The sequence below is a fragment of the Pipistrellus kuhlii genome, unplaced genomic scaffold, assembly GCF_014108245.1.
Source record: "Pipistrellus kuhlii isolate mPipKuh1 unplaced genomic scaffold, mPipKuh1.p scaffold_m20_p_6, whole genome shotgun sequence".
Taxonomy (NCBI): Eukaryota; Metazoa; Chordata; class Mammalia; order Chiroptera; family Vespertilionidae; genus Pipistrellus; species Pipistrellus kuhlii.
In genome coordinates this window covers 22657286-22728118 of record NW_023425562.1, presented here as the reverse complement: position 1 = coordinate 22728118, position 70833 = coordinate 22657286, and the positions used below count along the sequence as shown (strand labels likewise).

The 70833-nt window shown below is 48.5% G+C and overlaps 2 protein-coding genes across 4 annotated transcripts in view; both read left to right on the top strand.

The window, feature by feature from the left end:
- Positions 1 to 875, top strand: part of TP53RK (TP53 regulating kinase) — a 3800-nt gene extending 2925 nt beyond the window's left edge. For both annotated transcript variants that reach the window (XM_036418190.2, XM_036418191.2), the window contains one exon: positions 1 to 875. This exon is cut by the window's left edge. In XM_036418190.2, the coding sequence (XP_036274083.1) occupies positions 1 to 390 (390 nt within the window). In that variant the 3' untranslated portion in view covers positions 391 to 875.
- Positions 876 to 17578: 16703 nt separating this feature from the next.
- Positions 17579 to 66793, top strand: SLC13A3 (solute carrier family 13 member 3). 2 transcript variants are annotated; one of them, XM_036418185.2, is made up of 13 exons: positions 17586 to 17748; positions 32750 to 33015; positions 36443 to 36576; positions 43717 to 43783; positions 46702 to 46887; positions 49243 to 49368; positions 51189 to 51281; positions 52202 to 52306; positions 56007 to 56104; positions 57297 to 57409; positions 61288 to 61449; positions 63341 to 63478; positions 66273 to 66793. In XM_036418185.2, exons 1-13 carry the CDS (start codon positions 17638 to 17640, stop codon positions 66450 to 66452), a joined length of 1779 nt encoding a protein of 592 aa, XP_036274078.1. In that variant the 5' UTR covers positions 17586 to 17637; the 3' UTR covers positions 66453 to 66793. The 2 variants fall into 2 exon arrangements, with proteins under 2 accessions (XP_045430314.1, XP_036274078.1); XM_045574358.1 differs by lacking the exons at positions 61288 to 61449; positions 63341 to 63478 and having other exon boundaries at positions 17579 to 17748.
- The last annotated feature ends 4040 nt before the right edge of the window (positions 66794 to 70833 follow it).

The window sequence follows — 70833 nt, the reverse complement described above, 5'->3', positions numbered from 1 at the left end:
TTTATTCAGTCCGCCATCGAGAGCGGAGAACCTCCCGAAAGCCTCCTCGGCTTAGCCAAGACCGTGGGGCAGGTTTTGGCTCGAATGCACGACGAGGACCTCATTCATGGCGATCTCACCACCTCGAACATGCTCCTGAAGCCCCCCCCGGAACAGCTGGACATTGTGCTCATCGACTTCGGGCTGAGCTTCATCTCTGCGCTTCCGGAAGACAAGGGGGTTGACCTGTACGTGCTGGAGAAAGCCTTCCTCAGTACCCATCCCAACACCGAGAGTGTGTTTGAAGCCTTTCTGAAGAGCTACTCCGCCTCCTCCAAAAAGGCCAAGCCAGTGCTCAAAAAATTGGATGAAGTGCGCCTGAGAGGAAGAAAGAGGTCTATGGTCGGGTAGAAGAGTGTCTGTGACAACCACAGACAGTTACACTATTTACCTCACAGAAAATTTGAAGAAATGCTAAGAGGATGGGTTACACCTAAAAAAAAAAAAAAAAGCTTTGGGATATTTTTAAGTGCTTTGTTTAAGTCTGTGTTCTTGCTTGTTAAGTGTCATTATCCCCTGCACTGACCTGTTCTCAGGAGCTCACCATGTACATAAGCCATGTTCTAGACCAGGGGTGGGGAACCTCTGGCCTGCGGGCAGTGTGAGGCCCGCAAAATCATTTGATCTGGCCCTGCCAATGTTTGTCCAAATATAGCGGGCTAATTTTTAAGTTGATACTGTTGTATGACCTGCAAATGATGTTATAAATACTCAAATGGCCCTTGGCAGAAAAAAAGGTTCCCCACCCCTGTTCTAGACAGAACCGAGTACAAATAAACCTAGGACAGGCTTACTCCTCAGGACCATGGGCAGGCAGTAAAAAACATGGAACCACATCATGAGAGGAGTATCCCCTGTTCGTTCCCGGGGAGACGAGAACAAAGTCTCAGTGACAGTGCCTCTGCACCAGCCTTTTAAGCCAGTGTTGTTTTTTGTGGTGTTCCTGGCATTCCTCTGGGAATCCATGTAGTGGGATACCAGCAGCATTTTAAAAATAAAGTACAACCAGACACTAGGAAATAGCATTACATGTGCATTACATGTAGTTTTTTAAATACTGTTTTATAAGTCTTATTTATATATATATATATGTGTGTGTGTGTATATATATATATATATATATATATATATATATATATATATGTGTGTGTGTGTGTGTGTATGTAGATGAGTACTGGGTTTTGATATAAAATATGTTTTTTGAGGGTTACGGTAAAAAAGATGAAAAATACTGCTTAACTCCAATTTCTCTTTAAAAAGCTTTTATACAACATTGTTTTTATATTTGTTGCTCTGTGATTTTGTGGTTATCTTCTAGTTAAAACAGTGATTGCTATAAAGTTCTTTTTAGTTTACATAGTTAAAAAAGTGGATCAGTTTGTCTCACAGACAATGAGTAGAGTAAACATGGTGACGTGGCTTGGATGTGACTGAAGTTTGGTAAAGCCTGGTCTACAGGAAGGTAGCAGACACCTGAAATAAGATGCAAAGTGCGACTAACAGCTCACACTTCACCTTGCCCAGCCTCAGTTTCTTGCCCCACTGAAGGTGTGTGTGGAAGGTACAGGAAGAGATCTTTTTTCCTTGTCAGCTCCACCTAACAAGTGAATATTCTGTGTGCCTGGCACTGTAGTAGGTAGTGGGTACAACGACGAGCAAGGTGGACACGGCACCTGCTCTCTTAGAGGGAACACTCGAGACGTGTCTTTCCTTCACCACAGCTGGCACTCCCATGTGGCAGGTGCCCAGGAATGAAAGAAAGCAGCCTTTCCTGGGCAGTGGTGACTCGTAGAACTAATACCATCACCAGGTTACTGCGTGTTAGGCATTGTAAAACAACTCTACGTTGTGTATTGTCCCCATTTTATAGATGGAGAAATGGGTTTAAACGGGGTGAACTTATCCAAGATGTCTCAGTTAGGGGTACTTTCACCTGCCTCCAAAGCCCATAATCTTTCCATTGATCCTTTAAGAAATGAAATGTTGGCTGTGACAGGTCTTTATCTTAGAACTGGAGGCCCGGTGGACAAATTCATGCACCAGTGGGGTTCTGTGACCTGGCCTGCGGGATAGTGCTGAAACTGGCTCTCCCATTTCCCCTAGGGTCCCAGATTTTGTAAGAGGGTATAGGCCAGGCCGAGAGACCCCACCAGTGCAAGATCAGGCCTGGGGAGAGATGTGGGAGGTTGGCCAGCTGGGAAGGGACCATGGGAGGGCTCCAGGGTGTGTCTGGCCTGTATTGCCCAGTCTCCATCAGCTGGACCCCAGCAACAAGCTAACCTGCTGGTTGGAGCGTCTACCCCCTGGTGGTCAGTGCACATCATAGCGAGCGGTTGAGTGGCCTTAACATATCATTAGCATATTATGCTTAGAATGGTAGAACGGCTGACCAGTTGACCAGACACTTAGCATATTAGGCTTTTATTATATAGGATGTGTCTCAGAGGATTTTAAACAGGGAGACATGTTTTGAAAGCATTACATTGGTAGAAAAAGGAATAGGGCCAAGGAATCGGGGAGAAGGCCACACAACCGCCTGAGCCAGTGACCATGGTAGCTGGGGTGGAGGTGTGGCCGCTTGACAGCCATTGGTATGAGTGACATACAGCCAGCAGTGGTGGGGAGGGAAAACTGATCTCCCCTGCAGACATTGAGAGGCAGAGGGATGCTGCAGATTATTGGCTCATCTGTGTGCTTAGCCTGTGGGAAGTAAGAGGTTAAGCATTCCCAAGCGGCCCTAGTTGTCTCACAAGCTCTGAGGCGTCCTTTATATCCCAGCTTCCTCAGAGCCCATGTGGGGTTGGCTGGTGCTTTGTGGTGATGAGCCAGTGGCAGCTCTGTGTGAATTCCCACCTGCACCCTCTCAGACAGGAGTTATAATCCTCACTTTGTAGATGGGGAAACTCTTGGCAATGCAAAACATTTCCCAATGTCACAGGAAGCGGCAGAGCTGGGTTTCAAACCCTGGGAGGATATCCCACATTTTTAACAACAGCAACAGTTTGAGAAGTTTTAAGTTCGTTGCATGCATTAACCCATGTAACAGAGGGGGCAAGTGAGGCACAGAGAAATCAAATCTTGCCCAACTAGTGAGTGAGTGAGGCACAGTCAGGGAAACGTGATGTGACCCTGAGATCTGTCCATTGGAAAGGGCAAGGCGCACATGTGGAATATCTAAGAGGGCCTCATGGGCGGTCCATGGGCCACAGGAAGGACTTACCCAAGCTGGCGTAGTGGGTGCCCTGTGCAGGCGTGCTCTTGTTAAGCTAGGTGAGCTGGCCGCACTAGCACCACGTGCAGGCCGAGGGTCTTTGGGAACACCTGCATTCATGAAGCTTGTGGGGTATACTCTCGCTGGAACTAAGAAAGTAAACCCTAGTCCTGATCCTAGCTCTAATAAAATGTCATTTACAAAAACAGGCAGCTGATGTGTGGGCCAGGGTTTGCCAATTTGACTTTAAAGTTTACATTAAAACATTTGCCTTGATTCCTGACTTTTTAGGTGCCCCCTTAGCTTGTGCCCTAGTAAGCGCGTCGTTCGCCTGGTCCCTGTCCTCACTCGGCTGACCCTTCCTGCTAGAACATGTTCTTACATGTCTCTTGTGGGGAACTGGAAATAGCCTCTCCGACCCTGAAGCTGGCGCTGCCAAGCCCCAAAGCCCTGAATTCCCTTCCCCAGCTCGGAGGAATGGCTCTCCTTTGCCACTAGAGGGCGCAGGTTACTCTCATTCTTGGAGCAAAGATATAAACAGGACTCTCCTCCAATTCCTCCTCCTCCTCCACTTCCTCCCCTCTTCCTCCATTCTGCCTCTCTCTGCCTCTCTCCCTCTCCTTCCTCCCTCTTCCCTCCTTTCTTCCTATCTCCTTCTGAACTTGTTCATTTAGTCACTCAACACTTTAGCTGAGCATCCATACGTGGTGGGCACCACGCTCATCGCCCAGAATGGAGTGAGCAAGACAGGCGTGGGCTGCCTACTTCCCTCCTGTCTGAATTTGTCATCCATCCTCTAACCATTCATTCATCCACCCTGTATGTACTGAGCACCTTGGCTGTGCCTGGCTCAGAGGGAGCCACGGTAATGAGAAAAACCACACTGCCGCAGTCCGAGGTTTCCCCACAGCTCCCCTTGCTTCTGCACCAGCCCCTACGTTCCTCCTCAGCAGTGAGAGGCACCTTTCAGAGCCAGATGACGCCACCCTCTGTTGGGAAGTTTGATGCCTTCCCACCCCTTGTTCTCCTTGCTTACCAGCAGCATGGCTTGGGACCCCTCACTGCACCTCTCTGAGCCCCAGTGCCATCTGCAAAGTTAGCTCACCATGGTGCCTACCTCAGGGAGCTGTTGTGAGTACTGCCATTGGTCAGAATCCCCAGGAAACAGACTCTGAGATGCCGCCGTGTAGAGACTTACTAAGGCATGCCCTTGGAGTCAACTCCCGCAGAGGGGAAGGGAAGGAGAGTGGGAGGGCAGAGGGAGACGTGGGACTGAGAGGCAGCCCTGACCACAGCCTCAGCTGACCCCATGGGGAGCTTTTCGGCTACAATGACCTGCACAGATGTTCCAAGTTGAGCCGTGATGACGGGGCCTTCATGACCCACATCACCCAGGCACTGGCAGCCACCCCTTGGAGGGTATGAGCTTTGATATGAGGCCACTCTCTGCCTGTGACTCCATCCTGGAAGGGCAACAGCTGAAAGCTGCCTGCTGACCTCTCCTGCATCCGAGGCAATCGGTCCTTCCATGCCCACTGCAGGCACCGGTGACATCCTGCATGTGGAGGATTGCACAGTGCCTGTCTCTAGCTATTGTTGTTGTTATGCATTTTATGTTGCTACTATTTTTAGAGACCAATAAACAGGCCATTTTAATACGATATTATATGCTCAATGGACAAGCCAGGGGCACTCAGGTGCACTTCCACATAGCCAGGCACAACCCAGTGTATTCTGAATCCGAGGGTCTGGGGCTGCTCTGAGCATGCATTTCCTACATGTCCCAGGTGATGTGGAGTACCGCTGCCCCCAGGAAAACCACTGTTTCATGAAAGCAGGAAATGGGTGCTGAGAGGACAGGAACAGTCGCTATTTCCTACACCCATTTCCCAGGAGGGGAAGCTGGAGCACAGAGGTTCTGAGCCACTGGCCCAGTCATCCTCCTGTAAAGAGTAGAGATCGTGCCAGACATTGTCAAGAGCCTCAGGCACCCCCATCCCTTTGGACAGAGCCTCGGCTTGCTCAGGTATTTATTAGTGGGCAACGACTTTATCTCAGGGAATCTCAGGTTGATCCTTGACATAGGGGTGGGCATGTGACCTTTATCTGACCAATAGCACACAAGAGGGAATCTGTGCTTCTGGAGAAGAATTTGCTTCTCGTAGAAGGTGAAAGGGGGAGGGGGGTGAGGACTCTCAGACTCCAACACCTGCCCATTAGCAATTCCTGCCTCCGAATGCAGGGGTGATAATTGGAGGTTCAGAGGCCACTCCTGAGGTAAACAGTCCTCGAGAAGAGGGCCATGGAGTAGAGCAATGTGTAGAGTGCTGTAGAGGGCCCCCTGGGAAGGCACATGGGCATTTCTTTAATTATCTTCAGCTGAACTCAGGGCGATAGACAGAGCCACGCCCTGGGGACTTGCTTCCCCAGAAAGGCTGGACGTGTTATCAGTACTGACTTTTAACCTTGCGCAGGTGTCGGGATTATGGCTTTGATATGTAAGCCCAGTCCTACACCAGGAATGCTCAAGCCTACTCAAGAATGCAAATAATCTCCTTTGATCCTAAGTTTTAGTGATACTTCCTAGTATTTGGGTATATATGAATGAACACTCTGCGTGGGCTCTGGATCCCTATCTCTCCATCAGAAGACGGCAGGGTCCCACCCGGCTCCCAGCTTTATAAATCTATCTCTGCGTCTTCTCTCTTCTTTCTTTTATTTTGCAAGCCCTGGCTGCCTCCACTCAGAACCATTTTCATCTCTCCGTGTCAGACTCTGAAAAGGGAGATCGCTGCCATATCTGTCCCCCACTGCAGAGTGCTACTCTCTCTGTTGACATCAGACCTCAAACCTCTTTTCCTTGATTTACCGCATGCATCAGCAACCATCGGTAAAGCTGATGCTGCTTTCACCAGGTTTTCTATCACTTTTGAAGCCAAAGAAAGATGCAGATTCCAGTCCCCTACAGCCATGTTTGTTCCATGGCGTCTGTGCCTTCCTGGGTCAGGCTGAGCAGACTGGGCAGCAGGAGCCTCTGTTTAGATCAAAGTGAAGGAGCCGTGGCAGGCGGGCTCCAGCACTTTCTCTCCAGAAACCCAGAGGCAAGGACACTGGCCTGACATTCAGCCTATTCAAGGTCTGGCACTCTCTGCCACCAACTTCCTCTTTGAGTTTGGGGAAAATGCCAGGCTTCTCTGGGCCTCAGTTTCTGTAAAATGAACAGTTCGATCTGGATCAGACAGGTTGCCATACCCATAGACATTTTTGTTGGGGCCATATAGCATTTGGTTTTTGGTTGCTAGTGTTAAACAGTTCAAAAATCCAGACATCTGACTTTTCTGGACTATTGTCAGGAGATCTGGCCACACTAGACACCGTTCCAATACCTCTCTCTTTAGAGGGGGGCTCGTGCTCACCACGTCACCCCAATTGCCACCCTTCCTTATTGGCTCTTGACACAGAAGCCAGCTGCCAGCCACCATTTATTGTCAAGCTTATCCTGCTCTTCTCGGCCTCAAGTTAAGAGGAAAGTGAAATATTTCTTTTTTTTAATATATTTTATTGATTTATTTTATTTTATTTTTTTACAGAGAGGAAGGGAGAGGGATAGAGAGCTAGAAACATCGATGAGAGAGAACCATCGACCAGCTGCTTCCTGCACACCCCCTACTGGGGATGTGCCCGCAACCAATGTACATGCCCTTGACCAGAATGGAATCTGGGACCTTTCAGTCCACAGACCGACGCTCTATCCACTGAGCTAAACGGTTTCGGCAATATTTCTTGCTCCTAGACCCATTCACCTTCATGCTACCTGTCGCTGCAAGCATCTGAATTTGCACCTCCCAGATAAGATGCCTGTGCCTTCCCCAGAGGTGGCACAGGCATCTCAAACTCAACATGGTCAGATGCCAGCCTTCCCATCACGGCAGCTCTGCAAACCCAGTGCTTTAGCTCCAAACCTGGGAGCCCCCTTGACTTCCCCTCTCTCACCCCACATGCCCACCTGACCTTTAACAGCAGCAAATCCTGTTAGCTTTACTTCCTGTTAGGAGACTGGCTTCGGAGAGGGGCAGTGGCTTGGGGCAGGCTCCGGGGCACCTGGGAAACGGGTCCGTTCTCTTTCCTGAGCTCAGTGCTCATTACATGGGCGGATTCTGTGGTCAAGCTTCATCAAGCTTCAAACACACTGACAACAGGTGTGCTTTTCTGTCTGCCTGTCTGTTACAATTCAGTAAAAAGCCTATGAATGCAGGTTAGAACCCGGAGCCCTGTACCTCTTCACAGCCATCCCTGGGGCTGAGGCCGCAGGATCCTCTGCCTGAACCATCTTCCCCGTCCCCTTGTGAATGCCTTGCCTCTGCGTCACCCCTGCCCACCAGCCTATTTTCCACACAGCAGCCTGGGGCATCCTGGTCCATCTAATTCAGATCATGCCATTCCTCTTCTCAAAGTACTCCCGTGTTTCTACCCCGCTCAAGGTCAGCATATCCACTGGCCCCCACCCCGCCTTTCAGTCTGCAGGCCGACACTATCCATTGAGCCAAACTGTTTTCGGCTCCAGCCCTCATTTCTATCACGGTGGCTGGGAAGTAGTGGGCAGCAGTGGTGCTCTGCGAACATTTACTGAATTGAAATGGGTTTTCTCATCCGAGTCCAACCTGGTTGTTGGAAAGGAAGCCAAGGAGTCACGTGAACCTTCCTCCCACTACGGCAAACACACACACACACTCACACACACACAGGTCACCCACCCTCAGTCTTCCCTGCTGGAGTTCAAAGCAGAGTGCGTTCCTGCCCTGCAGCTTGGAACAAAAAGCACTGAGAGCCCTGGGGGTTGGTCCTGATCAAAGGCCTCCTGGCGTGTGTAAACCTGCGCCTGTGCCGGGAACAGAGGGGTGAGAGGAGGGCCCGGGATCCAGCTCCAGGCCAGGGGAGTCCAGGGCCTGCCCTTTTCAGTGTGAGGGAAGACCCTGCCAGGCCACGCTGGAACACCCCCAGGCCTCTCCAGGGGTGACTTATCCCAGCCCCAGCCTGAGGCCCACCTGCAGGGGCCTGCCTCAAAGACTATTGCTCTTGGAGCTGGAGAGGCCTCCACCAACGTGTCTCACGGAGCGATGCTGGCAGTGGTGCAGGGCTCAGCGAGGAGCATGGGGGGCACTGAGGGTCCCTGCTGGACAGGGGAGGTGGGTAAAGTGGTGCCAATACCCCCCTCATGCGCTCTCCTCCCTCCTTGCTTCCTTTCCCTCCACAGGGCCAAGACCATGGGGTGTGCTGTATGTTTCATTCACTGTAAAGCTACGAAAATGAAGCCTTTATAGAGCAGAAGCTTTTATCTTATTTGATCACTGCTAAATCCCAAAATAAGGCCTAGCATATAGTAGGTGCTCACTTAATACTTGTTGAATGAATGACATTTAGACGTTTGATGAATGTTCATAATAACAAAATACAATAATTTCAAGCAGGTTTAATTATTCAATATTTCTTGAATACTCTGTCCCAGGCTCTGTTCCAGGCACTGGGAATGTAGCCAGAAACAATTTGAACTCCTTGTTCTCCTGGGGCTGAACCCAGCGGGGAGTAACCGCAAATGACAAGCCACGCTGTAAAGGAAATAACTCGGGGGGATTCCATACGGGACCAGCGCTGAGGAAGGCTACGCTTCATCAGATGAGTCCCTCCGAGGAGGTGACATTTGAGTTGAGACCTGAATGAGAATGAATCAGCCACTGTGATAGGAAGGTGGGGAAGGCGGAGGGAGCCGTTGCCGCAGAGAACTTGTATTCAAAAAGCAGAAAAAGGTCACAGAGAGGGTGTTGCACAACGATGGAGAGCACAGCAGGCAGGACATGGGGTCGAAGAACTGGGCAGGATCTGGCCATCTATGTAAGTGCCCAGCTCTGTGCCCGACACACAGCAAGCCAAGTAATAACGGGGTGGAGGACTACAATCAATATATAATGCATAGTTTACCACAAATTGTTATTTGCTTATTAAAAACGGGCTGCATCAGTGTGTATCAGCTCCACCATGCACTGGCTGTGTGGCCGTGGACAAACGCCCCCATCTCTCTGAGCCTCAGTTTTCTCACCTGCCCAATGGGCCTATCTTGTAGGGAGTGAAAAGAAACGGTAGTGAAATCATCCATCGACTGTGGAAGTTCTTTAAGGATTCCCTCCCACATTCTACTTCCTTGTCAGTGGCAGAGGGAAGACACAAAGGAAGGAAGTTCGTGGTGCAGCCCGGGCGCCATTTTCCTCCTGCAGGTCTAAGCCACCATGTAGAGGACTCGTGTCTTGTGGACTCTCCTTCCTCTAGGAAGCTCTTCTCCAAGTGAGAAAAGTAAGTTACCTATTCCAATGGACTACCACATCTGGGGCCTCCTCTGGGCGGGCGCCAGGGTCATCCGAGGCTGATTCACTCATTCGCCAGTTCCTTGCTGCCGGCTGTTTGTCAGGAGCATTGGTTCCTCACTCTGTGTGAGTTTTTTCCTGGTTTACTTTGAGCATCAGATATGGTGGCTGTTTCAAAGGGGCGAGTCTCAAGGGTGAAGAGACCAGGTAGACGCTGTATCCTGTGTAGAGCTCAGCCTCAGAAACATCCAGCATCCATCTGCATGTTCTGCTAGGAGGCTCCTCACAAGCCCCCACCCACTTTCAAGTAAGAGGTGGAGACAGAGACACGCCCTCCACTCCCCACCCGCTTCCTGGCGCCGCTGAGTGTGGAGTGTTAATCGCACTCTGAGTGGAGCAGGTGTGATGCACGTCTAGGAAGGGGACATGAAGACAGAACGATTGCTGCTCATTGTTGCACACTTACTGTGTGCAACTACTGTGCTACTCCCATGCCTGTTAGTTCTCCCAATTACTTACATTCTGTTAGCATTCCTTTTTCAGAAAGGAAGCCGAGGCCCATTGGAATGAAACCTCTTGCCCTGGGTTGCCACAAGAAGCAAGCAGCATGGCCAGAACTTGAATGTAGCTTTGTCTGAAGGCAGCGTGATTATTAGAAGGATTAATTGAGCTCGTGCATGTACGGTACCTGGTACATAATACAGTATATATTCTTGCTATAGTAACAATATCCTTATTATTACTTTTGAGCCACACCAGATTGCAACCTCTGGTCTAATACTAAGTATTGTGCTCTTAGTCTCTTAGCCGGTTCCAGAGACTCTGGGGAACGGGCCAGTTTCTATAATACCAGCTGGTCCAAAGCCCCAGGAAGAGTTTTCCCGTTTGGAATATCCCATCCTCCCACTCCCAGGCCTTGAATGTCCAAAGTGCTCCCCATGGGGCCTCTCCCTCATCTGTCTGACACTAACCTAAGTAACTAAAACCTTTGATGAAACCGGCTATGGGGCTGGTTCAAGGTCAGGCCCCCAGTCTAAAAGGGCACGGGAGAAAGTTTCATCACCGCCTGCAAGGTCCATTGGGAAATAACTCTCCCTGGCGTTCCTGGAATCCTGGGAGCATGAGCCAGCTAGGAGGGGAGCCCTGGACCCCGTTCTGGGTCTTTCTCTTGCCACCTCTCAGCTTTCCAGGTTTCAGATCTTTGCATCCAATTTTTGGATTTTGCTGTGACTGGGTACTGTTTGCACTATGAGTTACTTAATATTTTTCTTGGAGTTGTTTCACGTTATAAACTTAAATAGGTTTAACTTAAAAAGAGGATTTTTAAAAAATAAATCATGGGCTTTAAAAAGTACAAAAATCACTTGCTCTAAGTCAAAATTAATTATATGAATATCTTACCTAATAATAGACACACGTGTAAATTGACTATACCTTGGCTATGCCCATAGCCAATCAGAGTAACTATGCAGATTAACTCAAACAAGATGGTGGTTACTTTGCATACATAGGCACCCAGCGCCTGTGTCCCAGGAACATCCTGGCACCCAGGTCATTGTGAGGTAAGGCCTGGAGCAGGAGCAGACCCCCAGTGATAGATCACAGGGAGCTGTCAGTAGGACATCCCCTGAGGGCTCCCAGTATGCAATTGGGGGCTGGTTGGGCTGAGGGACGCCCCCTATCCCCCAGTGCACGAATTTCGTGCACCAGGACCCTAGTAAATAAAATAAAAATTAATCACTACTATCCAATGTTGTCCAACATCTCTGGCTCTAAAGCCTTCCCTGGCTGTTACAAAGAGAGCTGATCAAGTGCTGAGGGGTATAGGGATATTACCACCCAACTGAGACTCTCTCCGTGGTGCAACAAAGAGTTAAAGGAAATTGGCACAGGGACTAGTTTTATGGGACTCAGTGTTATTGTTTAAATGCCATGTAGTACAACATAAAATAACATGTATTTCTTCACTGGTGTACTTCTCACACCATGAGAAATATTCCACTAGATCCTGGCAATAGCTTCTTTCTCCACAGGCCTCATCAGACTATCAGTAAGACCTGCCAACTCTGTTGCCAACACATATCAAGAATTGAATAATTTCTCACCATGCCTGCCACAACTGCTCTGGTTTCAACCATATCATCTCAGCCCAAGGGATCTTTTAAATGAAAAGCATATCCACTAGAATAACTGTCGTAAGGAGTGTTTACCAAACACAGCTAGTGTTATACTGAATGGCGAGAGACCGAATGCTTCCTAAGATTGTGAACCTCATATTTCTTGAACCCTTACTCTGTCGCAGGCTCTGTTCCAGGCACTGGGAATGTAGCCAGAAACAATTTGAACTCCTTGTGTGTGAACCATACAAGAATGTCCCTTCTCACACCCTTATTCAACCATAGTGACTGAGGTTCTAGCAAGTGCAGTCGGCAAGAGAAGAAAATAAAGGGCATACAGAAAGGAAGCAAGAAAACTATCTTTATTGTAGACAACATGACTGTGTAGGAAGTCCCAAGGATTTAACAAAACAAACCTCTTAGAATTTATAAGTAAACTAGAGCAGTGTTTCCCAACCTTCTCTCATGATGAGAATCACCTGGTGGAGTTGTTAAAACACAGATTCCTGAATCCCAACTAAGAAGTGCTAAACTAGAATTTTTGGGAACATATAGGTAAAATTGTATACTTAACTAGTGCTCTAAGACAGATTTTATATACAGAGCACTAAGTTAGGTATGCAATTTTACCTATATGTTCTCAAAAATTCTAGTTTAGCACTTCTTAGTTGGGATTCAGGAATCTGTGTTTTAACAACTCCACCAGGTGATTCTCATCATGAGAGAAGGTTGGGAAACACTGAACTAGAGGACTGGTGCACGAATGCATGCACAGATGGGGTCCCTCGGGGTGGCCTGCCAGGATGGGGCCCCTGCTCATGCCCCTAGCCTCGCAGCCTCGTCTGGAAGCCCGCCTTGGCCTGGTGTCGCCCCCTCACCTGCTCTACCATCCCGCCTATGGGGTGATCATTCAGGGCTGGTCCCCCTGCCTGGCTCCCTCAGCCACAGCTGCTGGTTGTAGTCTGCAGGGTGATGGGTCAGCAAAGGCCTGCCATGTTCTGTGCCGCCCCCTGCTGGTCAGCATGCATCATAGCAAGTGGTCGAACTCCAAAGGGGACAATTTGCACATTAGGCTTTTATTATATAGGATTGAGCAGGGTTGCAAGATAAACATACAAAATTCAATTTTATTTCTGTATACTAGCAGTGAGCATATAGACACTGAAAAAGCAGAATACTAGTTATATTGCTCAAAAATGTAACACATGTAAATCTAACAAAATGTGTATAGGAATTTTAGGCTAAAACTGCAAAATGCTGATCAAGGAAATCAAAGAAGATCTAAATAAATTGAGAAACATACCATGCTCATGGACTAGATGAGCCAACATAGTAAAGATGTAAATTCTCTCCATATTGACATACAAGCTTCATGTAATTCCTATCACCAAAATCCCAACAAGAATTTTTGTAGATACAAACAAATTATTCTAAAGATTTACATGGCCTAACCAGTTTGGCTCAGTGGATAGAGCGTCAGTCTGTGGACTGAAGGGTACGATTCCGGTCAAGGGCATGTACCTTGTTTGAGGGCACATCCCCAGGAAGGGGTGTGTAGGAGACAACTGATTGATGTTTCTCTCTCATTGATGTTTCAAACTCTATCCTTCTCCCTTACTCTCTGTAAAAAATAAATAAATAAATAAATAAATAAATAAATAAATAAATAAATAAAATATTTATTTTTTTAAATAAAAATTTACATGAAAATTCAAAGGAACTACAATAGCTGAAATACTTTTTTTCACCTGAAACTATTTGTTATTAAGTGGATTAAGCCCTAAATCTATCAAACAAAAGAATCTAACACACTCATGATTAAGATTAAATAATACATAGGTATGCCCTGACTAACAAAAACAGTCCTTGGTAAAAGTCCCAATACTCAGGAAAGATTTAAAAATAAATGTCCTGTGCATTCAATGTCACCTGTAATCCGATCTCCTTTGATCTTTAGATGAGAAGGTTAAGACTGACACAGTTACAACTTGGAAAGGGGAGAGGTAGAGAAAATAAAAACCTGAAAATTACAGGGAGTGGGAAGTAATCCAATTAACAGCAGCACTGAAAATATGTAATCTTACAACAAAATGAATGTCAATTTGGAAAATTAATGTCTATGGGCATTTTCTTTCCCAAATAGGGAGAAGAATGAATGTGGAAAATTAGATTTTTTTTTTTCAATATTCCTAGAACCAAAGGCAACCACATATCTGGAGCTATTAGACTCTCCAGTGCTTGAATATCAACAAAATCTTCCAATAATAATTATCTTAATATTTTAAATTAAAAAAAACAGCCTTGCAATAGTGAATAAATGCAAATTTTTATTAATTAACCTCTATTTTTTACATAGTCTATGAAAAGGGGGTAAATAATTGTGCCCTTTTTAAAGGTGCAGATAATTTGCCCATTGGGCAAATGAAGCTCACCTGGTCTCAACAGGAGGCACCCGCCCAGGGCAGTCAGAAAGGCAACGAACCCCACATTTCTGTTGCCAGTCATTCCCTTTGAAGTGCCCTCTTAGTGGGAATGGGCTGAGCCGGAACACTGAAGACTAGTGGGCCCATAAACAAAGCCGGGGCCATAGAGGCCAAGGTCCTTTAGACCCGATGAAGAGCAAGAGCTGGCCGACCTGTTCTTTCCTTATCTCTGCTGTTCTCCAGAGAAAGATTCCCCTAAGGTGAGCCAAGTTTAGTGGCTTGCTTTAACCTAGAGCTGTTCTGGGAGGGATAAACCGTCTAACTGGATTCTGCTAACTCGGTTCTCATCCCAACAGCACTCTGCACCCCCTACTTATCAAGTCCCTGGGGAAGCAGAAGGAGCTAATTAGAAGGACAGCCCATCAAAGGCAACACAGGTATTGTTCTAGCTGTGTATAAAAGACTTCCCCACAACTGTGGCAAAAACCACAGAAGAAATACTTTCCCCACAAAGGGTTCCCCATCATTGTCCTCTATAACTCTGCCTTCCTTTCTTTCTTCCTTCTTTCCTTCCTTCCTTTCTTCTTTCTTTCTTTCCTTCTTTCTTTCTTCCTTCCTTCCTTTCTTTCTTTCTTTCTTTCTTTCTTTCTTTCTTTCTTTCTTTCTTTCTTTCTTTCTTCTTTCCTTCCTTCCTTCCTTCCTTCCTTCCTTCCTTCCTTCCTTCCTTCCTTCCTTCCTTCCTTCCTTCCCTTCTTTCCTTCCTTTCTTCTTCCTTCCTTCCTTTCTTTCTTCCTTCTTTCCTTCCTTCCTTTTTTTTCTTCTTTCTTTCTTTCTTTCTTTCTTTCTTTCTTTCTTTCTTTCTTTCCTTCCTTCCTTCCTTCCTTCCTTCCTTCCTTCCTTCCTTCCTTCCTTCCTTCCTAAAATATCCTTTTATTGATTTCAGGGAGGAAGTGAGGGGGAGATAGAAAATCAATGATGAGAATCATTGACCCGCTGCCTCCTGCACGGCCCCACACTGGGGATCGAGCCCCACAACCCCGTGCCTTGACCGGGAATTAAACCATAATCTCCTGTTCATAGGTCGGAAGCTCAACCCCTGAGCCATGCCAGCTGGGCTGCCCTCCTTTCTTTAGCTCTCGGCCCTGACAACCTCAGCCTGTCTTCACCATGTTTCTTCTCCTGGATGCAAAGTATTCCTCTTCAGCTTACCTTGGAGGAAGGCTTATTTTGATGATTTACCCAACTAACCATGACATCAGGTCCGTTGGGACAGAGGGGAGACTAAGCAAACAATCCTCTATGTCTGAGAAACAGCTGTTGGCCTTTTAATTTTTGAGGGGCTTGGCCAGCGGTGCTGTCTAAGTGGGGCCCTCTTCACCCACTGTCAGAGTCCATGGTGTTCCTGGGCTCAGCCTCGGGCCCTGCAGGCAGAGGCTTGTGACCGTGTGGAGGCGTCTTCCATCAGCTCCTCTGCGAGCCGTTCTTCATCTCTCCCACCCTCAGCCAGGTCTCCACTGTGATTCAGCAGCTGAAGTGCTTCAGCTTTGGTCAGCTTGTGGCTCTTCGTTGCTGTGAGCGGTTCCCTGACCATCACAGGGCTCTGTGGCTGCCTGGCGCTCTGATAGGTATTTTAACGTCTTGGCTTGCTTCTATCTCTGGAACGTTTCTCAGTGAGAAAGAGCGGCCCCACCTACATTTTCTCCTGTTGCTTTTTCTTAAATGATTTTTCAAGAAAGAATAAATGGGAGGAGTCAGCCTCCCCAATGTAAAGATGCTATCTTGCAGTCAGGAAGACGATGTGGTCTTGGTTAGGTCAATGGAACAAAATAGAGAATCCAGAAACGGACCTAGCACATATGCCTGACTGATTTTTGACGAAAGTACTACAGTAAATCAACGGAGTGAAAAAAAAAACTTGTAGAACAAATGATGCTGCAGCAATTGGTCCATGACAGGAAAAATAGAAAATGAAGAATAAAAACAAACCCTCAGCCTAAGTCTCACTCCTCAAGTAAAAAATGAACATAAGAACTTCAATTTAAACAAAATTACGAATTATCAAACGTCTAGAAAAAAAGAAGTGAGAAAATCTTCGGGATCCAGGGCTATGCAAAGAGTTTGATTCCAAAAGATGATCCTCCCTCAACCTCTCAAAAACAAAACAAAAACAAAAAACAAAAAACTCCAATACAAATAAATTTGATTCCACCAAAATCACAAATGTTTCCTCTGTGAAAGGCTATTAAGGATGATAAGATTGGGAGAAAATCTTTGCAAACTCATCTCTGGTCAAGGACTGCTGTCTAGAATACATAAGTACTCTCAAACTGCAGCAGCAGAAAACAACTGGTTCAGTTAGAACAGTGGTCAGCAAACCTCGGCTCTCGAGCTACATGCAACTCTTTGGCCCCTTGAGTGTGGCTCTCCCACAAAATACCACGTACCCTAATTAAGTTAATAGCAATGTCCCTACCTATATAGTTTACGTTTAAAAAATGTGGCTCTCAAAAGAAATTTCAATCGTAGTACTGTTGCTATTTGGCTCTGTTGTCTAACGAGTTTGCTGACCGCTGGGTTAGAACACGGGCAAACGGGCAAACAACAAGAAGAGATAATTCACCAGTGAAGCTATGCAGGTGGCAAAGAATGTCACAGAAAGATGTGAAATAGCCATTAGGAAAATGCGGATTAAAACCACAATGCACCCTTATCAGAAAGGCTGAACTAAAACGAGTGTCACCACCCATCACACACCGACAAGGGCACAGAGAAATGGGGCCACTGATGGCAATGGACAGTGGTACCCTCTCTGTGGGAAACAGCGGAGCACAGCTTCTTAAACAAGGAAGGATGCCAGTACCACGCACCCCGCAATGGCGCTCCCCTCTCTGGACCCTCCCCCGTTTATCCAAGGGAGGCAAGGCCTCCTCCAAGCGCCATCCACCTGGGGGAAATCAGAAAAACAATACCCAATAGTTCGCACCCAGGGCTTGCTCTGTGCCAGGCACTGTGCTAAAGCCCTGCTGAACATTGTCTCAGCTACACCGCCCCACAGACCTCTTGTCTGGGGGTGCGGTTCTTACCGTCACCCCCGCCAGCTAGAGGGGTACCCTGAGGCTCAGAGGCCGGTGCTCCAGCCCAGGCAGCTAGCACGTGGCAGCACCTGGATGGGAACCCTGCTGACCCAGATGAGAACCTGAGTCCTCACACTGTCATTGTCGCACGGTTCCCACAGGAATCGGGCCACAGAGCTGGAAGGCCGGCCTTACACCCGAGGCCGAGCTGCCTGCAGGGCTGGAGGCCGGTGGCTTCGTTATTGTCCGACTTTTCCTAATATCCCGGCCCCTTTCCTCCAGCCCGCGGCGGGGGTGGGGGCGGGAGTGCCCAGAGAAGGCGGAGTCCCCTCCCTGGGCCCTCCCCCGGCCTTTAAGCGGCCGCGGGGCCAGAGCCTGCAGTCCGGGCTGGCCGGCTCCCGCCCAGCGGTCGCAGGGATGGCGGTGCTGGCAGTGCTGGCCAAGAAGGTGTGGTGCAGCCGGCGCCTGCTGGTGCTGCTGCTCGTGCCGCTGCTGCTGCTGCCCGTGGTGTTCGCCCTCCCGCCCCAGGTAATGCCCCTCCGACCGACCACCGACCGCCTGCCGACCCGCCTCCCGGTCAGCGCCACCCGCAGGACCCCCCTTCTGAAGCTCAGACGCCGCCGGGAGCTGAGGTTCTAGGCTAGACAGAAGTCCCTCTAGCTCTCCTGCTGCTGTGAGCGCCCCTAACTCCTTCCCCCTTCCCCACCAGCTTTCTGCATCTTCTCACGTCTAGGGAACGACTTCTCCGCGTGGAGCGCTAACCACAGGGTGGTGCTGTCACACATCTCAGCTGGCAATGACAATGAGCGCTTAACGCCCAGCTGTGTGACCCTGGGGCAAGTCTGTTCCCCTCTCCAGCTCGAACACCTCTGGGGGAAATGATCCGCTGATCCATAGGGTTGCAGGGACTATTTCTAAAAAATATTTTTTTATTGATTTTTTTTTTTTTTTTTTTTTTACAAAGAGGAAGAGAGAGGGACAGAGAGTTAGAAACATCGATCAGCTGCCTCCTGTACACCCACGACTGGGGATGTGCCCACACCCAAGGTACATGCCCTTGACCGGAATCGAACCTGGGACTCTTAGTCCTGAGCCAAACCGGTTTCGGCTGCAGTGACTATTTTAAATGAGGCAACGCAGTCATACGCATAACAACACACACATGCGATGGCGGTCCCGTGAGATTACAATGGAGCTGCAAAAATCCCCACTGCCCAAGGGACATGGAGCCCTCCTGATGGAACAAAACACCAGCCACGTTTAACAAACACGGACTAGGAGCAAGGCGCAGCGGCGCTAAGTTTTGCCTTACGTGTTTCCTCTCATTGAATCCTTTATTAAATTTAAATGTTTCATTTTCTTTAATTACAGTAGACATACAATAGGATACTAGTTTCAGGTGTCCAACCCAGCGATTATGTATGTGACTTATGAAGTGATCATAAATCTGTGCCGGTCCACACGCATTTGTGGAGATGCCGGAGTCGATGAGCCGACTGCTCTGCCAAGCCCCATCAAAGTGCAGTACACACCATTACGGACAGAACATGACGCTTGGTAATAAGCCATGATGCTTCTGGTGTGCGCGTTGACTTCTGTCCATGTAAGAAACGCACAGGCCTGCAGGGAACTTTTTAATTGAATGTATTGGGGTGACCTCGGCTTGCAAAACCATACAGGGTTCAAGCGTACAATTCAATAAAACATCTGCACAATAAAACATCACACGCCCATCACCCCAAGCAGAGTCTCTTTCCATCCCCATTGCTTACCCTCTTTGTTCACCTCCATCTGGTCCCTACCCCTCTTTCCTTCTGGCTGTTGCCACACTGCTGTCTGTGTCTATGTGTTACGCATATACTGTATGTTTTTTAACTAATCCGTTCACACTTTTTCATTCAGTTCCCCCACCCCGCTCCTCTACCACAGCTGCTAGTCTGTCCCATGGACCTATGTTTCTATGTTGTTCTTCGGTTTATTTTGTTCACTGGATTTCAGATACAAGGGCGGTGGTGTGGCGTTTTTCTTTCCCTGACCAGCTTATTCCACGTAGCATAGCAAATCTCCAGGTCTGACCATGCGGTGGCAAAAGGTATGATTTTCCTCTCTTTGTTTTTGATTGTGTAGTATTCCATAGAGGATTTTTATGAGTCTATTTGAGCCAAACTGACAACAATTGCCGGGAAGCAGAATCTCAACAGATTGAGAAAGGTTTTCTTACCGTTTGTTTTGTAGATGGGAACCAAAGGAGGAGACGTGAGCGGGTTACGTGGAATTCACTTGCTGGTAGATTGGGGAGGGGGGGAGAGAGCAAAGAGGGAAAGTCTCTGAGATTGGACAGAGATGGAGAGACACATTCTTCCAACGGGTGGCTATGGGACAGGTAACAGTTAACATTGACAGCACAGAGAAGGCATTTGGAAAATAAGATAACAGGAGGGTTCTGTGGTCTGGTGGGAAATTAGGCCCTGAGGGGTCTGGAAAAGCGGGGAGATTACACGTTCCAAAGGCACAGATATGCACAGAGGCGGCAGTCAGGTTCACTTGAGGTAATCGTGACCTTAGCCAAGGAAGCTGCATGCCCAGGACTTGGCTTCCAGCTGTGACTCACCTGCAGCTAGAATGTTTGTGTTCGGACCACCTTCTGTGGTTACATTCAGTCTGCATGTGTAAGCCTCCATGCAGGCCTCCCCGGAGCTGGTCAGGGTTAGCATGTGGCCCCATTTCCATACTACACTATACTTGTTATTGCTGTTTGGAGTGTACTTTTTCTACTCGTGAAAAGCAGTTTGCACCCTGGCCGGGCGGCTCGGTTAGTTGGAGTGTTGTTCTGTACACCGAAAGGTGGCAGTTGCAATCCCGGTTGGGGCTTCTTGACATGGAAAAGAAAAACAATAAATGCTGGAAAGGATTTAGGTCACTTTTTCAAAAAGCATTCCATCCTAGGCCACTTGCTGGCCTCAGGATCTTGGGCCAACTTCCTTTCTTCATTGGCTCACACTGTTCCTGCCTGTAAAAGGGGGCGGTCCCCTTGCCGGTTTAGGAACTGAGATGAGAGGGTGGAGGGAGGAAGTGTCTGCTATGTCTTAGATGAAGCTCCAGGGAAGCAGAGATGAAACGCACAGGGTTTCTCTCCTCAGCAGAGGGCTCTGGAAGCTTCTCTCTCTCTACTTTGCCCTCTAACAAGATCTGCAAACCCAGAGGCAGATCCAGGTGTTATGAGGTCTGAAGTGTGTAGTATTGGATGGGCTCTATTTAAGAAAAAGCATACAGATTACACCTGCACAATTGAGTATGAGGTTTGGGAAGGAGGGGTGAGGCTTAAAACGTCATTAGCTGTGCATTGAATCTGCTTCCCTGTGAAGCCCAGAATGCACGGCAAACAGAAATGCCTTTAGCCCCTGCCGGGTGGTAGCTGGGTGACCAAGATGTCTTACGGAGTGCTTGATTCTTACTATGTGCCAGGCACCATGCTAAGAGCTTCCCAGGTGTTGTCCTATAGCCTGGGAGGCAGCTGCTGTTAGCATGGCTATGGAACGCGCGAGCAAATGGAAGCTCAGCAAGGTTAAGCGACTTGCCCAAGGTCACACAGCCTATACAAGGCCAAGAATGCAAGATCTGGCCGAAACCCGTTTGGCTCAGTGGATAGAGCATTAGCCTGCGGACTGAAGGGTCCCGGATTTGATTCCCGTTAAGGGCATGTACCTTGGTTGTAGGCACATCTCCAGTAGGGGGCGTGCAAGAGGCAGTTGATCGATGACTCTGGCATCGATGTTTCTAACTATCTCTCTCCCTTCCTCCCTGTAAAAAGTCATTAAATATATATATTTAATATATATTATTTATATATATATTATTTAATATATATTTAATATATATTTAATATATATTAAAGAATGCAAGGTCTGTACTTCCTTTTTCTCTTCCTTTTAAAATTAAATTTATTGGGGTGACACTGGTTAATAGGACCATATAGGTTTCAGATGTGGGTTTCTATGTTATAAGATCTGTTTCTTGTACTGTGTGCCCACCACCCAAAGTCAAATAAATCTTCTCTTGTCACCATATATGAGGGTCCCCTTTACCCCTCCTTCCCTCTGGCAACCACCATACTGCCGTTTGTGTTCACGCGTTTCAGTTTTCTATCCCACCTATGAGCAAAATCCTACAGTTCTTAGCTTTTTCTGAGCGACTTACTTCCCTAGCGTCATATTCTCAAGGTCCACCCATCTCGTTGCAAATGGTAGCCTTTCAGCCTTTCTTATGGCCGAGTAGTATTCCTTTGTGAAATATACCACATCTCCTTTTTCCAGTCCTCTATCGCAGGACACTTAGGTTGTTTCCATGTCTTGGTCACCGTGAATAATGCTGCAATGAACACAGTGGTGCATGTATCTTTGTGAATACATGTTTTCAAGTTTTTCGGGTATATAGCCACGAGAGGGATTGCTAGATCATGTGGTAGCTCTCTTCTTAATTTTTTTGAGGAATTGTCAGACTGCTTTCCATAGTGGTTGTTCCAGTCTACATCCCCAGTAACAGTGAATGAGGGTTCCCTTTTCCCCCACAACCTCTCCAACTCTTGTTGCTTGAACATGAACGTACCAGACACTGAATAACTATACAAATTAATAAGCGTCATGCAAATAAACCTATTTTTCTTGTTCTCCGAAAGCCAAATATTTCCTGTTGCGCACACCAAACAAGTCGGTCCAAGACTAATGACGTGGCCATCGGCTGCTAAATGTTCGCTGCTAGGATAAGTGGGAAGAAATGGTGCGCCTGTGCGTAAGGCATGTAAGGGAAATGAGTGCCTCAGGATTGTAGTAAACGGTGTAGTTTGTTATTAATAATTATATATAACAGGATATTGTAAAAATTAAGTTTTATTAAAATGTTTCTTACCATTATATTTGCTGGGCCAAAAAAATATTCATTGTGGGCTGCATATGGCCCATGGGCCGTGAGTTTGACATGTTTGGCATACTTAATAAATTATAGACACTTATCAGTATTACACTTTTGGAGTTAATAACTGACATGTTTCTCAATCCAATGCACAATGTGAACAAAAGCGTCCTTATAGAACATTGCTGTTTTTATTGATCTGTGATATACATTTAGAACAAACAGAGTGGATTTGCTAGGTAAACACAGCTTCAAGACAATCTGGGTACTCTTAAACACCGTTAACTTCTCCAAAGTCTGGTGCTTTGACCAAAATATGCTGGCTGTGCATATGCAGCTTCAAGGGAAGTGTCCTCAACGCCTGCACCTATTTCCAATATCAGATTGCCACTCCTAAGCCTCTCTCACACAGAAATTCTGGAAGCACCCACACATATGGGTTCCCAAAAACTTCTGCAAAATTGCAGATATCAGATCAGCAAAGAAGTTTAAGATGCTCCGGCATTTACCCTAGGCCCCTATTTGGGTCTGTACTACCATCCACATGGACACATCCCAAAGCAAGTCTGCTGGCGGCCAGCCTCTATACCTTTGCACAGTTAGAAGGGGCCCTTCCTCAGGCAGATTGAGCCCCGGACTAGGGTGTGTGGTTCTTAGTTGGGTTTTCCAGCTGGATGACGGCTCCAGGCCACTGTTGCTCTGAGGTCCCAGGAGTCTGTTTGTCGAATGGGTTGGTTCTTGTGCACCTGTTCCCCGGGTGGCTGGTGAGCTAGTCTGCAGGGAGACCTGGGTTACTCTGAAGGGCAGATGGGTGGGGGAGGAGCTATTCTTACATTATGTCTCCTGGCTCCGCACGCTGTTCACAGGGACAGAAAGGAGTGGCTGCACTTCTGGAACGCAGTGGTGGGAGTTTCCAGCACCATTAGGGTCGCAGCTCTTGCTATGAAGAGTGCTGGAGGCTTAGGAACTCAGGACACTGCTGGAGGGATAGCCTCAGCTTTCAAAAAATGGCCATCCTGGCAGTGGAGGTTTGGGGACTGGCCTTGGACAGCTAGTAGGGACAGCTGAGTCTATTAAAGCAGGCTTGCAAATAAATACCAACCTTGTGTGTTTGCAGAGAAATCTTGCCCTAATAATAATAATAATAATAATAATAATAATAATAATCCTATCTAATAAAAGAGTAATATGCAAATTGACCATCATTCCAACACACAAGATGGCCACCCCCCTGTGGTCAAAGATGGCTGCCCCCATATAGATACAAGATGGCCTCTACAAGATGGCCAGCAGGGGAGGGCAGTTGTGGGAGATCAGGCCAGCAAGGGAAGGCAGTTGGAGAGACCAGGCCTGCAGGGAGGGCAGTTAAGGGTGACCACGCCTTCAGGGGAGGGTAGTTGGGGGCCTGGTGGTTCTCAGTGGTTAGGGCATTGGCCAACACATCTAAGGGTCATGGGTTCGATTCCTGGTCAAAGGCACGTACCTGAGTTGCAGGTTCATTCCTGGCCCTAGTCAGGGAATGTATGGGAGGCAACCAATCAATGTGAAGGTTATTCTGATTATCAGTGGACCCACCATTACCTGTACAAGAGGAAGGCATGGAGGTCAGAGTTGGAAGGGAAGGCAGCCTGTAGAAGCTGGAAGGCCAGGGATGATCTCTTCCAGAGCCTCCAGAAGGAGCCAACTGCAAGAACCACTTGACTTCAACCCATGAGAAGGATGCAGACTTCCGGCCTGTGGAACTGTGGGAGAATAGCTTTGAGCCCTTTCGGTTCTTCAAGCCTGCCAAGCTTGCTGCTGCCTCAGGGCCTTTGCACTTGCTGTCTGCCTGAATGAGTTGGATACTTCTGGTCATTCAGGTTTCAGCTCCAATGATATTTCCTCCGAGGAGGGCTCCCTTCTCAGGAACACGTGCCCTTCTTACCCACAAAACTCTTTTTAAAACAGCCTCCTTCGTGGCTCATCCTAATCGGAAACGATCGTCATTTGTTCATTGTCTGCCTCCTCCACTCAGCTGTGAGCAATTTAAGGGCCGGGCCCCGGCATCCCCAGTGCCTAGGACAGCATCTGACTCACAGTAGGCATTCAGTACATAAGGGAAGGCATGAATCTGAACTTGAACCCAGGTAGCTCCGGTTTCAGAAGACATGCACTTCTTAAAACCCTAGACATCTACCCATTCACGTGGGAGCTCTGAGCTGGAACAGCGTTCCCAGCCCTTTTGTTTTTCGGCTGGGAAGACTGAAGCCTGGAGCGTAGGGGGACTATTCCCAGTCTCCAAAGCCAGGTGGTCCCACCACCCTCACCTGTGCCCCCACCCTGCTGTGACCCATCGCTCACACAGACCTCTGGGCCTCGGAGCGGCTCCTCTGAGGTCCTGCCAACTTTCCGCTTCCTCAGAGCTCCTGCCAGGTGTGTAAACAGGCCGACACGATTCCCCGTGATGCGGTGGGGACCAAGATCATGTTTCCTGACCGGGCTCCGCAGGACAGTGCCCTCTGGACTGAGGAGCAGCGTCTTCTGACACCCCGGACACGGAAGACACAGAGTGAGCACCCTCACGAGGCTCGACAAGCCATACGTGTGTGCCCGAACCACTCCCTCCCGCTGAGGTCCAGGGAAGAGACAAAGAGCCACACTGCCTTCTGGCAAGGCACTGCCGTTCCCCAGCCTCGATTTCCCTCTACAAAGTGGGCAGCGATGAGAGTGCCCGATGCCTCGCAGGAGCTCCGTAAAAAATGGTGGCAGCTGCTGTTATCTGCAGAATAGGGGCGCCAGGCTCCTGGCTCTGCCTGCCTGTCCCTGGAATTCTCAGGGTGGGAAAGGCAGTCGGTGGGAATGAACCTGTGCCAGCGGGGGGTGGGCCCTGATACCCAGAACAGAACGTGGTCCCAGCTGGATAAAGACACTGGGAAAGGGCTGAGAAGGCCAGCGTGCCCCTGCCAGGCAGCCCCCTGCCCAGTCCAGTCCCCGTGGCCTGCCTCTCCCTCGGGCATCCTCAGCAGCCATCTGGGCTACAAAAGGAATTCCATTTCAATAGCATTGAACTCTCCTGTAGGAATGTGCCGGTCCCTGGGAAGCTGCAGGAAGTGAACTCCAGGGTGTTGGTGTCCTGGGCCACAGGCCTTATTCATGCCCTCTCCTCCTCCCCCAAGGGCCCTCCAAAGAGCCATAGGCAACACCTCTCTCGTGCGTATCGGTGATGTTTGTAGGGGGCTGAACAGATGTTGGCTGCCTTCATGGACAGATCGCCTACTGTGTTCTGAACTCTGGGAAGCGCTTTCCATCAGTGGTTCGCAAGCATTTTGCCCCCCAGGGGACCTTGGCCGATGTCTGAAGGTATTTTTTATGGTCACAATTGACAGGAGGAGGAAGGTTCTACTGGTTTCTCATGGGAAGAGGCTGGGGCTGCTGCTAAACACCCCACAACCAAAGGGCCAGCCCCACCACAAGGAGTTATCCAGCCGAAGATATCAGTGGTGCCGAGGCTGGGAACCCCTATCCTAAAAGCATGCATTCCCTCGATGCCCCCAACAAGACTGTGAGGCAGGCACAGTCAGGCCCCACTTCCTGTCAAGGAAACTGCGTCCGGGAGGGAGATGCTTGTGTCTGGGCACGCAGCCTGGCAGAAGGCTTCCAGGGTGGAGAGGATTTAGAAACGGGGGGCATTTCAGGCAAGACAAACCACCCTGGCCTCCCAGCTGGGCTCAGAGACCAGCATTGGGCTCCGCTGGACAGAGCTGGCGGCCCCCTCTGCCCTCTGGGCTTGTGGTGGGCGGGGACGGTGTCTGTCCCTTGCGTGAGAGAAGTCACTAGAGCTCACGTTCTGCTGCCACTCGCAGCCCCGATTGGATTGTCCCCTCTGTTTCACATGGGGATTTCACACGGGCCCGCTAGCACCTTTCTCTGGAGGGCTGGGGGTGAGAGGGAGAGGGGACAGTTCTTCCTGCTGCTTTTAACCACGTCCTGCCCCTCTCTGCTGCCCCCTTGGGTTTCTCTGGAAAGGGCTAGGGCTCATGGAGCTGGCAGCGTCCAAACCGCAGTGCAAGCAGTTTTCTGAGACGTGAGTCCTGGGAACACGGCCTGCTGTGCTCACACCAGGAGGAGCCCTGAGCGGGGCTTTACATGCGCCCCCTCCCACCCCCTGGTGGGACTGAGATGCCCTTTGGAAGGGACACGGGGTCCAGAGAGGGGAAGGAGCTGTCCAAGGTCACACAGTGATTGGCCTTTTTTTTTTTTTTTTTTTTTTTTTTTGCCTCTTTTTCTGAACAACTTGTTTTGTTCTCCTGGGGCTGAGCCAGGCTGCAGGGGGCTCCTGCATCCGGCGGGACACCCATCCAGCCCCACGTCGCTGTCTGGCTCAGGAATGGTTAGTGAGGCCTGGGCAGTTGCGGCATGTGAGCCACCCAGGGAACACTTTTAGTGAATGGCCCCGAGAACTTGAAGGTGTACTTGAACTTGTACATCATCTGCTAATGAGTCCAGCGGACTACACCCTCCAGTCCAGAGGAAAGTGGGGGGATAGGGGTGACTGGTCTTCTGGGGCAAGTCACACTCTCTACTGTCTCCTCTTTTTCCCTGGAGTCTTAGGTTCAAATGGGTACAGGTGGGTGGCATCGAACTGCTTTCTCAGAGTGTTTTCAGGGTAGGGGGAGCCCTGCTTGGAAGTCAGGGACCAGACTCTGGGATTGCTCCACTTGTTTCCCTCTGAGCCACCCTGGGCTAGTTTCTGGCTCCTCCTTCCATGCCTCAGTCTCCTCATCCGGAAAGTGCCACACTGCAGTCAGCTCCGCTCCTCTCTGAGGCTAAGCAGACCAGAGGGGATGTGAAGGGGCCTTTCTGTAGAGCATCTGTCCTTTCGTTTCCTTTGATCGGTGAGCTAATGCAGGTTGAAGGCACGGCTTGGTGCCTGGCCAGCATAAGTTCTCAATAAAAGGTAGCTTTCCTATTCTCACTCCCATTCCTACTAGGGCAGTGTGACCTTGGGGAAGTCGCTCAAGCTCTCTGAGCCTCATGTGAACCGGGGACAGCAGTCACAGCTGCCTCATGGGGCTGTGGGTGGGGTTTGACATGGGCGTCCCTGGGAGCCATGCCTGCTCCATAGTAAGTGCTCAGTGCCTGCAAATGTTGGCATTGCTCTGAAGCAAGGGGGGCAGTTTGCTTGGTGGGGAGGAGCCCCCAGAATCACAGGGCTTTCAAAGCAGGGCCCCTCCATTCTCTTTGCTGTCCCTCCCAGCTCTCTCGGGATGCTGTAATATGCATCCAGCTTAGGGATGGACACAGAGGCTCAGAAAAACATCGGTCTGTCCAAAACTTGCAGCTTGTGAATGGTGGACTGTGTGACTCCGAGGGGCCTTGTCACCTGAGCCTCAGCTGGACGCATGTAACTCTCTTTTTTCTTAAGTTTTTTTTTTTTTTTTTTTTTTTTTTAAGAGAGAAAGGAAAAGAGAGAGAGAGATAGAAACATCCATGATGAGAGAGAATCATTGATCGGCTGCCTCCTGCACACCCCACACTGGGGATCAAGCCTGCAACCCAGGCATGTGCCCTTGATGGAATCAAACCCGGGACCCTCAGTCTGAAAGCTGATGTTCTATCCATTGAACCAAACCAGCTAGGCAGAGGTTGCAATTCCTATCGTCATCATCACCATCTCCATTTTACAGATAAGGAAACCGAGGCACAGCGTTACATTACTCACTCCAGGAAGTGGCAGAGGCAGGATTTGAACCCAGGCACTCTGGCACCTGCTGCCAAGCTCGTCCCTCTGCTTCTTGGCATCGGGTCCAGGCTTCAGCCCCCTTCTCCTAGCTCCCTGTCCTGATCCCAACAGCTTCTGCTTCCCCGGCGCTGGCCATCTTCCTGGCGCTGTCCCACCAGTTACCCATGAGCAAACTGGGGCTCCGAGCCGGGGAGCCATCTGCCAAGGGAGCCAAGGTCACTCACACCGGTGATGGGGCCTGAGCCATGATGCTTCCAACCCTGGAGACCCCAGAGGCTTTGACCCAGCGTGGTGCCAGCCCTGGGCTGAGGGTGTGAGGGGATACTGAGCCGTTTAAGGCATGGCTTCTGCCTTTCTAGAGTTCAAAGTTCAGGGCTTTCCACAGGTCTCTAGTGGGCAGCTGGCCCCAGACCTGCTCCCCAGAGAGCCTGGCATGGAGTCACCGGGGCCTGCCAAGAGCCCTGGGTGCAGCCTTGTGCCTGACAACTATGCCTGCTGCTGCCCATCAGGGAGCGGGCTGGGGGGAAAGGATGGGAGTGGAAAGTTTCCAGATCAGGTGTCAGAGAACAGACCACTTCTCTTTCTGTCCTGAGTGAGTGAAGGGGGCAAGCTTGGGGCAGTGGGAGGAAAGATGCCTGTGTCTGCCTGAAAGTCATTTCCCAGCTCAAAAATTAACTGCCTGATAAAGCATTTTCTTCTCCAGCTCCCCCCTCCCCCCCACCCCTCACCTCGTGTGCTTGCCTGCAGACTTTAATCCCTGTGGTAATGGACCAGCTAAGCCTGAGAAGCTGGGATTTCTTTGGTGGGAGTGGGGGATTATGGGCTTCCTGTGAGAAATTTCTGGGCTGGGGTGCATGAATAGGGCTGCTCAGGGACTGTGGGAACCTTCCTTTCTTGCTCCCAACCAGGGCCAGGACTCGAGCAGGCCCAGTGAGGGGGGCTCATTGTCAAGGTGGTGCATCTGCCTTCCCCTGGCCTCAGCCCTGCCTCCCACTCCTGCTGCACAGTGGGCTTCAAGGTCAAGCAAGTCCTTGCCTCTGACCCGAGGCGTGACCGCAGGCAAACCACTTTCCCTCTCCGGGCAACCATTGTACCGGGGTTAGATCAGACAGGATTTCTCAGCCTCGGCTATTGACATTGACCCTATTGGGAAAGAATAATTCTCCGTGTGGGGCTGTCCTGGGCACGTCAGGAAGTTTAGTAGCATCCCTGGCCTCTATCACTAGATTTCTCCCCTTTAATCATGACTACCAAAATGTCCCCAGGCACACATCCCCGGGGGACAAAGTCACTCCCTGTTGAGAACCTTGAGATTAAATGATCTCAGATTCAGTCTAGCTGTCATATTTTAAGGCTTTCTTTTTTTAAGATTTAAGAAGAATATTTAAGAAATTGAACAATTATTAATAACCAAGTACATTAGTATTTGATTATTAATAATTTATTCAGCCCGGCCGGCATGGCTCAGTGGTTGAGCATCGACCTATGAACCAGGAGGTCAAGGTTTGATTCCTAGTCAAGGCACATGCCCAGTTTGCGGGCTTGATCCCCATGCAAGAGTCAGGCAATCAATGATTCTCTCTCATCACTTACGTTTCTATCTCAGTCCCTCTCCCTTCCTCTCTGAAATCAATAAAAATATATTTTAAAAAATAATAATTCATCCAACTTAATAGCTCATATTTATTGAGTATTCCCATGTGTCCATCACTGGGTCAGTGGTTAACTTACATAAAATAATTCACCCTCCGAGGTAGGCACTATCATTATGTGCCTACAACAATTTAGGAAATGAGGGTGAGGGCATTAAGTGGCTGGCCCAGGATCGCACGGCCAGAGTGTGGAAGGTTTATCTGATTCCAGAATGCTTGGTGCTTCTACTGTGCATGTTCAACATAGAAAGGTTAGGAAATATAGTACTTCCTGAGGACCACACTGCGGGGGCAAGGCACTTCTGCTTTGAGTTGGTGGGACCCAGACTTTTCTATTCCACCCACTTTTCTAAACCAGCTTAACAGCATCCCAGGGAAACAAAGGGAGAAGAACACGCCATCTTTGATGAGAAGGGCAGCCCACAGCTCCACCCCTGGGTGTGAAGAAGAGGTGACAATGGCAGTGGGATATGGACCAAATGGCAGAAGGAAACCAAGGGTGGGCTGTACACGCTCTGCAGCTACCAAGCAGGACGCAGACTTCTCCAGACATACTGTTCAACTCCCGAGCTCTTCCCAATCCTGGCAGAGCCTGAAGACTACAGGAGGGGGGGGGGGCGGGGGGGGGCGGGGAGGGGGGGGGAGTCGCTGAGACACACGTTTCAGAACAGAGTTCAGATAAACTAAAGGAGGAGGCTCAGAGCCCCTGAGGGAGAGGCAGGATATCGGAAGGCAGGTGGAAGACAGAGGATGGACAATGATCAGTTAAATCATTGTAATCCGGTTTGAGTTTCCTTTCTCAGTCAGACTAAGAGACGTGAAAACTCAGAGAACCTCAAGGAACTGCGACATTCTTGGGTCTTCACACTGAGTCTCCACAGTGAACCCAACGCTTAGCGTGGAGACACATCCCAGGGCCATGCTGGTGACCAGGGATTCTGCGATGACCAACAGTGCTTATGGGTAGGCACCTGTCGTCAGCTTCCTCCCAGCCCCTCTCCCCACATTTGCCTCTAACAAAGAATGGGTCTGAGAGGAGTTGCCCCAATCCTGTGATGAATGGCTAGCATGGGACCCACAAAAAGACAGGGTGAGAAATAAGAAGAAAGGGGACATCAAATGAAAATAAAGAATATATACTAAAGAGCTGTGTTATGAAGTTGGAGAAAACTACTAAACAGATATTTCTCCATGATATTACAAAAAATAAATAAATAAAATAAAAATAAATCATTTCGGTGGGATTCTCAGTGATGTAGACAACCCCAGATTATTATTCTCCATTTACAGATGAACAAACTCACGCTCAGAGGCATCAGTGACTTGCCACAAAAAGTCAGTAGGAAAACCACTAGGGCCAGGCCTCCTTGGCCCTGAGGCCCGAATTCTCTAGAGCAGCTCTGTCCAGCAGAACTTTCTGTGATGATGGAAATGTCCCATATTCTCTGTCCAGAATGGTGGACACAAGTCTCATGTGGCTGCTGAGCTCTTGAACTGTGGCTCGTGTGACTGAGAAGCTGGAATTCTGCATTTCATTAAGGTGGAATGGGTTTACACTTGAATCGCTCCACGTGGCCTGAAGCTACTGCATCTGGACAGCTCAGCGCTGGGCCCTTCCTTGGCACTCGTTTCCCTTCTACGTCAGCCATCACTGGACATCAAGTTCTCAAATCTGTCCTTGAACATGAGGACCAGGCTTCTTGCTTCAGGCTCCGTCTTCTTGGGTCTGGCCTCCTTTAGGCTTAACCACCCCCGGGAGTTCCAGCTGAGTCATGCCACCTTCTGAGGCCCAAGGGAGGGATAGCCTGGGAAGTTGAGAGATGTTTCACCCAGAGCCAGGACTCCACCTACCTTGGGCCACCTTCTTGCAGTGGAACCTCTGGACAGAGCAGAGTGGTCAGGAGGCAAAGTGCTGACTCTGAGATGACCCAGAAAGGAGCCTGCGAGATCAGACACCTCCTGCAGCCTCTGAACTCCACAAGTTAAAATTCAAAGGAACAGGATCTGATGATCTCGTGACTCTACCTTCTCCCTCATCTGCCTTCTGTCTGTGAGTTTGACAACTCTAGGAACCACGTATAAATGGAATTGTACAATATTCATCTTTGTGTGGCTGGCTTGTTTTGCTTAGCATGTCTTCAAGATTTACCCATGCTGTACAATGTGTCAGAATTTCCCTCCTTCTTGAGGCTGGATAATATTCCATTAAAAAAAAAATATATATATATATATATATATATATATATATATATATTAATATATATATATCACAGTTTTAATATATATATATATCACAGTTTTCTTATTCATCTGTCAATGGATGCATGGGTTGCCTCCACATTTTAGCTTTTGTGAATAATGCTGCTGTGACGATGGATGCACAAATACCCTTTGAGATCCTGCTTTCAGTTCTTAGGGGTATAATGCCCAGAGGCGGAAATGCTGGGTCATAGGGCAATTCTATTTCATTTTTTGAGGCGCTACCATCCTGTTTTCTGCAGTGGCTATGCCAGTTTTATTCCCAATGTACAGGGCACAATGAAGTCCTTGCCGTTATTACTGTTGTTGACGGAGTGTGCACTAAGTGTCGGGCATCATGCTGCCTGCCAGGTAGAGATGCTACGGATGCTCCCATTGACACTCCCCATTCTGCACATGCTCACAGCTTCTTACTGCCCCTGAGCTGCTTGGCATGGGGCTCTCCAGCTGCACACAGGGCCGGTGGGAAGTGTAGGGCAGTAATGCTCCCAAGAGCAGCCCTCAGTCAGTGATGACCAGGGAATGAGCAGGTAAATAGCCCAACTTCTTTGCCTCTCAGGGGGACAACTATGAGGCCATCTCCCAGGTCCCCATCAGGCCTGACCCCAGCTGCCAACAGTGGTAACCTCATGAGTGCCCTGTATTGGCTTCCTTCTCTGTTTCACCCTGCTGGAACTTTCTGAGACCCCCTATTAAGTCAAGTGTTCTCGGTCTCATGCTCATCTCAGGGTCTACTTTTAAGACAATGGGGTATTTTCTAGAATCCTCAAACAGTCCTCTAAACTGGGCAGATGTGGCCTCCCTATTCTAGAGTGGAGCAGAATGAGACTCAGACAAGTGATGCCACCTGCTTGAGGTCAAAGCCTTGGGTGCATACCCTGTCCTCTGCCTCTCCAAGGAATGTGCCCGATGGGCCTGCTGCAGGTCCTCTTCTCCCCTGCCCCTGAGCTGTGCTGAGCCTGCTTCCCCCCGCCCCCCCACCCCGCAGGAAGGCCGCTGTCTGTTTGTCATCCTGCTCATGGCTGTGTACTGGTGCACGGAGGCGCTGCCCCTCGCGGTGACGGCGCTGCTGCCCATCATCCTCTTCCCCTTCCTGGGTATCCTGAAGTCCAAAGACGTCTGCCCCCAATACTTCGTGGACACCAACTTCCTCTTCCTCAGTGGTCTGATCATGGCCAGCGCCATCGAGGAGTGGAACCTGCACCGGAGAATCGCCCTCAAGATCCTCACGTTCGTTGGAGTCCGGCCGATCTGGTAAGGCCAGGTAACGGGTCCAGCCTGAAGGTGGGGCGTTAGAGGAACCACATATCTTAGAGCCCAAATTTACTCTTCCTCGTTACTCATCCAGGCTAACAAGCTCATGTCCCGCCTTCCACATACCTGTTCAACCCTCTTATATTTAACGAGCCCCTCTGTGTGGCAGACACAATGAGAGTTTTCAAACGTGCGCAAGCACCACTGGGAAATCGGTTGAAATGCTGGTTCCTAGGCTCTGTCCCCAGGAATTTATGTTCAGTCGTTTTAGAAGGGGCCACCTAGCAGCATGAATTCTACCTTTCCTGCTCTGGGAAAGGACTGAGCTTTTCTCTGTCTGCAAAATGGCGATACAAGAGCCGAGACCTGCACAGCAAATGCTGCCCACTAAGCATCCCAGTTTGGTGCTCACCAGCCAAGGAGAAGGGGAGGGTGGGGAATGGGGAGAAATGGCCTCAGAGAAACAGGAGGCAGGGTCTGTTCCTACAGGCAGGTCCTCAGCCCCTGGCTAGGATTTGAATTTTTATTCTAAGAGGATTGAATGGCTTTTCAAAGAGGATCATTGTTCTTTGCATCTCCCCCGCCCCCCAGTTTGGTGAATTTTAAGTATTCCTTCGGGAATAATGTTTTTAAATTATAAAGCACAACACACGGGCTTTAAAACAGCACTAAGCACAACAATTACAGCAAAAGGCAGTCACCCAAATACTTTTTTAAAACACATAAATCCATGATATTGCATGATATGTAGTTCCTCTTTCCAGTAAAAATGATAGGATATAACTACTGTCCTAACATCTATAGTTTTGTTTTATTTTTCTTTTCTTTTTAAAATTGATTTTTAGAAAGAGAGGGAGGGAGATAAAGAAGGAGAGAGAGAGAGAGAGAGAGAGAGAGAGAGAGAGAGAGAGAGAGAGAGAGAGAGAGAGAGAGAGAGAGGCATAGTTGTGTTAGGGTTGTGTCTTGTGATTGGGGCTGTGAGAGAATTCACAACTGGGAGAAGAGACAGATACAAAGAGAAAGTTTATTTTACTTTCCCTGAAAGGTGAGGGCCAGGGCATTGCTAATCAATACAATGCCCAGGAAACAAAAGTGGCTTCTCCCTTTAAGCCCTAGCTGTTGCTAAGCAACAAGGAAGGGAGGGGAACCCTGAGCTGGAGTTGAGCAGAAGGCTGTGATTTGTATGTTCTTCAGGAGACATTCCGGGCAGTTGTCCCAGGGAGGTGTCTTATCAGCATTTTCTCCAAACCTGCAAAACATGCTTAGAGTAAAGCTATGAAGAGTTCAGAAGAGGCTTTTTTGAAGAGGAAAGGGGAAGGGGACTTTCTGCTAACTAGAGACTTCCAGGCAGTTGTCCCAGAATGTCAGCATTTTCTCCAAACCTGCAAAACATGCTTAGAGTGAAGCTATGAAGAGTTCAGAAGAGGCTTTTTTTAAGAGGAAAGGGGAAGGGGACTTTCTGCTAACTAGAGACTTCCAGGCAGTTGTCCCAGAATGTCAGCATTTTCTCCAAACCTGCAAAACATGCTTAGAGTAAAGCTATGAAGAGTTCAGAAGAGGCTTGTTTGAAGAGGAAAGGGGAAGGAGACTTTCTGCTAACTAGAGACTTCTTGATGCAAATCATCCCTGAGCTGTAAAAACAGCAGGGAGGAGGGGTATGCGAGAACAGAGCCTTAAAAGTAACTTATCTTGTCTTGCAGTTTGAGTAGAGGGGCTGTGTGATTCAGAGAAGCTAACAGTCGTGGGGTGCTTTTCATAGATTGTGGAAGGCTACAGCACAGAGAAAGAGGCCTTTCGTGTCCTCACACTCACAGTTTGCCTCCTGCACGTGCCCCAACGAGGGACAGAACCCATCACCTGGGTACGTACTCTGATCGGGAACCGAACCCGCCACCTTTTGGTATACCGAATGATGCCCAACACCGGGCAGGGGTGAGGCCACAGCTGCAGTTTCCAGGCAGTTTTGAGTGTCAGTGATATTCCCAGAGGTCTGCACCTGTTTAGGCAGCAATGCCACATGACAGTATCCATGATCTTCATTGGTGACCAAGTCCCAGGCACGTCGAACACCACAGAACTTTGTGGCCTTTGCTTATCACAGATGGGAAAAAATGTCTGTTAGATGTTAGCAAAATAAAGATGGATTTTTCTCCCTCCTTTTCACCCTGAATGATATCCATGGCCCCACCCTGATTATGAAACTCTATTTTAAAATGATCTAAGTTGGGGAGGAACATGATGAAATCTGCATTAAAAAAAAATCCTCCCTGGCTGCCATGTGGCAAGCTGATGATCCATTAGGAAACTGTGCTGGGGGTCCAGACCAAAGATGGTAACAGCATGGACTCGGTGGTGGCAGTGGAGATGAACAGAATGTGAGAACTCTCTTTGTGATGGGGGTGGTAGAAGGGTGAGAGTGAAGAAGGTTTTGGTTAACAAGTAAGTTTTTAGCATCTGCTTTGGGCCAAGCACTCTGCAGGCTCTAAAGCTGTGTTTCCACCTGGAGGAGCTACAGTCCTGGGGAGAGATTCCATCTCTCGTGGAATCTGATACCCAAGAAGCACAGGTGCTATGGGAGCCCACAGGAGAGGTAGGGGTCATGTCATGGGGGAGCTTACATTTGACCTTGAAGAATGGGCAGGGTTCTGGCAAACCTATTTTAAAGTTACGACAAGGTGACGTTAGTTCAGAAATAGTTTTTAAAACAGAACAGCTCTGGCTGGTTTGCTCATGATTAGAGTGTCGGCCCTCAGACCTAAAGGTCTCGGGTTCGATTCCCGGTCAAGGGCATGTACCTCCCCCCAGCCCCAGGAGGCACCCAAACACTATGTCTCTCTCATATTGATGTTTCTTTCTCTCTCTCTCCTCCCTCCTCCCTCCCTTATACTCTCTCTAGAAATAAATGGAAAAAATATCCTCAGGTGAGGATTAAAAGAAACAAAACAACACAGAATAAATAATCTAGAAGAAATCTGAGTCAGTGGGGAAGGGACGAGTTATTCAGGAAATGGTGGGTGTTGAAATAATTAGCTTATTCTTCCAAAAAAGATCGACTTCGAGTTAATGTCATACTATATATACATCTAAGTAACTTAAGTTGAATGCAAGAAAACAAGTCACGAAACACGAATTCCTATTGGGAGGACCAAGCCATGGGAGGGAGCGAGATGAGGGCCCACTCGGGTGCTGGTGAGGAGTTGGCAGAGTCTGAGCAGGGGGGTCTGGTAAGAGTAGGAGGGGTGAGGAGGGGAGGAGGAGGCTGGGAAGGCTGTTTGGGGTGAGATGGTAGAGGGTCTTGGCAACTTTATTACACAGTGGGGGCCATCTGTACAATGAGGGGGCTGTATGCCTCCGGCGTGGCAAACTGGGACCAGAGCGCCTCCTGGACCCCAGTTCCAGCTCTGCCTCCACCTCCCTCCGTCCCCAGGCTCATCTTTGGAATGATGGTGAGCACCGCCTTCCTGTCCATGTGGCTGAGCAACACCGCCTCCACCGCCATGATGCTGCCCATCGCCAGCGCCATCCTGAAGAACCTCTTTGGTGAGGAGGAAGAGAGCACAGGTGAGGCTGCGGAAAGGGCCGGGCCAAGCCCGCAGGTGGGGGAGGGAGTGGGGACATCCACCCACCGGGTGTCAGAGCAGGCAAAGAGAAGGCACTTCCTGGGGAGAGATTCCATCTGTTATGTGCCAAGTATTTTAATAATAGTGATAATAAAAGCCAAAACTGGTTTGGCTCAGTGGATAGAGCGTCGGTCTGCGGACTGAAAGGGCCCAGGTTCGATTCCAGTCAACGGCATGTACATTGGTTGCGGGCACATCCCCGGTGGGGGGTGTGCAGGAGGCAGCTGGTCGATGTTTCTCTCTCATCAATGTTTCTAGCTTTCTATCCCTCTCCCTCCCTCTCTGTGAAAAAGAAATAAAATATATTAAAAAATAGTAATAATAATAGTAACTGAAAAATAACTACATCAAACTATGATACTTAAACATTAGCATTTTATTGAGAATTTATCACATATTAAGCAGAGTTAAACACTCTCCATACACTATTCCACCTCTCAAAACAGCTTTATGAAATAGGTACTATACTTAAACCTTTAAAAATATAATCAGGAAGGGAGAGGGAGAGAGAGAGATAGGAACATCAATGATGAGAGAATCGTTGATCAGCAGCCTCCTGCACGCCCCACACTGGGGATCGAGCCCACAACCCGGGCAGGTGCCCTGACCAGGAATTGAAATGTGAGCTCCTGATTTGTAGGTCAACACTCAACAACTGAGCCACGCTGCCCAGGCTAGACCTTTTTTTAAAGCATTTGAAGAGATGCTTAAAATCATTAATGCCCAGAGAAAAATGCAAATTGAAACAACAATGGGATTGACTTTGGTGAGACCAGCAAAAACTGAGGAAGCTGGATAATGCCAAGCATTGGCAGGAACGAGGGCCATTGGAATGCTGAGCACTGCTAGAGAAAGGGGAACTGGGTCGGTCTTTCTTAAGGACGTCCTGCAAATATTTAACCAGGTTAAATAGCGTGGACCCCATTCAGAAGAATGGAAATGGAGGAAGAAATAAACAACACAGGATAAATATAAAATAAAATAAAGCAGGTCACCCTACTTTCCAATAGCTGCTCTGGTATTCTGAACCCAGATTGGCTGATTGCAGAGCATGTGTCCTGAACCTGTTGTTCAGCCCCCAACACAAGAGTTTTTCAGAGACTAGAGGCCAAAAGAAAGTTTGAAAGCCACGTCCCTTATTACAAAGATGAAACATCTGAGACCCGGGAAACGGGACTTGCCCAAGGTCATGCGCAATGCTAGGCACACAGTGAAATTCTGTCTTCCCTCCAGTTTACGCTGCAGGGTGTGAAGAGGTAGGAGACCCTGGGAGGTTGGGGCAGACCAGTGGGATCAGATAGTGGTTAATGATTAACCCTAAGATCTAAAGCGAAGCTCATTCCAGAGCAAAGCGAGATGCTCCCTTGCACCCAGTTGCTGTGTGAGGTGAGGTGAGGTGAGGTGAGGTGAGGTGAGGATGGGGGTGGAGGGCATGGGGGTTGTGCTAGCGGGTCAGGACAGGGGTGAGGAGGCTCCAGGGGCTATAAGTCCACGAGAGACAGTCAAGCAGCAACCACAATGAGAGTGCGCACTTTCATTTTCTGAAGACCCCCACATGCTCGACACTGTGCTAAAATCCTCATACCCATTAGATTCATTCATCATTGAATCTTCCTAGCAGTCCTATGAGATAGATGATCCCCATTTTACATTTTACAGATGAGGAGACTAAGATTCAGAAGCAAAGTGATTTGTCCAAAGTGACATGATGAGTTAGTCAGTGGTTGAGTGTCAACCTATGAACCAGGAGGTGGAGGCTCGATTCCAGTCAAGGTACATGCCGGGGTTGGGGGCTCAATCCCCAGTGCAGGGCCTGCAGGAAATGGCCGATCAATGATTCTCTCTCATCATTGATGTTTCTATCTCTCTTCCCTTCTCCCTTTCTCTCTGAAATCAATAAAATATATTTAAGAAAAAGAAAAAAAAAAAAGAGAAGTGAATAGACCAGTTACTTAACTGTTCCAAGCCTCAGTTTCCTCCTAGATAAAATGGGGATATTTATACCTACTGTCTAGGTTGCTGTGAGTGCTAATTGAACGAATGGATGTAAACCTGCCTCATCTGGGCCCTTTGGCTTTCCCTGGGGTTCTCTTTACTTCATGTGATGCAAGAACTTTCCTGTGGGGCTTCTGTGTTCCCAACGTCAAGGTTAGACTAGGGTGAACAGCTCCAGGTCAGACCTACCAAGGGCCAGGTGGGCACCTTCGGAGATGGAAGGAGACTCAAGGGAGTGGGCGTGGGGCGAATCAATAGTCCTGGAACAAGCCTGCCGCTGCCACTAACCCTTCGGGTCATCTTGATCCCAACCCTCATCCACTTCTCCCGGCCTCCCTTTCCCTGGGTGTAAAGAGGGCGGTAAGAATCCCTGCCCAGCTCTCCCAGGCTGTTCGGAAGTTGCTGTAAGATACCTGCCCTGCCTGATACAAACTCAGGTTCGGGTATTAGTTGAATAAAACCTTACATAAGCCCCAATCTAACCAGCCTTGTGTATAGCACATACTGACATCGGGGCTCCCCAGCTCAGATGCTGGCAGCATCCAGGGTCTGTGGTTGAATGTCAGGGGCTGGGAGGACTGAGGTCAACTGGTGAACATACGCTCCCTCTGAGGGTGCGGGCAGTCCAGGAGGCTTCAGTCCCCATCTGTAACTTCAGGGGAGTCAGCCCAGAATAATCACCTGCAGATTTTTTCAAAAATACTGGGGCCCCAGAATCACTAAACCAGAACCTCCAGGGTGGGACTTAGGCACTCCCAGGAAATGCCACCATTTACCCCAGGGGTGAGGAGGGAAGGGTACACAGAGAGCGAGAGGTGGGTGGGGATCGGTGGTCACTGGGTCAGAGTTCTCCCTGTCCAGCCGTCCCCTGGGGAGTGACTTGCCTCCCAGCATCTGTGTCCTATTAACAGCTTCGCTTCCTGCTTCAGTGCCCTGGCCTCTGGCCCCGTATTCCCATCATGGGAGCCCCTGGGCCCTCGCCCCCTTGGCTCGGGGCGAACTGATCTGCATTTCGCCTTCAGACCCTGGCCTGCAGTCAGCAGCGCCAGCCTCAGACACAGCAAAAATCGCACACAGTGAACTTCAGTCTTCCCTCTTATTCATGCGGCAGGGTCAGGAGGTAGGAGACCCTGGGAGGTTGGGCAGACACCTGCTTGTGTGGGCAGTGGGATCAGGCTGCTGGGGTTGGTTACTGATCAACCCCAAGACCTGGAACAAAGCTTACTCCAGTGCAGAGAGAGGTGCTCCCTTTCACCCAGTTGCTGTGTTGTCTGTGGGGTGAGGTGAGGACAGGGGTGGAGGGAGTGGAGTGGAGGCTGTGTTAGCAGGCCAGGCCAGGGGCCAGGAGGCTCCGGGGGTTTTCAGTCCTGGTACAAACGGGAAAGGAGCAGCCCAGAGTGGAGAGAGGAAAGAACGTACTTCCCCCAGGTCCCTGGGGGAGACAGGAGAGAGCAGATGCGGGAGTCTAGACCCCTTTTTCCCAGGCCCCATGGGCCAAGACCCGGGAAATGTATCTGTCGTAGAACAGGTTGAGTGTATTTCTGTTGCTGCAGGGAGGGAGGGCACACCCGGGACAGGCTTGATGGTCTCAGTGAGAGGGTGCGTGGAAGGACCTCTCCCAGGACGTGGGCTTTGGCAGGATCACGTGGAGGAGGAACTAAGGGAGCAGGCTTTGAGCCATTGCTGTCAGAAACCAGGGGCAGCTCAATGACTGGGTAAGGAAGGAGCCATTCCTTTGGCAAGAGTGGGGATGCTTGGCATTTGTGGGAGGCGAGTGGCTTTGCGCTGGGACAACGTTAGCATCCTAGCTTTGGCTCACCACTGTAACAGTGACCTTGAGGCCAGTGACGTGTAAGATTCTTTAGGTCCAACAAGAGGACAACAGAACGTAGGTAGTCTTCAGGGGCTACTTTGATATTCTTTCTCAAGAGCAATCCGCATTAACTAACTCCTGGCAAACTTCGGCCCAGCAACACTAGCCCACTACCGGTTTTTTGTTTGTTTGTTTGTTTGTTTGTGTGTGTGTGAGTCAAAGAGTTGACATATTTTTAAATGGTAGAAATAAATTGAAAGTAGGATATATTTTGCGACGTGAAAATTTATGAAATTCAAATTTCAGTGCCCCCAAAACAAAGGGTTGGCTTCACGTGTTGTTTTACTTGTCTGTGGCTGCTTCCATGATATGATGGCAGGGTTGAGTAGTTAACAACAGAGACCATATGGCTTCCAAAACCTAAAATATTTACCAATTGGCCTTTTACAGAAGAAAGTTGCCAGTCCCTGCTTTAAATAGTATCTTAGTCCATCAGTTGCTATTAAAAAAAAAAAAAAAAATCATAGGTTGGGTATTTTCTCCTCATAGTTCTAGAGGCTCATCAGGAGCCAGTGGATTTGGTGTCTAGTGAGATTCCACTTCCTGGTTCATAGATGACTGTCTTCTTGCTGTGTCCTGACATGGTTGCAGGGGCAAGAGGGCTCGGTAGGTCTCTTTTATAAGGACACTAATCCCATTCATGAGGGCTCCACCCTTATAACTTAATTAATTACTTTCCAAAGCTCCATCTCTTAATACTGTCCCATTAGGGATTAAGTTTTTGGGGAAGGTACAAACATCCAATCTGTAGCAAATGGGTCAACTCCTTAACCCTCTTGACACTGCTAGGAAAATGACTACTTCCATGTTATGAATTAAAGAATTGAGGTGTCAAGTGATTAAGAGAAATCCAGGGTTTCTTAACCTCAGCATTATTGACATTATGAGTGGGATAATTCATTTTTTGGGGGGGCTGGCTTGTGCATTGTAGGATATTTTGCAGCACTCCTGGCCTCACTAGATGCCAGTAGCACACCGCGCACCCCAGTTGTGACAACCAAAAAGGTGTCCCGACATTGTCAGTGCCCATGGGAGGGAGAAGTGACCCCGGTGGAGAGCCACTGATCTAAGGTCACAGAGTAAATGACGAAGGTATGATGTGAACCCAGAACCCAGTCACATGCTCAAAACCGAGGGATGGTTTCCTTTGCCCTGGGTGATGATTTCAGCAGCAAGAACTTTTAATCTCTTCCATTTTTCTTATCTATAAAACACTATCAAGCAAGGGATATTTTTAAAACAAAGTCAGATCCTGTCCTGACTGCTCCAACACTCTTCTGCCTCTGCTCCCATGTGACTCAGAGGAGAAACCAAAGTTTTTACTGTGATCCCCAAGTCTCCTGTATGATCCAGCCCACTTCCTGCTCCCCCCCCCCCCCACCCCTTTGCCACTTCTCTCACCTCACCTCCTACTCTTCCTCTTCTGCTCCCTCATGCCTCTCCAGTCCTGCTGGTCTTTCTACTGCTTCTGGATACACCATCCCCCTCTCATCTCAGGGCCTTTGCACCTGCTCTTAACTTCCCCAGAGGTTTGCATGGTGCACCCCCTCACCTTCTTCAGGTGTCTGTTTGATGTTACTTTCTCAGTCATACTTTTCTTGACCATCCTTTACAAAGGTTGTCCGATCCCAGAATACCGGGCCCCTTCCCTGCTTTATTTTCTCCATGACACTAATTCCCACCTGACATACTGTATATTATACTTATTTGTTTATGGTCTGTCTCCCTGACCAGAAGATAAGTTCCACAAGGACGTAGATTTTCATGTCACTCAATGACATCATTGATGGGATGATCGGCTAGGGCTCACATGACAGTTCTAGTCCTGGGCTTCAAGTTGCACCAAGCTCTTGTTCAAGAAGAACAGAAATGCCCTTACAACTTACTCTCAGCATTCTTATGACCACTACCCTAGTGCAGTCATCATCATCTTACCTGGGAAACACAATAGGTTCTGAACTGGTTTCCCAGCCTCCATGTTTGCTTCCCTATCGTCCATTGTCCCCTACCAGGTCCAGAGATGTTTGCAAAATGTCAACCACACGATATCCATCATGAGCTCTAAATCCTACAAAGGTTCACCACCCTTGAGTTGACATCTGACCTCTGTTGGCCTCTGTCTAACCCACTCCCACTCCCTATCTCCCCAAGGGCTTCCCTACTCTCTCATTTCCCCACACACTGGCCTTCTTGTGGTTCCTCAGTTCTTCTAAGTTTCTTACCCAAGGGCCTTTGCACATGCTGTTTCTGTTGCTTGAAACTCTCTTCTCAAGACTCTTCATGTGACTGGCTCCTTTGTATCCTGAAGGCCTCACAAATGCCATCAGTGTATGGTATCTCTCTGTTGACTGATTACCGTAGGCCACCTGCTCCCTCTCCCTACTCTATCATTACCTTCCATCACCTGGCCCAGTCTTATGTCCTCCATCACGTTCATCACTACCTGAAATGTTCTTTCTGTATTCACTGTCTGCCTCCCTTTCTAAAACATAAACTTCATGGGAACAGGGTCCTTGTTGTATACTTTTCACTGTGTACCCCAAGCTCATAGTCAATAGCACATAGTAGGTGCTCAATAAATACTTTTTTGAGTGACTAAATGGGAGATTGGGGCCACCCATTCCATTGCTGACCCATTAACCCTCATAACTAGTCTTTCCCAAACATCCTTTTGGCAATGGCTGCTCAGGTAAGCCTAGACGTGAGTTATGGGCTATCAAGCAGTCTTACAGCTAATTCCCTTCCTGCAAGTCTGGGGTCTCCAAATAAACATGGGTAAGACAGGAAGACGGAATGTTGTATGGCTTTATTTATTTATTTATTTATTTATTTATTTGATTGAATGAATAGTAGGGGATACTTGGCAAAGAGTGAACCCCGAAGAAGTACTCTTTTTTTTTAAAAAAAATATATATTTTATTGATTTTTTTTACAGAGAGAAGGAGAGAGGGATAGAGAGCTAGAAACGTCAATGAGAGAGAAACATCGACCAGCTAGCTGCCTCTTGCACACCCCCTACCGGGGATGTGCCTGCAACCAATGTACATGCCCTTGACCGGAATCGAAACTGGGACTTTTCAGTCTGCAGACCGACGCTCTACCACTGAGCCAAACCGGTTTCGGCGAAGAAGTACTCTTGACTGCCTACAAAAGAATGGGCACACCCCTGTCCCATTCACATGACACTAAACCCATCATGCTTTCTTCTCCTAGTTGCTGTGGGGACAAAAGGCATGAACCCTGTGCCCATGGAGATGCAGTTTCTTGCCAGAAGAGAAGAGTGAGTTTCTGGTAAAAATCGTTGAGGAGCCAATTCTTGGTCCAAGGATATGATGCTCAGTGCTGCAAGCAACTTCCCTCCCATCTCTGAAAATTTCTCCAAATGACCTACCTGCCCAAGTTTCCACCTTTGGGTTATGCATAGATCTTCACTGAATCCTTAAAAATGCAAATGTGGTCGGGCAGAGGAGTACATTAAATCTCTAGAGTTTTAGTGAGAGGAGGGTCTCCAGGGCAGGCCCAGAGGAGCAGAAGAGCACAAGCCATATGATAGTCAAGAAGGAGAGCAGGTGCAGACCAGGTCAGGAGGTGCCAAGGACAAAAACGTCCTGTGAGACAATAATAATCGTGACTTATGTGAGTCTGGAAGCCCCTTCACATCAATAGCATGCTCAGTCTTTGGTGGAGTGATCGGCTAGGGCTCACATGGGGTTTGGAGCCACACAGATCTGACCTTGAACGCGGGCTCTGCCACTTACCGGCTGTGTCATTTCACCATTCTGAGCCTCCATTAAGTTCACCTAACAACTGGATATGATATCGGAACCCAACTTAAAGTGCTGTTTTGAGATTAAATGGAATAATATTGACAAAGCCAGCTGCGAGGCCCTGCATGCACGATGGTAGCGCTTGTTATTAATGGCCTTGTTATATTGATGTAATGGTGGCGGAACAGTAGGAAGTAAAGTGATTTGCTCTCAGCGTTGCTGGGCATTGATCAGGTCTGTTTCATTCACAAGTAAAACCCATAATATGTCCCATGGTTGTGAGTGTTATGCAGGAGAGTAAAGCAGTAAAGAGGCCAGCACGGGGGCCTGGAGGTGGGAAAGGGCAGCTGTAGGATGGGCAGTCAGGGGAGGCCTCGCTGAGAAGGTCATGCTTGAGCAAACCCCTGGAGGAGATGAGGGATAATGGAGGATCGGTAGTGTTCTCAGCAGAGGGACCAGCAGGTGCAAAGTTCCTGGAAATCCAAAGCAGACAAGGAGCCTGTGAGCTTCCTGTGTGGTTGGCGTTGGGAGAGTGGATGGTAGGAGATAGTGTTAGAGAGACTGCCTGTATGGTGAGGGTGGTAATAGTAGGATGGAGCCTGTGGGACCTCATAGGCCACTGACGTAGCCTTGATTTTGATGGAGGGGAGCTGATGGAGGGATAGCAGAGGAGGAATAGGATGTTACATCTGATTGTTTAATCCCAGGGACTGTACTCCTTCCCAGCACCACTTGGGAGCTTTGAGACCAGCTTTGAGATCATGGGTCATGTGATGGCCCAGCCACTCACTACTATGCCACCTAGGAATCAATGTTTACCTCCTGCCTATGCAGAGTTTGTGCTGAGTTTATTGGAAAATACCTGATGCTACTCTCTGGAACACCATGTCCATTAGATGTAAACTCTATGTCCATTGGCTGCAAGCCCTATCCCCTCTCTGGGCCTCAGTTTCCCCATATGAATCAAGAAGGGGTTGTACTAGATGAGCCTGTGGCCTTTCTGCTCTCTCATTCTCACTGGGAGGCTCAGTGGGTTGGATTTCCAGATCTGAGAGGTCACAGTTCCCGACCAGCCCACTCCCCTGAGAAGTCAGACCATGCACGACATGGTCTCCAGCTGCTTCCTTGTGTTCCTCTCAGACTTCAGATCCTGTCCTCATTGCCCTCAGGAGACGGGGCCCCTCATGTAGCAATTAAAAGCAGACAGTGTTTTCTGGATCTTTTATTATCTAAAAATATTTGATTAGTTGCACAGAAGCAATTCTTAATTTCATTCACGTATAAACATTTTATAATTACACAAGTCAAAAAAGAACAACACTCTTAAACAAAAAATATATTCGGCATCTCACTCCCATAGACAAGTTAAAACAGTTAAGCGAACACCAGAACACCAATCTAGATTATTTATTTATATCTCTTTATACATACCTACCTACATACATTTTCTTAATTAAAAATGCTGACAATACTATATATCACATGTGTCAAACACAAGGCCCGCGGGCCAAATCCGTCCCGCCAGGCCTTGCAATGTGGCCCGCACCGCGCTGTCATCACTGCACTCTGCTGCGTTTCCATCACAATGACAGTTTATGACTGTTCAGTAAACCATTCGGCCCGCGATTTAGGCTGGATTTTAGATTTTGGCCCCTTCTCTGATTGAGTTCGACACCCCTACTATATATGCTGTTTGGAAACTGTTATCTCACTTAATGGAGTGAAGTGAACATCTTTTTACCTCAGTCACATTTGTGTCAACATCATTAACTTTAAATTATATAATTAATAATTTTTAACTTCATTCTTTCCCAAAACTCTTTAACTGTGCAAGGAAAACAATCCAGAAAAATACAAATAGAGAAAAAGAATCCATAGTTTAACCCCTAAGAAAGATACCAAAATGACTGCCTATTACTATTCTAGACTTCTCTTAAAACTCAAATATTCATGAAATAATGTGAATATTTTTAAATTAAAATAAAAATGAGTGCTGTTACCTATCTTTCCACTTTACATAACGGATATCTTTTTATCTTAATACACTTCTCTAAATCATAATTTTTAAATAGCATCCAGAAAGGGGATCATCTTTATTTAGCAATCCCCTTTCGATGGTGATTTATATTATTCTAAATTGAAATGATAAAAATTAAGTAACTAATGAATTAATTGAAATGGTATTTAACACCACGGTGAACTCTTGTACCCACACCCGAGACATTTGCCCAATTATTCCTTTAGGACTGATTCTTAGAAGGGAACAGCTGGGCTGGAGGGGTGCTCAGCTGTAGAGGGTTTGATGCCTGTGCCAAATCACCTTCCCAAAGAGTCACGGTGCTCTCCCAACCCCAGCAATGTGTGAGCTGTTCCACGTGAGCCTAGGATTGCTGCGTGTGTGCTGATGGTGTCTCTTTGGATTTGTTTAAAGCAGAGACTTCCCCGAGGAGCCTGAGGACCCAGCGCCTCTTCCAGACAGCAGCAAGAAGGCGGAAGAATATCGCAAAAACATCTGGAAGGGCCTCCTCATCTCCGTCCCTTACGCAGCCAGCATTGGGGGCACGGCCACTCTCACCGGCACGGCTCCCAACCTCATCCTACTGGGCGGGATCAAGAGGTAAAACAAGTGTCCCCCACCTGCCCCTGGAGTGTCCTTCTCCTCTCCCCCCTCCTCCAGTTAACATCCAGGGATATATCTTGAGTGCCTTCTTTTGGCCAGGCTTCAGCATGGAACCCAGCAACTCCGCCCTGTGGGACTTTTATTCTGGTGGGGATATATGCAGTAAAGGAAAAAGCAAATGAATATGGGATATGCCCATGAGATAAATTGTGAAATAAAACAAAGCAGGATAAAGGGGTAGAAGGCACAGGAGTGAGTCGGTCACGGATGTACGACCTTTCTAATAAGATGACATTTGAGCAGAGGCCTAGAGGTGAAGGCGTGAACTGTGTGGACACAGAAGGAAAGCGCCTTCCCGACCGAGGGGGTAGCCTGTGCTAAGGCGAATGGCATCAAGACCAGCTAGGCTGCGGTGTAGAAGGTGCAGGGGATTGTGGGAGGAGATTCGGTCAGAAGAAGCCAGACTAAGGCAACTATTTTAAGGACCCAGTGGGGAGTCCGTGGAAAGCTGCGAGCAGAAGAGCAACATGATGTGGCATTGCTTTAAAAAACTCCGCAGCCGGAGGCGTGGGTCTGTGGCTGTCCTGTCCCGGGAGACGCTTTGCAGCCATGCACCTAGGCCAGCGAGGCAGCGGGTTCTGCCTGGAGGTCAAGTGTCCCCGTCTCTGAAACTGTTCCAGCAGAGGCCGGCGTGAGAATGAGAGACAGATTCTTCAGATAGCATGGCTTGTTGACTCCATCATTCCAAGCCTCTTAGTTCAAAGACTTTAAAAAATGCCTGTATTTCAAGATCCTAAGATGATCAGATTCTGGGATTCTGAGAGGTTTTCAGATTCCTGCACAGTGGAGATGCGGCCTGGGTTGATTTAATCTTAAAACAAATGCCAACGCAAGCATCTGGCAGGCAGATAACAGTGCAAAGTCTGTGCTGTCCCACGTGGTCCTGCTGCTGACCAGCTTCTCTCCCTGCTGCTCAACCAAGGAGTCAGGGACCCGCTGGGAGGGTGAGGGAAAGCTGGCGTCGGTCTCCTGAGAGCCGCTCGGCATACACAAATCTGTTCTCTACTTGTGGGCAATTGAAATTGTTTTTGTGAGAAATTTTACACTCCTGTTTTGCCTCACAAACTCATGTTAAAACCTTAGACCTCCACTCTATTATATCAGGTGCTTGAGTTTCTTGATTATATGATTTGATGGTAGAAACCATTGATTCTCAGCCAGTGGGTGCTTGTTGGAGTCACTGGGGGAGATGGAAAAATACAGCTAGGTCTCCATAGCAGAGTGTGATTCAGGGGATGTGAGGTGGGCCAGGCGTCAGAATTTTGCCCATTGATGAAAGCCCGATGCAGACCTTTTCGTCTCCATTCTCTGAGCAAGACCTGGCTGGGCCTTCGTTTTGGGTTAGCAAACCAAGAGGGCCCTGTTTCAGACGTGGGAATGGGCTGAGCTGGCCCTATCGTCTCCTCAACTAGAAGAGGCTGGACAGAAAATATGTGGGTTCTGAGGTCCTGAGGTGGGGGATTCGGGCAATGGGTGGAGTGGCATTTGCTATTAGAGAAATTTCAGGCTGACTGCCCACCCTGACGTAAGCAGAAATTTATCCCAACTTTAAAAGAAATTAGGGAGTGCCTTATCGACATGGCTCAATGGTTGAGCATTGACCCTTGAACCAGGAAGTCATGGTGCGATACCTGGTCAGGGCACGTGTCCGATTGTGGGCTCGAACTCCAGTAGGGGGTGTGCAGGAGGCAGCGGATTAGTGATTCTCTCTTATCATTGATGTTTCTCTCTTTCTCTCTCCCTTTTTCCCTAAAATTAATTTAAAATTTTTTCTTTTTTAAGAAATTAGGGAGGGAATGCTGGAGTTTTAAGTAAAAATATCAAATATGAAGGATTTGGAGTAAATATAAATTACATGCATGTCATTGGCAACGTTTAATTGCTCAGGCTTGGACTTTCTGGTCTTGGAGGAGGGGATTTAGAAGGAATGCTAAGTAATATGGAGTTCTGATTCTCCAGCTGGGAGCCCAGGAGTCAGGGCAATAGCTGCCCTGAGAGTTCTCCTGGGGCTTTGCTTCCCACATTCATTTCATTAGTTTATTCCGATTACACATGTAATGGTGGGTATATTATAGAACTCTTAGATAATATAGAAAAAATAAAAATTTGAAATACCTTTCATGCTACTGTGAATATTTAACAAAAACGCTTCTCATTTTTCTATACACGCGCGCACACACACATACACACACACACACACACACACGTGCGCACACACACGCACATAGACACACACATACAGACCCCGGCATGGCTGATCTTGGCTGGCTCTCACCTCCCTCTTTTCTCTAGTGCCTTCCCACAGAGCGACGTGGTGAATTTCGGCTCCTGGTTCATTTTTGCCTTACCTCTTATGGTGCTGTTCCTGTTGATTGCCTGGCTCTGGATCTCCTTCCTGTATGGGGGAATGTTCACGAGGTACCCCCTTCATGTTTAACTTGAGCTTTGAGCCAGACCGAGTTGTGTTTGACCCAGGTTCCTTCTCACTAGGGGATGGCTGCTTGAGTCTTGGTCTTCTGCATACACTGAGGATTGTCTTTATAATGTCATGTTATCTTCTCACTTGGTGACTGCAGTAGACCTCGCTTCCCTACCGTGTAGTATAGTGGGTGGTGTGTGGCCTGCCTGCTATGCCCAGACCCTCCGTTAATTCACCCATCATCAATACTAAACCATTAATAAAAACAGTTTTATTTTCATAAATATTGTCAAGTTGTTCTCCATAAGAATTGTACTAATTTGTTCTCCCGTTTACCACATATAAGAGTGTCTGTTACCATTCTGATACGAGAAAAGTAATTTGCATCATTATTATACTGAGAGTAATTTTGAACTCCTTTTAACACTGAGGGGCAATATGAAGAAAATATATATATATTAATATATTTTATTGATTTTTTTTTTTTTACAGAGAGGAAGGGAGAGGGAAAGAGAGTTAGAAACATCGATCAGCTGCCTCCTGCACACTTCCAACTGGGGATGTGCCCACAACCAAGGTACATGCCCTTGTTCGGAATTGAACCTGGGACCTTTTAGTCTGCAGGCTGACACTCTATCCACTGAGCCAAACCAGTTAGGGCAAGAGTTTTTATTTATTCATGGGGACCACTGTTAATTCACTTTCCTGTGAATTGCTAAACTGTGTGTTTATATTCTTTGTACATTTTTCAAATGGACTGTTTGTGTTGGTTGTTCTTATTGATTTCTAGTACTCTATATATTGAAAGATTAATGATTATTCTGCAATATGAATTCCAAATATTTTTCTAATTTGCTTTTTACTTTGCTTGCAGTGCTTTCTTTAATGTAGAATTTTTGAGAAAATTTTACATAGACTATTTATCAATCTTTTCTCATACGGCTCCTGAATTTTCCATTACAGTTAAAAGGGCCTTCCCATGAAAGAAGTTAAAAAAAAAAAAAAAAAAGTAATCACCGTTTTCTTCTGATATTTTTAACATTTTTCACATTTAAATTCTTTTTTTAAAAATCTATTTTGAGTTTATTCTTAGGGTGCTGTGAGGTTTAAATTCATTGTCATTGTATCCATGACAAAAATCAATTGATCACAGATGTGTATAGGTTTATCTCTGAACTCTCAATTCTGTTCCACTGAACTATATGTCCAACACCATTGAGCGACTAGCCCATCTTTTGCATACCAATCTGTAATACCAACTTTATCACAGACTAAATCCCCATTTATATTTGGGTATATTTCTTGGCTTTCTATTTTATTCCATTGATTTGTATATTTATTCGTGTTTCTGTTTGATCCCCTAAAGAATCCCCTGGGAGTCAGATGATCAGGTTCACATTTTAAAAAGACCACCCAGCCAAAACCGGTTTGGCTCAGTGGATAGAGTGTCAGCCTGCAGACTGAAAGGCCCCAGGTTCGATTCCGGTCAAGCGCATGTGCCTTGGTTGCGGGCACATCCCCTGGTAGGGGGTGTTCAGGAGGCAGCTAGTCGATGTTTCTCTCTCATCGATGTTTCTAGCTCTCTCTTTTCTCCGTAAAAAAAAAAAATCAATAAAATATATTTTTAATAAATAAATAAAAAGACCACTCAGGCTATAGGTGGGGAGAACAGCTTTTAGGAAGGGAAGACTGAGGGAGCCCACCAGGCCACTGCAGTTTCCAGAACAGAGACAGTGAGGCCAGGCCAGGTGGTGGTGGGCTGGGGCGAGGTTCGTCACCTTGCCATAGCCACTCCTGACTTTTCTCCTTTCTGTTTCAGGGGCTGGAAGAAGGACATGGCAGCCAATGCTACCGGAGAAGATAGGGCTCGCACTATGATTCGGGAGGAATACGAGAATCTGGGGCACATGATGTGCGCGATTCAGGGGCCCACGGGGTGGAGAGAAAACTGGGTGTTAGACTTTTAGGAGGGTTACCTCTTGGTCGGGTCCCTGGTCCCTGGGGGCCTGGGGGCTGAGTCCCAGGGGAATATCAGGACCGATGGCCTGAAGTGGGGTCCTGGAGATGGAGGAGAGAGAGGTGGCTTACACAATCAGCCTCTTGCCCTGGCGCTGGGGTAGATACCCTGAAAACTAGGAAGCTCCTCAGGACGTATGTACTTGGGGTGGGGACTTGCCTCCTTCCTGCCAAATGCACCTTTTCCCTCCTGGTACCTGGGATACTCAGCATTGCTTTGGGCAGCTTCCAGGACCTTGTTTAATGTATGTATTTCCTGTGGAAGCAATAATGGAGTCACCAGGCTTGCCCCCAATGGCTGATGCTGCCACTCACTTCCTGTGTGACCTTGGGCAAGGCACTAACCCTCTCTGGGCTCTGTTCCCCAATCTGTGAAACGGGCACATTACCCCCAACATTTGAAGACTCTCTCGCTTCCTACTACTCTTCACATCTGTCCCTTTCTGTGTCTGTCCCACTCTGTTTATGTTCATCCCTGCGTGTGACTCTTTGCCTACTTCTCAGTCTGTTTCCTGTCTCTCTGCCTTTCTATTCTCTCTTTTTCACTCTTTCTCTCTGTCTCTGGATTCTCCCTAGGACTCTGGGATACTCCCAGTAAAAATTATGTATTTAGTTTTGGTGAGAGGGCTGCTGGATACGTAGGAAGGAACTGGCGAGTGTGGTAGCCCCAGGCAGGAACCACTCCCACCATGGAGCAGCCCTCTCCTCACACTGGGAGCTTCCTGGGGCGTGAACTCCTTCTTTCAGGGTCTGGGCCCCACCCCACTGTGGGCCCTGCACCCACGGTCACCACGTGCCTGCATATCTACACCACAGGTTTGCCGAACGGGCCGTCTTCATCCTTTTCTGCCTGTTCGCCATCCTCCTCTTCTTCCGGGACCCGAAGTTCATCCCTGGCTGGTCTAATCTCTTCAAACCTGGGTGAGCCTCTGGGGACCCCCGGACGGAGTCCAACAGGGAAGACGCTGGGATGGGCCACGCGGAGCCAGAGAGGCAGTGAGCAGCGGGGCCGTGGGCTAGGTTCATGCCTCCAGTCCCTGGTCATTATTTATGGCCCCTGCTTTTGCTCTCAAAAGAGTCTTGGTTTGGATGATAAGACATCTGAGTCCTCATGTATTAAGAGCTTTGTCTTTGAAATCAGACAAAACTGGGTTTCATGGGCAGCTCTGTCACTTACAAATTGTGCAACCCCAATCCTGTCATTCATTCATGCATGCACTCAGTCAGCATTTTTTGAGAGCCTAATATGTGCTAAGCATTATGCTAGATGCTGGGGACACAGACAAAAACAAGTAGTTAGACAACAAAATAACATTGTAAATGAGTGCAATGAAAGAGTGAGAGGGTGAAGTTATAAGAGAGTGGAGTGGGGGCCTTGGATAGTTCTGGGAAGAACCGAAGCTGGAGAGAGTGGAGGTAAACTGGAGGCACACTGGGCATGTCTATGAGAGCTTAGGACACTTGAAGCCCAGTGTGACCGATACCCGGTGGAAAGGGAGGAAAGTGGGCAAGACCTGCTGGAGGGGAAGGTGAGGCCAGACCGTGGAGGTCTTGTTGGACATGCTAAGCATTTTGGTATTTTTTTAGTAGGCGTCATGGGAAGCCATAGGAGGGTTTTACGTTACTTAGCCTCTCTGCCGCAGCCTCCTCATCTGTGAAATGGTATAATAACAGTACACTTCTCACTGGATTGTTCTGAGGATAAATGAGCTAATACATGTCAAACGATTAAAATTGCTCATAGGAAGAACTCAGTAAAACATTAATGACATTTACCAGAGAATGGAGAGTGGGGGCAAAAATACAGGTGAGAGAACAGGTAGGAGCTATGACACCACCCACATGGCCCCTGTCATCTGAGACAGGGGTCGGTAAACAAGGTATATGACCCAAACCTGGCCCACCCTTGTTTTTGAATGGTTTTTACATTTTTCAATGGCTAGGGAAAGTCAAACAACAATGCAAGGTGGGGCAAAAGTAGTTTTATAGTTGTGAGTAAATAAAACATAGAATGTATTCTTGTATTATTATTTATTAACTAGAGGCTCAATGCACAAAATTGGTGTCAGTGTTGGCCTTCCTTCCCCCGGCTGCCTGCACCGGCTTCCCTCTGGCACCTGGGACCCAGGCTTCCCTCGCAGCCCCGGCTTCCTCCAGAAGGTTGTCTGGAAGGCTATCCAGTCTAATTTGCGTATTATGCTTTTGTTATTATAGATTATTGTATTATATTCCGTATGAACAATTGTAAACCTGCTTTTGCCCCACCTTGTATTTTGTGGCACATGAAATTCAAAGGACAGTGTCTACAAATAAAGTTCCGTTGGGCCACATCCATACCTATTCACTTAGATACTGTCTACGGCTGCTTTCATGCTATGATGTCAAAGCTGAGCCATGACAGAAACCACATGGCCTGCAGAGCCAAAAGTATTTATTTTGTGGCCTTTTATAGAATACACTTATGGACCCCAATCTAGGTGAAGGCTTTAATGGCTTGAAATGAAACAAAGAAAATGAGAATCACCTGGAATCTTTGACTCCAAATCTGATGAATACCCTTTCTGACTTAAAAAGAATGCCTCTCTGAGAACCATTCCACAGCTTTATTGGATTGGTGGCTATAACACTGTGCACATTAGGCTAAACTCACTTAACTGTATCCTTAAAGTGGGTGCATGGTATTTCATGTTAAGTATGTATTCCAGTAAAACTAATTTTTGAAACACAAGCAAACAGACTAAAAAGAAACCTATCTAAACGTAAGACTTTTTATGACAGAAATGTGATTACAATGAACATATTGTTTGTGGTCTGCTGTTTTCTGTGTCATGATAAAAGTATACTCCTTATAAAACATTCAAGCAATGCTGAAGTGAAAAAGTAAAATTTAGTTGTCCTTCATCTCCCCTCTGTCCCTCTCCCCAATGATATTCACAATTAAAGTTGGTGTGTAATGTTTCAGATACACCCATGCATATTAATACACACACACACAGTCATATAACAAAAAGTTGGAAAACATTATAATAGGATCATGGACAATTTGCTATTTCATTCTTCTTATTAAATATTTTTATTGATTTTATTGGTTTCAAAGAGGAAGGATGAAGGAGAGAGAGAAACTTCAACGATGAGAGAGGATCATTAATTGGCTGCCTGCTTCACACCCCCTACTGGGGATCAAGCCTGCAACCTGAGCATGTGCCTTGACTGGGAATTGAACTATAACCTCCTGGTTCATAGGTCTATGTTTAACTACTGAGCCACAGTGGCAGGGATATTTCATTCTTTTTAAACACTGCACAGTATTCTGTAGAATGGGTGTATCTTAATTTAGTTTATCAATTCCTTTTGGATTGTGTCCAATACTGCAAATAAAATTTTTTATTTATTTATGAGGTTTCTTAGTTGTATGTCTATACATAAAAATTGATATTATCTCATATATTAAAAAAAGATGTAGGGTATTTCATTATGTACATACTATATATATTATTAAAAACACTTTAAACATGTCTCTACTAAGCATCTTTTATTTTTCACTCTTATCAAATGAACATCTTTGTACATAATCTGTGTACAAGAGTCCAGTTATTTCCTGAGGGTAAATTCCTAGAAGTATAATAACTGGATCGAGGAGTATTCAATGTAAAGTATTGAAGCATGATGCCAGCTGCCCTCTGAAGGTTAAACATTTATTTTCCTACCAGCCCTATATGTTTTCCAACATCCTCATTCGGTATTACCACCCTTTTCAAGTTTGCCTGTCTGTCCGCAGAGGTAAAAACAGAATAGTGCTCCATTAGTGTTTTGATTTATATTTCTCTAGTAGAGTGATATTGACCACCGTTTCCAGTTTCTTGGCCATTTGAATACACTTCTTCTAAAATGTGCGGGCTGAAAATGCTTTTGTTAGTAGTTGGCTCTGAGATTCTTTGAACTTGGAGCTGGGAAAATCTGGATTCAGTACCCATCTCCTCACAGACCATGATCTGGCCTTGAGCAACTTGCTCTGCTCTCTGAGCCTTGGATTCTTCATCTGAAATGGAAGAGGCCTGTCCCAGGCTTCTGAGAGCTTAGCCCCTCCTCCACCAGACACCTTGTGGGGCCTTGAAAGGTGGTCGTTAGGTTTGCTGTTTGGGGCTGTGAAGCTGGCTCCATCTGGGCTCTGCTGATGTGAGTGAGCTGCATGTCCATGTAGTAAGCTGCCCATCCTAGGAGGAATGCAAACAAGCTGAACAAATACAGAGCTGCTACAGGAACCCTGGTTACAGTGATCCACGGGGGTTCCACAGACCCCAGGATTCTGTGGCTCTCAGATTCTTCCCTCCTTGGTCAAGTCCCTTTGTCTCATGTCCTTTGAGTCGGGAGGAAAAGTATTTGTTTGGCTCAAGCTGGATCTAAAAGCCCCCGGGAGGGCTGTGGGCAAAGGGCTTTTGCATCCACGGGTGGTTGCATCCGTGCTGAGTTCAGTGCAGGACAGAATCCAGAGGCCTCTGACAAGGCCCCTTCACAGTGGCCCTGATCCCCTCCCACAGATCCTCACTCTGGTAAATCTGCCAAGCCTCAGCATGCTGAGATGCCAGGGTCACGTGATTCAAGGCCTTGTCTGTCCTTGTAGGTATACTTCCGATGCTGTAACCGGCGTGAGCATTGTCACCATCTTGTTTTTCTTCCCATCCAAAAGGCCCTCTCTCAAGTGGTGGTGTGACTTTAAAGGTAAGGTGGCCAGGGCTGTGGTGCTGGCGAGCCCAGTGAGTTTTGTGGCATGGAGCGTGGTAATCAGTGGCCCGAGGTGGGCCCCACACCTGGAACATGAGAGCCCTACTGTACAAGCCACGAGCCACCCTGAGTCTTCTCCATCCGCTGGTCCCCCTTCCCAGTCTGAGCAGCTACCTTGTCTGGGCACCTAGGGCTGCTGGAGGTGACTGTCCAGGGCAGAGCTAGCAACTAGATACAGTCCCCGGACCAAATCCGGCTGCCTGTCTATTTTTGTACAACCCAGGAGCTAAGAATGGCTCTCACACTTTTAAATGGTTGAGAAGAACCAAGAGAAAAATATGACACACAAACATGACATGAAATTCAAATGTCAGTGTCCTGGATTCTTGGGAACTGGCTTTCCCGAGTGGGTCCTTTAGACCTTCTCGCCTCTGGCTTCCTTGTTTACAGAACGGGCGTTGCAGACTCAAATGCCTACAGGGAGGTGACAGTAATGGAGGCGACGGATTGGGTGCAGAGCAATGTGTTTCAGAAAACAAGGTCCTCCCTGTTCATCATTCCTTTCACGTGTCTGAAACAGAAAACGGCTTCTGTGTTACATGAGAATAGCAGCCGAGGGTGACAGCAAGTGTCCAGGCCCCGTGGACAATAGGGATGCCCGTTCATACATGTTTTGTCCATGGCTGCTTTGTGCCATCACGGCATCCCAGTTGCAACAGAGGCTGCAAAGCCTAAATTATCCAGTCCTAACCCTTCACAGAAGCGTACTGACCCCTGTCCTAGCCACTGCACACCATCCCCCCCCCCCCCCCCCGGGGCCTTTGAACATAGAAACCATCCCATAGTTCCACGGGCCAAAGATTCCCATTGTGTTTCTTCTCTCCTAAATATCCTTCCTCTGTCTTTGCTCCCTGTGTACATCCCTTTGGTCCTGAGTGCGGATGGACCGGGAGAGGCGGACAGGGTGTCCGGAGCATGGAGGCCGCTTCCAGGGCATCCTCCCGCTGCGGGGCCTCACTGTTTCCATTCTGAATAGAGCAGGTGCCATACCACGATGCTGTGGGTTTCCCCCTAAAGATCTAAAGATATGGAGCTGGATCGTGGCTTCCTGGAGAACCCTGAGGACCCGCCACAAGGATGGGCCTGCAGGGACCACGCCTCAGAGTGAGTATCTTCTCTCTGTGCCCAGCTTCCAACACAGAGATCAAACCCCTGCTGACGTGGAAGAGGGCGGAGGAAACCATCCCCTGGAGCATCATCCTTCTCCTGGGAGGGGGCTTCTCCATGGCCAAGGCCTGCGAGGTAAGATCGGCAGGAGGGCGGCACGCCAGGGAGGCTGGGGCAGGACCCAGTCCCAGCGGCAGGCTCCATGGGCCCTGCAGACACCACCTCCTTTGCCCATTAGGAGACTCATAGTTCCCATCGCAGTGCCTGGTGCTGAGGGGAAAGGCAGGAATAAGGTCTGATCTGGAACCTCAAGGAGCTCACAGTGGACTCAGTACTATTACTGGGACCAATAACATCACGACTCAGTTCTGTGAGCACAGGGAAACACACCACACACAGTGCTCGCCTTGTCCAATGCGCCTTACACACAGTAAGTGATTTAAACTTCCCAACATGAGATACATGCCATCATTATTCCCATTCTAGAGATTAGCAAATGGAGGCACAGAGAGGTAAAGTCACTTGCCCAAGATCACACAACTGTGTGCCTCCGTGTCCTCGTCTACAAAATAGGAATACAAACGGATCCCATCTCACCTGGCCAGTAGCTCAGTTGATTGGAGCATCGTCCCAATACATCAAAGTTGCAGGTTCGATATCCAGGCAGGGTAAATACAAGAAGCAACCAGTGAGTGCCTAAATAATTGGAACAACAGATTGGTCTCTGTCTCTCTCTCAAAAAAAAATTTTTTTTTAATTAAAAAAATTTTTTTTTGGCTCTAGCCAGTTTGACTCAGTGGGTAGAGTGTTGGCTTGTGGACTGAAGGGGCCCGGGTTTGATTCCAGTTAAGGGCATATGCCCAGGTTTCATGCTTGATCCCAAGTAGGGGGTGTGCAGGAGGCAGCTGATCAATGGTTCTCTCTTATCATTGATGTTTCTGTCTCTCTGTCTCCCTTCCTCTCTGGAATAAATAAAAACATACTAAAAAACGAAAAACAAAAAACAAAAAACCATGCACATATGGGTTCCATCTCATAGAGTTGCTGCAATTATTAAATGAGTCTATTCGTATGGAGAACTTAGAACATGGCCAACACAGCTGGTTATTGTGAGTGGATGTTGGGAAAGAGGGGATTCAGGGTCAAGGATGACACAGAGGTTCTCGCCCCGAGCAACTCAGTGGAAATAGATCTTTTCACTGAGATGCACCTATTCTGACTGAGGGAGGAGGCGGAGGGTGACCCCACGCCCCAGAGGCTTCTCTGAGCTCAGAGCTGGTGGGTAAAGCCTTGCTGTCAGTGGGGGCTGGGCTGCAGGATCGCTGAGCATGCTGGGAGGCCAATCTGGCCCCTGGCCTGGCCCCTGGCCCCTGGCCCCTGGCAGCAGGCTGGGGTTTCTGTTCAAGGAGGGCTTTGTGTAGCAGCTGCCCTTTTCCCCAGCTCCTGCTGGCTCCGTTCCCGCCCCAGGCAGCACAGCCTGCCCTGGAGGGACCAGAATGCTCACGGCACTTCCTGCTCCCTCGTCCCTGCCCAGTGCCCCTGCCGGGCTGCCGTGGCCTCCTGTAACTTAGAGGCCTTGGACGGGACCCAGGGTGAGTCTGGCTGTGTGGACTCCCACATGCTGGTTCCGAAGGGGTGGAATCAGATCCCAGGGCTTACTCTGAACTTGGGCAACTCGCTTACACCTCCTTAATGTTCTCACCAGCTTTCTCCTGCTTCACACTAAATCCGTGGCGCCCCCTGAATTTAGACCCCAGGCTGAAGGCTCCCACCGGCCTGTACACAAACCCCATCAGCTCCCATCTGTCTCCTCTCATCAGCTCCACTCCAGGCCCACCGCCTCCTCAGCATTCCTCAGCCACACCCACACCGTGTTCATTCACACCCAGGACCTCTGCGTGGCTTTCTCTCCACTGGCTGCTCCCTCCCTCCCCCCCACCCCCACCCCCAACCCACCAGCCGCCCTGAGATCTCAGAGGCCTCACCTTTCAGGTCTCAGCTCCAAGGTCACCGCCACAGACACAGCCTCTTTCCCTCTTACAACTCGGCTCACACGGCATCTACCCTGCACAAGATCCTGATTATTTGTTTGTTTACCGGTGTCTCTCTTGCTAGAATATAAACAAGGATCATATCTGTCTTATCCGTGTGTCCCCTGCTCACTGAGTAAGCATTAGCTGGACAGGACCCAGCCGATGGGCTGTTTTAAGGACAGATGACAAGATGGATGTATGGAATGTGCCCAGAGAGGGATGATGAATACCCACCTGGTGCTAAAATGGGGGCCACTGTCACCCTCACCATTTTTGTTGTTATTATAATCTTACTGACTTGTGGATAAAAACCTGGCCTGACCCTGGCACCTATGTGTATAGTGGGCAACTTTTAGTCTCCACCACAACAAACTTCTCGCCAAATATATTGAGGGGATTGAGGCTCCATCCCCTCAGAGCTTATGGAAAAGCAGTGTGCTGTGTTCTCGAATCCATTATGAAATTTTAAGTTCGGGATCAGCAGTAAATTTTCTATTAAACATAAAATAAACGTATATAGTTTCTTTGATAAAGAAAGTGTATTGGTACCAGATGACAATGGGTTGATAAAAAGGCTATGGTAGACATACACTTGATTCTAAAAGACATGGGATTAACCAATTGGCCAACATCTAAGCCTATGGTTTTGTTAACTTTATTAAAAACAAAAACAAAAACAAAAAAAATGAACCTGCCAGACAAGACCTGGTAGGTTTTTGTGTTTTGTGTGTGTGTGTGTGTGTTTTTTTTTAAGATTATGCTGCATAGCACCACCAGGGGGCACAAGAGAGCACAGTTTTACATCTTCAGCTTTGCTGCCTTGGGGTCCTAAGGAAGGAGTGTTGGAACCCTGGTAATTTAGGATACATTGATGAGAGGAAGGAGTAGCGGGGAGAGTATACATATTATACACTCGTAAATGGAGTGATTCCCGGAGAAGTCCTGGGAAGAGCATGGAGATGACTCTGCAGTATGGATGGCAGGGTGGCTTCTGGGGCCACGGAGGGAACCATTCCCTGTCCTGTTGTGCTCTGGGCCCCCCTGGCACTGCTCTTCACTAAGAGGGGCAGTGATAGACGGTGTTCTCTGAGGGAGTTTTGCAGGAGTGTGTTATCTTGCAGCAGTACATGGCTCTACGTGTGAAATACATCCCTGCCATTAATTACATTTGGCAACGGTGGATGTCACAAACACTTTGCCGGGCTCACATTGCTCCTCTGTAACACAGGGTCAAATGTCCACTCATGGGATGGTTGGGAAGACTCAGGGAGCTAATGTATGCAGGGGCCTCACACCCTATAGAGCCACATTAATGGGGATTGCCATGATAATGAGCAATACAATGTTAACAGCACTGATATTTGTGTGATCATTGTAATAAATGTCCTTTTTATTGATCATAAATATCTACTATTTATAATCACATTGGCAGTGTCATATTTAACATATACTTGATACATGTTTTATATTACATGTGATATAGAATATATTGTCTATATGTTATTATACATTTGATGCCTATTAACAATCACAATCACAAGATTAATGTTTTGTGCATCACTTAGGTTCCTATCATTTTAATTAATAACTGTCACTGGAGGGATGAGGAGATTTATCCTGGAGGAGCCAATTCCCCTCTCCCATTCAAGTTGGAGCTGAGGGTGCTAGACCCAGATGAATTGTTGGAGAACCAGATGGGTTATTTGAGGGTCCGAGGCTTTGTGTCCGGCCTATAGCGTACAAAATAGAGAAGAGTTCAAGAAGCCGAGAAGCTCATTCAAGCCCAGGCTCCTGTGTGACCTTGGACATGTTCCATGTCCCTCACCGTGCTGACCTCCAGACTCCCCATCTATGAAGGGGATAATCATCATCATTGTGATTGATCCCAATCCTCCCGGGGCCCAGCCCTCAGGGGTGGCACTGGGGTGGGCTGGGTGTGAAGAGGTGCCCTCCCCTCCCGCACCCCCTCTCCCCTTGCAGCAGTCTGGGCTGTCATTGTGGATCAGCGACCAGCTGCACCCCCTGGAGAACGTGTCGCCCACGCTGGCCGTCTTCACCATCACCTTCGTCGTCATCTTCTTCACCGAGTTTGCCAGCAACACGGCCACCATCATCATCTTCCTGCCCGTCATGGCAGAGCTGGTGAGGGCCCTTCTGGGAAGGAGGGGAGGCAAGGAGGAGCTCCTGTCCCTCTCCCCTGCTGCGGGGTCTCCCCCAGGCAGCCCCAGGAGTCACTGCTCTCTTCCGAAATGTGTGAACGAGTCAGAACCCAGATTCAAAACAATCCTGTGGGGGTTTTTATTTCTTTAAAAAAAAAATGCATAATCAAAGTCAACATGTTTAAAGTGACCACATGCCCTCTTTGGGGAGTTTTCTAGGAAGCTAGCATGACCAGATTTGGATTAAGCAGAAGTAGACAGTCTGACTAGTCCAATAACCACAGAGGAACTCTGAGTATAGCAAAGCTCTAGCCTCCCTGGAAAGCCGGGCTCCTTGGCACCACTGACAAGCTGGGTAAGTGGTGGGGACTGTGCACAGCGGGGTCCTTAGTGGCACCCCTAGCCAGCCCCTGCCCGCTAGTACCAATAGCGCCCCTTCTAAATCGTGGCCACCACACATGTGTTCAGACATGGCCAAGAGTTGCCTAGAGGGACACAGTCACCCCTGGCTGAGAACCCGTCCTGGAGAGCCGGCGAGGTGAGAGCCGGAGCCTTCAAGAGCAGATAGTCCTGGATTTGCCCAAAGTGTCGGAGCACAGACAGGCAGAGAAAGCCAGCCCAGGAGAAAGATGTCCTACCCAGCCCATCCAGGTGTCAGGTTAGCATGACCCCAAAACCAAACGCACACGAGGGGAGAAAGATGTCCTACCTCGACCTCGTGTGCAAATAAAGATGCAAATGGCAAAAATGAATCCAGGGTCATAGGCCAAGAACAACATATCACCGCAGACAAGAAGAGTTTACACTCGGGATTTCAAAACTGGTTACCCTGAGTTTTACCTTTGAACAGATTAAAGAGGTGTTATTACCTCAGTGCAACCCCGAATCTAAAAATCTACGGAATTAAGTCCGAGTTGTGAGTAGAGCATATGCTTTGTATGCAAACAGGGTCATACCAGGCACTCGTGGGAGCCACTTTGTTTTTCTTTGCTTGTTTATGCATCAATAATAGCAAACGACACATTCTTCCAAATGGTGCTTATCATCAAAATCAAAGCATCTGACACACAATAGCACATTTTGAGAAAACACATATTCTCTAGGTTGCAAAAATCCCCCGAGGGACCCACGATGTCCTGTCTTAAAGTAAAATGCAGGAGAAGTAATCAACATGAGTTGTATTAATATGTAGGTGAACAGGTCATTGGAGAGAGGTGAGGCCAACCCACAGACACGTTTGACCCCCCCTACCCCTGAGTCTTAGAAGTTTGGAAATGTTTGCCAACAGCGGCCATCTTGAGCTCTCCTTATTCCTGAAGTCCAGTGAGGCCCCGACCCCAAGGGGCCCAGAGCCCAGCTGTTAGTACCAGGTAGAGGGCTTGTTATTGAACATCTGCTTCCCCTGGGACCTTGTCAGACATGCAGATTCTGGGGGCCACCCCAGGCCTGCTGAGCCAGCAGCTCTGGGTGAGTGGGGGGCCAGCCGGCTGAGCTTTAGCAAGCCTTGGGGGACTCCTGCGCACTCAGGTCGGAGGAGTGTCCTCGGTGCATCTCCCCAGACCAGCCTCCCTGCTGACTCTGCAGTGTGGCCTCCCACGTCACTAACCTTGAGCATGTCTTCTCCGTCTCTCCCTTGGTCTGGCTCTCGTCTTCTGTCCATCTCCATGTGTCGAATCCCTCATTTCTGTGTGTTTGTATTTCTGGTCTCTCATTGGCTCTACATCTGTCTTCTCACTTGTCTTGACTGCTCGCTCTCATTCTGCCTTTCTCTATCCATGTGTCTTTGCCTCTCTGTCTCTAAATCTGTCTCCGTGTTGCTCTCCCTCCGTCTTGACCTCTTTCGTCTCGGTCTCGCCATGCCCTCCGGAGCCCAGGCCATCCGCCTACACGTGCACCCCCTGTACCTGATGATCCCGGCCACAGTGGGCTGCTCCTACGCCTTCATGCTCCCCGTCTCCACGCCCCCCAACTCAATTGCCTTCGCCTCCGGACACCTGCTGGTCAAAGACATGGTGAGCCTGGCCATCTTCTTCTTTAAAAAAAATAAATAAGTTTTCATAGATGTCAGAGAGAAAGGAAAGAAGGGAGACATAGAAGCATCCATGAGAGGGAAGCATTAACATCAACCGGCTGCCTGCTGCATGCCCCCTGCTGGGGATAAAGCCCATAACCCAGGCATCGAACCAGGGACCTCTCGGTGCATGGGCTGATGCTCAGTCACGGAACACCACTGGCTGGACGAGTGTGAGCATTTTCTAGCAGCACCCAGAGAGGTGGGTGGACACTGGTGGTCGGCTGGGCATCTGGGCAGGGTCCTGCTCCCCCAGCCACCATCCCCCAATTTCTGCATAAGTCATTCCGGGCAAACACTATGTTTAGACAACTTCAGGAAACTGCTTAAGTGACTGCTTTCCAGCATTTGCTTTGGGGACAAGGGACTTTCCCCTCTGTTCTTGCTTGTCGGGCCAATGGCACTGTGCCCAGAATCTGCAGGGAAGAGAAATGTGGGGGACTTGGGTGGCCTCGATGCCTGGCCAGCTGAGGAGTGTGACAGAAGCCCCCAGAGTTGTGGCAAGGGTGGGGGTGGAGGGACTCCAGCTTTCGGCAGGGCTCAACTATGGGGCAGTATGTTCCCTCTCCCCCACGATCCCTGCTAAGCCCGCCCCTCCCACCCTCTCCCCTCCTCTCACCTCCTGCTGCCTCTTCCCCCTCACCCCCACCTGGGCCTGGGGCATTTGGATGCTCAGAATGCAAATAACTCTCCCTAAACTGGTGCAACCCCAGGGGTATTGTGCTTAACCAGTTCAGGATGCTGGTCCAGGCTCAGGGGCTCAGCGGGGTAAGGGCCAGAGAAGCAGAGTGAGAGGCGGAAAGCTGGGAAGGCGAACCCAGAGCTAACAGTGTAACACACAGGTGTTAGTTAGTTAATTTAACTAGAGTGGAACTAAGCAGGCATTCGGAGCCAGCCTCCCAAGACCCTGACAAGGGAAGACCCCACCCTCCTCCCAGCTCCCCCAAAGCTTTGGTCGGCTCCTTCTAAGCCTCCACACCTGCCAGGGGTTTTAGGGTCCCTAGAACCGAGGCAGCCAGCACAGCGGTGTCCCGACCAACTCCCATTCCATGAATCATCTGGGGAAATATTCATTTCACAAGTCTACTAAATTAACTTACATTTTTTAAAAACTTCAATAAGAGCCCTGGACAGTGTTGCTCAGTGGTTGGAGCATCGGCCCATGCACTAAAAGGTCACACCTGGGTTGAATCAATCTCAGCCCAGGTTGGACAGCAAGTAGGAGGCAACCATGGGTCTCTCTCTCTCTCTCGCTCTCTCTCGCTCTCTCTCTCTCTCTCTCTCTCGCTCTCGCTCTCTCTCTTCTTCCCCCCCCCCCACATTCTCTAAAAATCAACGGCAAAAATCTCCTCAGATGAGGATTAGCAAAATCAAACTAACAAAAAACCTTAAATGAGAGTATTTAAAAAGGAAAGTTACCAACGTACGTGTAACTGGAAAACCAGTGGTGCATGCCATTGATGGCAAGTCTAAAAATAAATACAAAGGGAGGGGGAAGCAAAATAATGAAATTCTCCCCAGGTGCAGTTGCCTGGAGAAGGGTCTTATTAAAATGGCAGATGAAGCCTGGCAAGTGTGGCTCAGTGGTTGAGCGTTAACCTAAGTTCAGGAGATCACCATTTGTTTCCCAGTCCGGGCACATGACTGGGTTGTGGGCTCGATCCCCAGTAAGGGGAGTGCAGGAGGCAGCCAATCAATGATTCTCTCTCATCATTGATCTCTCTCTCTCTCCCTCTCCTTTCCTCTCTGAAAGTAACAAAAATATATTTAAGAAGAAAAAGAAAAGAGGGTTGGGGAGGCAGTGGGAGAGGAGGAGAGAAGCGTGAAGGAAGGGCATGGTAGCCCCTAAAGCAGACTTGCTCTGAGGAAGTGATTTGAAAAGCAATCTAAAGGGAGTAATTTTCTCACGGCTGGACTGCCAGGGCGGAACAAAGAGAAAACTGAGATGGGAAACAGGTGTTTTCAGCCTCTGTTTCCACTGCCATAGTATAAGCCAGTGGTTGGCAAATTCATTAGTCAACAGAGCGGCAAACCGCGGCTCGAGAGCCGCAGGTGGCTCGCGAGCCGCAGTGTGCCGACCACTGGATACTATAAGCGGCCAGCCTGGGGAGGGAGCAGGTGGGCCGCTCCTTCCACCATTTACAGCTGGGAGGGGAGGAGGATCTGGGGGAGATAATAGATCAACCGAAGGACTTGTATACATGCATAGAAGTACAACCAAATGGACACAAAACTCTGGGGAGGGAGGGTATGTATGGGGGGGGCAGTGTTAAAATATGTACAAAGAGAATAATTTAATAAAAAAATGTAAAAAAAAATAAAGAGGTAAACATTTCTAGGAGAAAAAAAAATCTTCCCAATCAACAATTATAGCCCTAACTGCTGCAAGTGCGGGTGGAGGAGGAGGGGGAATGATTTAATGATCAAATCAGACTACTTCCAAGTTGTGTAGCCTCTCTGAGCCTCATTTTCCTCTTCTGTAAAATAGGAATAATCATAATAACAACAACAATACCCCTTAGAGGGCAGCTTTCAGGGTTAAATGGCCCTATGACAGCTGCATGGCACAGTAGCTGGCCCCTACAAGCCCCTCGATGAATGAGGACATTTGTGGGACAGCCCGGGGTGTGTAAAGATGGGAGGGTCTCAAGCATCGACCGAGCTGGGTTTGGGGGAATGACTTGGGTTTTTTTTTCCATGAATGCAATCGGCCTCAAGTCTGTGTTCTATTTCAGGTGCGGACAGGCCTCCTGATGAACCTGATGGGCATCATGATCCTCAACATGGCCATCAATACGTGGGCACAGCCCATCTTCCAGCTGGGCTCCTTCCCGGACTGGGCCCAACACCACCTAACCAACGTCACAGGAAAAGCACCCTCCCTGGTGGCCAACGACTCCTCACTCGCCCTCTGAGTCCTCCTCGGAGGCTCTCTCTGGGCTGGGCCCTCCCACAAGGTTTTACCACTACCCGCTCTTAGGGTCAGGCAGGACGATCAAGCAATTCTCTGTGGTCCAGGAGGCAGCAAGCAAGGGTAACCTCTGGCGGCCCACGTGGGTCAGCAAGTTCATTACCTAGGACACCTTCTCCTCGCTTGTGCCGTTCAGGGCCCAGACGTGTCCCAGATCTGCTGCCTGAGACACAAGCTCCTTCATCTCCGAGCTGGAATGTGGTTAGGATGCAAAAGGGCCCCGCGTCAGCACCAATAAATAAATCTAGCACTGCATTTGCCGTGAACAGTCGCGATGGGAATCTCTCCATCCCCAGGGGCACCGTGACCATCCCCCACTGGCTCCTGTAGGTTGCACTCTGGACAGACCCTCGTGCCTTTCGGGGCCACCTTCCTCGGAGACCTGTTCCAGCTGTTCACAGCTGGTACATGTTCAGTGCAGTTGGTGCCCGTTCTGCACCAGTTGCTTGACTATTTCCCCTACTGAAACCCAGCAGCCAGGGGGATTTTCAATCCATGGAGCCGGGATTGGGGGGAGCAGGGGCCAGAAGGGACAGGCGGCTTCTTGCAGGCGTGGACACTGTGCAGAGCCTCTTCCTGCTTCTCTGAGCCCCCAACACACCAGGGGAGTTCTAGAACCCCCGCTGACATGTCTACCCAAGCTTTTATGATTCTCCTGTTTAATCGGATTCACTATGGCCATGTTTCTGGAGTTGGGCCAAGCCTGGGCCCTGCCCTCTTGCAGGCGATTCATGACTCCTCCAGCCAGAGCCCTCCTGCCTGTGGCCGGCAGGGGCCCTCCTGGCTGCTGGCTGCTGCTTGCTCAGCAGCTGTTTCCAACCCTACCCCAGGTGACAAGCATGTTTGATTAGCAAAGGCCCTATTTTTTCAGGGAGGAGAGGGAAGTCAGGAGACCAACTGGGGCCTCGTAAAGGGCCAGGGCAAAATGTCTCAAGCAGGTCAAGCATCACGATCCTCTTTACAGATACTGAGACTTCCCGAGAGCCAGGGGCTGGCGGGCTCTCATCGGGGATTCCACCACTGTTGGCTTCAAGCAGAAGTCTCTGGGCATCTCCAGGGAACAGCACGGTCTTGTGGTTCATTCCTGCGGATGCTCAGGAAGTGTCCGTGGAGTGAGTGGCGAGTGGTGCTGACGCGGGGCCCTCTTGCATCCAGCAAAGGCACCACTGAGGGCCCCAAAGCCCCTCCTCTCCCCTTCCTGCACCTCCCAGGAATGAGGTTCCCTGAGCGGCAGCCTGGGCCTGGCAGGCAGTTCCCAAAGACTGAGCTCGCCCTCAGTGCAGCCCGAGTGAGTCACGGATGGTTCCCTGGAAGCGGGGAAGGGAGGAGGGAGCCCATCCCCTTCCCATATGAGCAGAATGTCAGCTTTTAGTCACAGCTCCAGCCCCGGGGGCGAGGAGTGGGGAAAGCTGTGCTCCCTGTGGGACAGGGGAGGAGAGAGGTTCATTCACAGAGAAACCACGGAACTTATAACCAGATGAACCGTGATTTCAAGTGCTTTTGATTGAAAATGCCATAAAATAAAGAATGTTGATCAGCACGGGCCCTGGAGGTTGTTTTTGTTGTTCTGGACATCAAAGAGCTCCAAAACCCCACATTCCTGAGGAGAGAGTTTCACAGAATTGATCTCCCTCATCTGACTTCTTACTGCTCTCTGCTCGCTGCTCTGTTCCAGCCCCTCACGCAAAGCCTCCTGCCTCGGGACCTTTGCACATGCTGTTTCCTCCGCCCAGAACACTTTGCTCCCAAATAGACACTGGTTTCCTCACTTTATTCAGGTCTCTGCTCCCAATGTCACCTCCCCAGAGAAACTCCCCTGATCATCTAGTCTAAAATATCACCTTCATCATTCTCCATCTCCTGATGCTGCTCTAGTTTTCTCAGTAAATACGTTGTATTATTAATTTTCTTATTAAGTCTCTCTCTTTCTCTCTCTCTCTCTCTCTGTCTCTGTCTCTCTCTCTCTCTCTCTCTCTCCTCTCCTCTCCTCTCCTCTCCTCTCCTCTCCTCTCCTCTCCTCTCTAAAATGTAAGCTTATGAGAAGACAAGCTTTCTTTTGTTCTGAGTTGTAACTCCAGTGCGTAGAGCAGTTTCTGATACATGTGGGTGCTCAGTAAATATCTGATAAATGAGTCTGTACCAGAATTTATGAGAAAGCCATCTTACACTCTGATGTGGGGTCTGTTTGGCTCATTTCTTTGCTCACTCATCCTTCCATTGATTCAAACACTAATTTATTATGTGCTCATTCACTGTCTCCGCCTACAGGAACTTACATTCTAGCTGAGGGGATAGGGTGTACACAGGTGAACAAGCAAGAGAAATGACTCTGGGTCAGGATGCGGGCTGAGAAGAAAAGGAAACGGGCCAAGGTGACCACTGGCTGAGACGCTGCTTTAGGCAGAATGGTGAGGGAGGACTCCTCTGAGGAGGTGGCGCTGGACCGAGACCAGAGGGAGTCAGCCATGTGCTCGTGGTGGCATGGGAGGACGGAGGAATGGCAAGGGAGGTGCAGAGTCATTGGAAATATACCGGGACACATGTCTGGAATCTGAGGAAGCCAGAAGAGACCAAACACCTGTTTTGGTTACCTGTGGTTACCTAATAAAATTTAGGGGTGTCGAACTCAATCAGAGAAGGGGCCAAAATCTAAAATCCAGCCTAAATCGCGGGCCGAATGGTTTACTGAACAGTCATAAACTGTCATTGTGATGGAAACGCAGCGGAGTGCAGTGATGACAGCGCGGTGCGGGCCACATTGCAAGGCCTGGCGGGACGGATTTGGCCCGCGGGCCTTGTGTTTGACACATGTGTAATAAATCAACCCACAAAACCGGGGCTTTAAAACAAAACCCACTGTATTGGCTCACATTTCTGTTTTGGACAGAGTTCTACGGGGATGGTGTAGTCTCTGCTGTACATGGTGCGGCTGGAGCTGGCACGTCCACCGTGAGAGTGGACCCTCCGGGGTGCGGTGGCTTCTCCAGGGTCAAGCCTGGGCCTCTTTACATGAAGTGGGCTTCCAGGAAAGAACAGCAGAAGCTACAAGACCCCTGAAGGCCTGGGTTTGGGAGTACACGGACATGAATTCTGACACATTCTATTGGCCAGAGCCCATTGAGGGCTGGCCTGGTTTAAGGGCAGGAAATAGGCTCCACTTCTTGTGGGGAAGAGCAGCATCCCTAGACGAGGGAGACAGTGGTTAGCCACCATCTTCAGAGCCTTCTGTCGTAACACCCAAGAGGAAGTTGAATGAGAGACTTAAACATGCCATTCTGAAAAGCGGTATCTAAGCTGCCTGCAGATGCTCACACCCAGTTGTAATCAGAAAAAGGCAAGTTCAACCGAGATTTAGCAATATGCCCATCAGACTGGGGAAAAGTTGAAAAGTGGACGGTAAGTGGTGGTGAAATGGGAAGAAACAGAAACCCTCATGTTCTGCTGGTGAGACGTTAAGTTGCTTGTCAGTCTGGCAAGCAACGTGGGGTTTGTTTTTGTTTTGTTTTAATCCTCACCCGAGGATATTTTCCCATTGGTTTTTAGGGAGTGTGGAAGAGAGGGAAAGACAGAGAGGAATATGGATGTGAGAGAGACACATTGATTGGTTGCACAGAGGAGCCTGCAGCTGAGGTCCATGCCCTTGACTGGAATCGAACCCAGGACCCTTGGGTCCGCAGGCCGATGCTTTATCCACTGAGCCAAACCGTCTAGGGCTTTGTTATCTGCATTCTCTGTGCCCCGTTATCCTACTCCTGGATTTCTATCCCAGCAAAATCGGTCTCTAAGGAGGATATGGAGGAGGATATTTGTGCCACTGTTGTTTGAGGGGCCAAGGAGCTGGAAGTCACCTAAGTGACCATTGCTGGTGAGGCTATTTAAGTGAAACAGGACTTTCTGTGGTGCTGAAAATGGTCTATATCTGCCTTGTACAATACGGTAGCCACTTGCAACTTAAATGTGGCTAATTGGAATGGAGATGGGCTGTCAGTATAACACACACACCGATTTTAAGAACTTAGTAAAAAAAAAAAAAGTGAATGCAAAATGTCCTTATTAATACTTTTTAAAAAATATATATTTTTATTGATTTTTTTTTACAGAGAGGAGGGTAGAGAGATATTGGGTCGGCAAGTAAGTAATTGCGGGTTTCACACATATATGGCTTCAGTTGAATTTTTAGGTTTGCAGACGTAGTAAAAATGTAAAACACATTTTGTTATTTGATAGTTGGCTATTCAGCTGTTAATCAGTAAAAAAAGTTTTTTGATCTGTTTTGTAGTTTTCGTTTGGCGTTCGTTGAAAAATGGAAAATCAAAAGGAACATT

What these genes read in the sequence shown, in the direction of transcription:
- SLC13A3 (XM_036418185.2), top strand. Translation starts at nt 17,638, where the DNA reads ATGGCGGTGCTGGCAGTGCTGGCCAAGAAGGTGTGGTGCAGCCGGCGC. An exon ending in TGAGGAGGAAGAGAGCACAG is followed by an intron (nt 36,577 to 43,716) that starts GTGAGGCTGCGG and finishes TTCTTCTCCTAG; the next exon opens with TTGCTGTGGGGACAAAAGGC. An exon ending in ACCTGCTGGTCAAAGACATG is followed by an intron (nt 63,479 to 66,272) that starts GTGAGCCTGGCC and finishes GTTCTATTTCAG; the next exon opens with GTGCGGACAGGCCTCCTGAT.